The 60948-nt window shown below is 40.4% G+C and overlaps 4 long non-coding RNA genes across 4 annotated transcripts; 3 read left to right on the forward strand and 1 right to left on the reverse strand.

Moving 5' to 3' along the window:
• Nucleotides 1–11680: 11680 nt before the first annotated feature.
• LOC306984827 lies at nt 11681–14863 on the forward strand. The gene is made up of 4 exons (XR_013794655.1): nt 11681–11744; nt 11914–12065; nt 12271–12325; nt 12885–14863. It is a non-coding gene; the product is annotated as an uncharacterized lncRNA (long non-coding RNA).
• Nucleotides 14864–27351: 12488 nt separating this feature from the next.
• On the forward strand, nt 27352–30336 carry LOC306984823. The gene is made up of 3 exons (XR_013794651.1): nt 27352–27408; nt 29178–29346; nt 29522–30336. It is a non-coding gene; the product is annotated as an uncharacterized lncRNA (long non-coding RNA).
• A 12762-nt stretch (nt 30337–43098) lies between these two features.
• LOC306984828 lies at nt 43099–46789 on the forward strand. Its single transcript, XR_013794656.1, has 4 exons — nt 43099–43158; nt 43328–43479; nt 43685–43727; nt 44368–46789. It is a non-coding gene; the product is annotated as an uncharacterized lncRNA (long non-coding RNA).
• On the reverse strand, nt 45768–60192 carry LOC306984829. Its single transcript, XR_013794657.1, has 3 exons — nt 59585–60192; nt 59344–59438; nt 45768–47440 (listed from the first exon to the last, which is right to left on the reverse strand). It is a non-coding gene; the product is annotated as an uncharacterized lncRNA (long non-coding RNA).
• Between the last annotated feature and the right edge of the window lie 756 nt (nt 60193–60948).

Raw genomic sequence — 60948 nt, forward strand, 5'->3', positions numbered from 1 at the left:
GTCAACTTGTCAAGTTATTTGAATACGATACGCCCACTTATTGCGCTCCAAGGCCAGCAGGGAAACATCAGGGCGACGAGACGCTGTGTTCTGAAGTGCGGCTCAAAAGCAAACTTTTTCCATCTGCCCAAGGAGGAGCATTTGAAGACTAAGTGGCTACAATTCATATATACAGCTATACCACAGAAGTGTAGTCCGAGCTTGTGCTTTGCTCGCGCCATTTTGAAGACGATTGCTTTACCAACTTAAATGCAATCAAACTTGGATTCGCGAGCCGGCTGATATTGAAGGAAGGTTCAGTTCCAAGTGTATTTGCATCAGCTTCCTCCTCCGTATCACAACCTGTAAGTGTTATTAATAATTTTTTGCTTTTATATTTTATGTAGCATGCTTAATAATTATTTTGTTTGTTGTGTAAGCACCGTTTAGCTTCTAGGTCTTCAATGACAATTGTATTGAGATATGTGAAGTGTTTGTCGTTGTTTTCGGAGTTGTCTTAAAGAATAGAGTAATACCTTGTAGTAACGTAACTATATTTTATTTTTTTTTATTTTTGTAAAAACGTTATGTTTATGCATCGGGCTAACGCAAACAAAGACTGATTGTGCTTTTACAATATGAACTCTGGGCTATGCTCGCTAACATAACATTACATGCTTTATCTTATTTTTAGTTTTTTACTACAAACTACAAAGCAGTTATTATAACACAATTTAATTGATAAAAGCATCATTGTACTCCGTGTTAAACAATAAGTATTATCTCTGTAAACACTGCTGGGTCATCTGACCAATCAACGCAGATTAGCGTCGCGCAAAGGAGGGGTTTGGAAAATGAGTCGTTGAACAATTCATTTTGGAGTCGGTGAGCAAATCCGTTGAGGAGACTCTCTATTCGTTCCGGTGAAATCATAAAATATAATGCACACAAACGTGTCCCTGCTTGATATACAACCGCTGATGAGCATAATCGGTTTTGATGAGAGAGAAAAAAAAACTAGTAGAAGCCGTTTTTGTAAAAATAGGCTAACGATTGCGTCATAACATAAGGGATTGTGAGGGTCTCGAGGACATCATTACTGACCCCTGACCTCTGTGTCCGAACTGGAGCATCACTGGAGTGGGTGCGGTCTGACTCTGGGACTGTGAGGGTCTCGAGGACATCATTCCTGACCCCTGACCCCTGACCTATGTCAGGACAACAGCCACATACGGTGGTCACAGCACACGCTAACACCCACAGGTGCCCGGCCAACTCTCCTGGACCTTCACCAACATCACCAGAAACAACACTGGACTGAAGCTTCAGGGGAACTTGTGTGTCTCTCCTCTGCTGATCACTCTGTTTCTCACTCATGTCTTAATAACACTGCACTCAGTGAGGACACCAAAATCTGTTTCAAAATCAAAATTCATGCTAGTCAGGATTTAAGTCCACATAAGCATACAACTCACAGATAGTCACAGATATTGTGCAGATACTCTCAGTAGCAAACAGTTAACATTAGTGTTTTATTAGAGGTGGTTTGAGACATTCATAATGAATTAATGCTGATGGGAAATGAGGAAATGTGCAATCGTACTGAATCTCTTACTAACAAGCTTTTGAAAATTGAGGAAAACAATCACCCACATCCACTCAATAGAGAAGTGTTTTCTAATGGCAGAAACCAAATCAATTATGATACTCAGTAGAAGTGCTTCAAGTCACATCCTTCATGACTGAAACTTTACAGAATGCATAAAAACTGTATTGTTTATAATTTTAGCTATTATATAATATTTTAATTCATATGTGAAATATATGCATAACATCACTTTTGTGTTCACTATCCACATGTTGATGAAAGTGTTCATTACTGTCATTATTTACCATTAAGCTGAGATGCTGTTTGATTGTTCCTCAAGTGTACCGTACTGTGGGGAAGTTGTATAATGTTCACAATATTTGAACATGAACTAGTTTTTCACTAATATCTCCCTCTATCCTCATCCTCCTGGACCTTTCTGCTGCATTTGATACTGTCGACCATGGCATTCTTTTAAACCGGCTCCATCTCACTACTGGACTAAATTACACTGCTGGTTGGTTCAGATCATACCTCACAAACCGGACAGAATACATCTCCCTGGGCCACTCTAAATCATATCCACACACAGTTACTTGCGGTGTCCCCCAGGGGTCGGTCCTTGGCCCCATCCTCTTCATCCTCTACCTCACCCCCCTTGGCCAAATCATCAGCCGTCACAAAATTTTATTCCACTGCTATGCCGATGATACACAGCTCTATGTAAATGCCACAGCTGAAACCCCATCCTCACAGTCACCCCCATCAAAATCCACCACCTGTCTGGAGGAGATAAAGGTATGGACGGAGCATAACTTCATTCAACTCAATAGCTCCAAAACCGAAGCCATCTTGGTTGGCACTCCTCACCAGACCAAATCATCATCCATAACCAGCATCACTTTTTCTGGCACAAACATCTCCCTCTCATCAACAGTCACAAATCTTGGTGAAAAAAAAATGGACTCCCAACTCACTTTTGAAGCCCATATAAATCACCTATGCAAGACCACTTTCTACCACCTCCGTAACATCTCCAAACTCCGCCCCATTCTTTCCCTCTCAGATGCCGAAAAGCTGGTTCATGCCTTTGTCTCCTCCAGACTGGACTACTGTAACGCACTTCTCATTGGGACCCCTGGAAAGAGTCTGCAGAGGCTTCAGTACATCCAAAACTCTGCCGCCAGGATCCTGATGAGAGTGCGGAAACATGAGCACATTACCCCATCCTCACTCACTCCACTGGCTCCCCATCTCCACAGGGATTGAGGACAAGGTTTCACTCCTCACACATCAATGCATCCATGGACAAAATGGATTTATATTGTGGAGTTGGGTGGGTTTGCTGATTGCTGATGCGGTTGCGTGTGCATTAACTGTAAAAGATGTTTAATGCATCTGTGTTTGGTGTTTCTGGAGTTAACTCGGGCTATAAAAGAGCGATGAGCAGCTCATAAACACCATCATCTCCTGATGAGCAGCGTCTTCAGTCTTCAGTCTGATCCCGGTAAGATCATGTCGTCTCATGCGGGAATTATTGTGTCATTGTGTTTCAGACTTTACTCAAACGTTAGCACATGTTGTTCAGCGTGTTCAGATTATGTGTAGAAGAAACTAAAGAAATGAAGATGGCATTGTTTAAAGCAGGTTTGAAAGTTTTCTTTAAGGTTCTTAAGATTCATTTGATGATGATGTGATCCGCTCATAAACTTCATCATCTGTCTTGTAGTTTGATGTTCATTATGATTCCAGGTCAGATCATGAGATCATCTCCTCCGTGAGTTTATATAGTCAACTATCTGTGTATTTCAGCCTCTGGTCTCACTGAGATCATTTGCACTTAAACTAGTTTCCTCTAATTAACATTGTGTGTGATTTCAGTTCGTCAGCAACACAGATTTCCATTTCTTAAAGAAAACCGGCTTGCAGAGCAGCAGAAGAACCAATATTTTAGAGAGATCAGAGTATTTGTGCTTTCTCTCTCCATCATTCATGGGTTTCTTATTCTACTGAGGATATGAATAAACGCTGAGTGAACTTTAGAAATGAAAGCATCAGATATAAAGCATTTCCAGATTACTTCAGTCGGCGTCGTTGAGCCGAACCAGTTGTGAAAGTTAGACTGGTTTTTCACTCAAACTACCATTGTTAGTTAGTTGTGTCTTTAAGGTAATTACAGTTTCAAACAGTTAGTCTGTAATCTCGGGCATTTCCCACATTAGATCAACAAGATTTAAGATGTGTGTTTTTACAGTGAATGAAGAGCTCTTTAAACACGGCGCTGGTGAGCATCCGTCAGTGTGTGTGTTATTCCACAAACTTCTGCTTTGACCCGCAGACGAAACACACAATCCCGTCAGTAACGTGAGTTCTTCAAGATTCACTCCTAGTTTAATAACCCAGTGTCCACTCGCAGCTGTGCTGGACTGAGTATTCAGAACAACAGCATTCTTGCTTCTGTGATATTGTTCAAATGGAGGATTTACAAACTTTAATCTTACATTTCAAGCTTTCTAACATTACACACACTCCTCTAAAGCAGCCTTTCTCAAACTTTTTTCAGTCAGGGCACCTTTCAAAAGTGCATAAAATCTCAAGGCACCCCAGTGTAAAATATCATTTAAAACACTGCATAACCCAAATATAAATGCAAAAGTCCTGTTTATTTAGACAGGACAGTAATGAACAGAGCATACTACGAACTGTAAATAACAATAATAACAACAACTTTATAGCAACTTTATAGCACCTTTAAAAACACAGGTTTGCAAAGTAATTCACAAAATAATTAATCAGAGAAACAAATGCCATAAAACCGTAAGAGGTGGACCGCCCAATACAAGAACCCAACAACATATCCAGACCAGGAGAACAGGAGAAAATGAAGTGCAGGATGCAGTTAAAATAAAATAAAAAGGGGCAGACATGACAAAAAATAAATAAAATCAGATACAATACGATAAGAAAAAGATGCATGTTAAAAAATGCGCCAGAGATAAGCATGTTTTTCCATATAGTACTTGTTTTCATCCGTGCCATATGCGCATGCACACACACCCACATACACATACACCCACACACACAAACAATAATCCGCAACGAGAGAGGGAGAAAGATCTACATGCGCGCATGCACAAGCCGGGGGTATTATCCCTATTATCAGGGATATTAATAGTATTAATTATTAATTAATTATTATTATAGGTATATCTGACTATACCTACATCCAAAAAAAGAAAATAGGGGAATGATATTACATGCGCTTCATGAGGCGGTCTCTTGCTCTCTCTTCCTCTCTGCCGTGCACGCGCTACGCGGTTTGGAGCACAGTCTATGTCTCGCGGGCGCGCTCGCTCTAGATTCCGGGAGATTTTAACTAATTCGCGGGCATCAGTGAGCCGCTATCAATATGCGGGAGACTCCCGGGAGACTTGGGATGTCTGCATTTGGTGGGAGCGGCGGCGCTGTCCTATAATGTTAGTTGTCACCCTGACATAACAGTGCGTAGAATTTGCCTATATTGTAAATGACTTGTTATTTTATTCGAGCTTTCTATCTATTTGCTAAAAAATAAAGTGAAATAGGCATTCATTAGTAGTAGGCTAAATAGCAGCATGTTGAAATGATGTGCCAAAATGCGTTTTCTATTAGGCTACAATGAAAATATTGTACAGGAGCATCAGATAAGGTCAGGTTTGCCGAAGTGCGTTTAATTTATGCTATTTGTTTATTTTTGTCCCTGTGCGCCGATCGGAGACGGAGTTCACTACTGATATTGTTAGGTAAGAGCTTTCTAGTCTCCTTCCATCGCCCAATCAGCGGATGGCGGGCGGTGCGGTTTTGAAAAATGTTCAAAAACGCTTTTGCGGATGGATGGCGGACAGATGAGTTTTGTGATGCAAAACTTTGCGGATGAAATAATAGCCCATTCGCGTATCTCTAGGGCGCGGCTCCCTAGGGGGCTAGAGCGACCCCGGTGGGGACGTCATGATGTGAGACGGATTTTTATGGTTAATTTTATATATATATTTATCTAAAATGAATTTACATTTTTATCAATCCGTTTATATGTTTAAAAAGAAGAAGAATGTATTTATGTAAATTAAAATATATATATTTTTTTTTTTTTTTTTTTTTGCCTACGTAATTTTTTGGCGGCACCCCTGACACAGTCAGGGGGCACCCCAGTGTGCCGCGGCACCCACTTTGAGAAAGGCTGCTCTAAAGAACATGTCAAGCAAACTGAGGAAACTTTATTTCAACAATCACACAGAAAACAAGTTATGTCAGACATTTTTCCCTAATGTTTTTAATAAAGTAGTAAAAAGTAAATGAATGCATGTTTTTTTTTAAACTAATGACTGGTTTGTTATTTAGTGCCTGTCAAGATTTCATGAAACAATGGAACAAAACGCCAGCAGCAACGGATCAAGTGAAGATTATCATTATAGCAACGTATCAAGTGTAGAATATTATGGCAATGAGTGGGACCGTCAGACATGGGAATTATTCTGGAAAGTTCTGTCTGCAGACTCATTAATTATCAAGATAATTTCTTCCATTGAGATTCCAATCATGATCTTAACTCTGTTAGCGTTGTTTGCTCTTATCAAATCTCAGCGCTCCACTCCAGTGTTTGTTATTAACTTGATTCTTTCAGATCTCATTCAGATCATTTGTATATTAATGATTCCATTCTTCAAATGGAAGGTGAATAGGGCATATTTGTATAGTTTGAATGTGGGTCTGTATTTCATGCCATGTGTTGCTGTTGAACGATATCTCCTGGTTTCTCATCCTGTCTGGTACAGATCTCATCATTCACTGAAAGTCTGCTGTGTCGTTTCTGTGATCGTCTGGTTTGTTCCTCTGATCTTTGTAGTCGTAAGCTTCGATTTGCTGTTTAGCCCTCTGACTCTAGCGATCGGCTGTTTAATCCCCTACCTGATCATCATTCTGTGTTTTGTCGGCACTTGTCGCGGTCTTTCACGCGCAATATCACTTACTCCTCTAAAGCGCAAGAAGATTCTGGGCAGTTTGTTCCTGGTGCTTCTGACTTACACTTTTCTCATCCTCCCCTCTGTAATCATGACCGTTATAGTTAATTTCTCTTCCGACTATTTGATTGATATATTTTGGTATTTATCTAGATATCTCTTGTTTCTGAACCCACTCGCTGACTGTGTGTTGTACATGTTCATTAGGCCTGATGTTGGAGGGTTAATGAAGTGTGTTCACTGCTGTTGCAGAACTCACACACACCAGAACTCGACACACAGCCGGGACGAACACACTCGAGACAGAAGTGCAGCGTTTGCCTGCTGTGTTTCAATGCAAACGCCTGCGTCTCGTTCACACACCGCCTGCAGTTCAGTTTAACATCTGCACTCAACATGAAGTCAGTGTCATTCTCTTCATGCACACACTCTTCCTTTCTGTCACATTTAGCTTTATTAGAGACAACTCTTGTTCATAAAACTCAAAACTCTGTTTGCGGTCCATTAAACACACACAGTAAACAGAGTTTATTAAGAGATGTATTGATGTGCCGTTGATGCTTCAGGACTTTATCTTACGATGGAGAGGAGGATTGTGTAAAGCACGGTTTATTCTCATTAATTCCCCGATAGACTGACAGATCAACAACATCAATGTCATAGTCTTGCACATTATACTCTTCTTACCTAATAACTACTATTCACACTATTATTAACAGCACTTGAATATTGTTCGTTTAACTTCTATTGTTCTCCTCATTTGTAAGTCTGCTAAATGATTAAATGTAAATGTATTAAAAAGATGGTTCACTCAAAAAGGAAAATTGACAATATACATGTCGATCAAAAGCTGAATAACTTTCTTTCTTCTGTGGAACATAACATATAATATCTTGAGATGTTTTTGTCCATACATTAGAAGACAAAGGACAGTTTTGGGGGAACTATCTCTAAAAAGACTTGATTTAAAGTATATTAGAAGACTACTAAGTTTCTATACAAATATTAACCAGAGCTTGCATGGAAATCAGAAGAGGAGTTATTTGTAATGTTGTTGTAATGTATTTCATATATGTCACATATGGAGTCCAGTATTGGGTGTTGATAACGGGAACTTGAGCATTACTGGCATGACTGTGGAGACTGGGAAACACTGGCTATAGCCTACAAAACACATTAAGAAATGAAGAAAGACACAAATACTCACAGCAGCTTATATATATATATATTAGGACACAGATGCATTTGTAGAGGTTTATTTCAGGCATTGTTGTCAACACGGCTGTACCTCACCGAATGCCAATAAACTATTCATTGTTGTGAAAATGTGAACTATTGCAGTGAATGCTTAACATTGAAACTTCATTACTTTTTCGAGAAAAAACAAAATCCATTAAATGTGTTGCAATTTGATGAGCGAGCACTAATATTTTCAGTTCCTTTTCAGCACTTTTAATATTTTTTTATAAAATATGCGTTATATATCCGTGCGTCTCAACTTTAAAACTTGACTTCACATCTTTGGACCCTGCATTACTTAACATTTCTTATTAAACTTATTGTTACGACCCTTCTTTGGCTCTTACTAATCTGGATTAAGAAGGGGAACATTAAACCAGTCGGCCACCTGTCAACCAATATCACTGAACGAAACTGAGAAACAACGAGAGACACGAGATAGTCAAATTAACTTAATTTGAATATATGTAAAGTGATAAGTATTTTGCATAGAAATAAAGGAAAACAATTTATACAGAGATAAATAAACCAATCAAGAAGCAAAGGATTAGGAACTGAAGAGAACAAAGTGGGAAACCTGGATTGTGCCAAAGAAAATAAAGTAACATAATCAAAACAAAACTAGCTAAATCATTTCCATCTAATCCTAAACTAAATTAAAACAAAAGATTTAAAGAAAGTCTTCAACGTCCACGACGTCGTAACTAAACTACTCTAACTAACCAAACAAAAATACAGAGAGTGGCACAAATCCCTAACCTAGTGTGCATAGACAAAAATCAATCTAAATGTGCAAATGTATGTCACGTGACATGCTTACCTAAACCCCTTCTCCTTCCAGCCTAACCCAGCTTTGAAAGGCTGTTTAACACTTCCAAAGCTCACACATAGGGAGTTTTTCGGGCAGTCACAATAGGCAATGTTCACATGACAAAACACTTAACAAAACTAAATAAAAACAAAACACATCACAAAGCAAAATCAAAACAAAAGGTCTCTCTCCCGAAGTGGCAGTAGCATCTCCCTTAAGTAGCGCTTCCCCAGGTGTAAAGCATCAGGATGATGAGGAGCACGCCCTCACAGGGCACAGCCAATCAACGCGTCACGGATGATTGACAGGAAAAACAGCAAATCAGCAACAGCCTGTTAGAGTGACAGTAATAGAGAGGCAAAAAGAAACCGAAAGAAGAAACACACAAAACACACCCAGAAACACTAAACGTCCTAAGGACGTAACTCTTATTTAAACATAACATGACAAAAATTGTCCAATGTAACTGATGTATAGATTAATATCTTACCCTCGTTCTTTATAATTTCTTTCAGCTCATTGTTAACTCTTCTTTTCTCATTTGTATTCTGATGACATTGAAATTCCATGAAATTCTCCAACTGCCAGCTTGACCCGATCCCTTCTCCTCTCTTCAAAACCTGTCAACAAACCCTCATCCCTCTCATCCCCATCATCATCAACACTTCCCTTACGTCTGGATCTGTTCCATCCCTGCTAAAACTTGCGTCCATCACACCCCTCCTGAAAAAAAAAAATCTGCACAACTTCAGACCCATCTTCAATCTCCCGTTACTTAAAAAATTCTGGAACGCGCCGTCAACACACAACTCCATCAATATCTCCACTCCTCTCAACTCTTCGAAACATTTCAATCCGGATTCCCTCCACACCACAGCACAGAAACAGCCCTTCTTAAAGTCACAAATGATCTCCTCATTGCTGCCGACTCTGGTTTCATATCCATCCTCCTCCTCGACCTCTCCGCTGCATTGGACACTATAGACCATACTGTCCTCCTCCATCGTCTTAAATCTATTGGCATCTCTGGTACAGCACTTCTCTGGCTCACCTCTTACCTCTCTGACCGTCACCATTTTGTCTCTGTTAACAACTGCAACTCCCACACCTCCCCTGTCACCCATGGCGTCCCCCAAGGCTCCGTGCTCGGCCCCCTCCTCTTCACCATCTACATGCTTCCCCTCGGTCAGATCATCCGCAACCATGGACTCCATTTTCACTGCTACGCCGATGATACCCAAATCTACTTGTCCACCAAATCCATCTCCCCGGCTATTCTCTCCACCATCACCGATTGCATTTCCGACATTAAAACCTGGATGGACAATAATTTTCTTAAACTCAACAGCAGTAAAACAGAACTCCTTATCACCGGCCCAAAATCTCTCCTCTCTTCTATTCAGAACTTTACTCTCCTTATCGACGGACATAATGTCACCCCCTCCCTTTCTTTCCGAAACCTTGGTAGTGAAGAATAACTAATTTTAAGAATCTATTTCAGATATGCTTCCTTACATAAACGTCACGGTGAAGAATACTGATTTTAGCATTTGAGGCATAGATGAAGATTAAGTCAAGCAATTCAGGTGTCTGACATTAGCTTTTGTCTTTATGCACTTCCTGACCATTAAGCTCAAGATACAGCGGTGCCTTTGTCTCTATGATAATGTTAAGGTTTGAGCAATCAAGTCAGGAAGATTGGATTAGCAATACAATAGACTGAATGCTGATTGGCTCTGTTTCTCTTGAGCAATCTAGATAATCTGCCAAACTGGTTTTCGCTTGATAGAATCAACTCCTCCCTACTTTCGTATGATTTGTTTGAATGTCTCCACCCCCAGAAGCCCATCCTCCTAAAATGGCTATAAAATTGCAATGTAAACTGGTACAGTTCAGACTGTTTTGAACGAACTGCAGCCACGCTCAATAAAGAATAACTTCTGCTTGAACGTGATTCCAACGTCTCCTGGTCTTTCCTTAGAAGAAGAAAAAGTTTCCAACATTACCGCAGTCACTGCTCCTTTCTGAATGTCTATTGTCAACCCGACCCAATAGGGTTTTGATAGCATATGGTCTATTACCGTAGCTGTGTATTACCTTAAGCTCCATCACTGGAAATGCATTGTCTCCAGTAATTAGCTCAAAATAACGAGTTACATAATCACATTACTTTTTCAAGTAAAGCAGTGACAGAGTGGGAGGAGCCAGAGTGGAAGGAGCCAGAGTGGTGGAGTGGGAGGAGCCAGAGCGGTGGAGTGGGAGGAGCCAGAGTGGTGGAGTGGGAGGAGCCAGAGTGGTGGAGTGGGAGGAGCCAGAGTGGTGGAGTGGGAGGAGCCCGAGTGGAAGAGTGGGAGGAGCCCGAGTGGAAGGAGCCAGAGTGGTGGAGTGGGAGGAGCCCGAGTGGAAGGAGCCAGAGTGGTGGAGTGGGAGGAGCCAGAGCGGTGGAGTGGGAGGAGCCAGAGTGGTGGAGTGGGAGGAGCCAGAGTAGTGGAGTGGGAGGAGCCAGAGTGGTGGAGTGGAAGGAGCCAGAGTGGAAGAGTGGAAGGAGCCAGAGTGGTGGAGTGGGAGGAGCCAAAGCGGTGGAGTGGGAGGAGCCAGAGTGTTGGAGTGGGAGGAGCCAGAGTGGTGGAGTGGGAGGAGCCAGAGTGGTGGAGTGGGAGGAGCCGAAATAGATCAGGAGACACAAAACAACAATAAAAGAAAGAAAGAAAACATACCACAATACACCATGCAGTTATCACAAATATACACTTTGGACGTAACATAAGTGATGTTTTTTGAAAATGTAAAGTGTGTGTGTGTTGGTTACATTTTATGTGTGTGTGATGAAGAAGAAGAAGTTTTTCTTCTTTAAAGTTGTGAGAGAATGTGGATGTCATTCAGAAACAACAAAATACTTTCAGTTACATCAGTTCTCATGGACTCACCCGTATTCTGCTGAACTACACAATGCAAACAGCGTAAAACATCTAAAACATTCTTGTTCGTGTTTCCTGTAAGAAATGAGTTATGCAATGAATGTCATTTCAAGGCGTTGCTCAGTTTTCCTGCTGTAAGAAACCAGTTCCACCAGTTCAGCTCAACAGCAGATCTCAGAGACGCAGTGAATATATCGGCTCTTCAGCTCAAGGTGAGTAAAACATTTATCTTTAATGGTCTATAAAGAGATGTATTTATCTGTTTAGATCCGGATATTGATGTTTGTATTAAACTGAAACTGCAAACCTGTAGTGCACAATAATCATTAACACGATTTAAACCCGCTTTAACTCTAACTGTACTTGTTTTGTTTGCAACAGATATTCTACAGAGAGTTGAAGAGAAACATCGCATGGCATGTGGATCAGTCCACAGAAGAAGAGAAGAGAGAAAGATGGCGTGTTGAACGCTGGAGAGGAGAAGAGTGAGAGACGAGCTCGCCGGAACAGCTTTCAGAGCGACAGACCGAACTGTGAGTTTCAGGATAACACACGTCGTTCGTCAGCAGATCTGAGTCTGGATCCTGAACACACTCCTCCAAATATAAACTATACACGAGCATAATCATTTATACATGCGTTTATCCAAAGAAACTTACACTGAAATAAATATTACCATATTCATGAATCAGTTCAAACATTCCCTGAGAATAAAACTATTCATGTTTTAATTTCTAGATTCTTGTGATTCAGAGAGTTATTCTGAGATGTTTCTGGAGAAGTCAGAGATGAGGTAAGTGTGTGTGTGTGTATGTGTGTGTGTGTGTGTGTGTGTGTTTAGGGCTGGAGGGAACGCGTTACACTGAGCTCCACATTAGTGAACATTAACTACCAATGAACAATATTCTACAGCAGTTATTAATCTCAGTTCATGTTCATTTCAACATTTACTAATACTGTACGTTATTAAATTCAAATGACTGGAGCGTTCGTAATTTTCTGTGTTCCTGTTTCTCTCTCTCTCTGTGTGTGTGTGTGTGTGTGTGTGTGTGTGTGTCTGTCTTGTCTGTCTGTGAGAGAGAGAGAGAGTGAGAGTGAGTGAGTGAGTGAGTGTGTGTGTGAGTGAGTGAGTGTGTGTGTGTGACAGTGTGTTTAATTTTAATTGCATTTACTTATGATTATTGTATTGTAAACCAAATATTGCATTATTTAACAATTTTTCTTGAATATCGTGCCGCCCTGAAGGTTGATCTCTAGAAACAGTGAATAAAGCTAAAACTGTGTAGAAGTGAATGACGCAGTTATATTGACAAGTGTGTGTGTGTGTGTGTGTGTGTGTGTTCATTTTCTAGAAAGCATCAGTTCCTGTCATCAAACCTGCAGGTTCTTCTTCTTCACTATCTTAAGTCACTTCTTAAACACATGTTATGTCAAACTCAGAGCTAAACACACAGCCAGGGTTACAGTACACCATGACCGTGTATGAATAATCATACGTGATACCGTTTTACATTATTGACTAATGTATTACACAAGTATTACTGTATGTGTCGTAATACAACAGCATGACGCTGGCGACGGCGAGGTCAAAGGTCACGAGTCTCACAGAGCTCTGAACACTTCACCTGCACGTCTGACACTCGTTCTGTGATTAAGAATATGATTCATTAATGAGCAGAATCAGTGTAAGCCACAGTGTACTGTAAACTCACTGTGGAATGTTCCTTACGTACTTTTTCTTCATGAAAAATGTATAGCGGGTCATTTCTGATGTTCACTCTGAAGCTTCTCTGGATTACATCCACAGATACTTACATGAGGAACATCTCAAACAATCTGTCAGCAAAGTGTTCAGGTTTACCAAAAACTACACATTATTGTGTTTGAACGGTTTCCTGCATGAAACAGTTTTACATAGATTCATGTAATTCTGTTATTACTGTATGTGTCGTACCTCACCGTATGATACTACAGCATGGCGCTGGCAAAGGCAAGGTCAAAGGTCACGAGTCTCAACAAGTCTCTGAACTCTTCACCTGCACGTCTGACACTCGTTCTGTGATTAATAACTTATTAATGACCAGAATCTAGTGAGTCGGAGCAAAATGCCACAGTACTGTAAATGTTTACTCATTTTCAAACTGTACAGTGACATTATTTCTGATGTTTACTTCTGAAGCATTTCTGGGTAAATTTGATTTTATCCTCAGTGACTTTCATGAGGAACATCACAAGCACACGTGTGCAAATCTGGGTTTAGTAAAAACTAAGAGGTGAAATAGAGTGTAAAAAAATGTAAACAAGTAAAATAGTTAAATCACCTTTTTATTATTGCAAAGCAAATATTTCTAGATTTCATTGTGATGAATATGAACTGGAGTTATATGTGTGACCCGTGATGGCGTAATGAGTGTGAATGCGCAGGATAATTACAGACACAACAGAAAAATGTCCATTTTGGTCGAATTAGTAAATTAAGCCCTCGTCTAGCGATCTCAATGCTCCATACAGCCATTACACATCTAAACGTATCTTTGCTTGTGTGTTTTCTGAGAGGAGTATCTTTCTTTTGTCCATGAAATGCAGTTTTCTCTGCTCTCTCCTCGACTAGCGCACAAGTTTAGTATCGCTTTAAAGCGTAATATTCCAACTTTGTGAATATTCATAGTGAATTCTCGATGGCTTGAGTCTGAACCAATGAGATGTGATTTTCAAACTCATGCTGATGTAAACAAAACGACAGATCCGAAACACACACACACACACACACACACACACACACACACACACACACACACACACACACACACACACACACACACACATAAAAAAAGGGTTTTCCTATAGATATTTGGTTTTGACTTGGTGTGTGTCAAACTTTGGTGTTATTACCAGGGATTTTAAACAATATTTGCTGATTTTGTTTTGGAAACTTTAACTCGATTTTTCTCAACGTTGACTTTATTGACTCGACTTCAAACATCGACTTTTTAAAAAATAGAGAATGTGAAAATAACTATAACAAATTTGTTTTAAATTTGCTCATTGCGACTCATTTTGCCAACACGGAAAATACATTTATACAGCAAATAAATTTGACAGGAATATATCTGCACCACTCCATGTAAGAATAAAAGTTATTTTAAAAATAAAGAAATAAGATATTGTCTTGATCTGTGTATCAATAGCCCTATGTTTCATTGTTCCTGAGTTCATATTTTCATGTTTTCATTTGTTTTGAGTTCATATTTTCATGTTTTAAATCAAGTTAGATCTTTGCTTTGTATCTGTTCACTTTTGGATTCAATAAAACTGTCTTTGGGTTCAGTCCAACTCGTCTGCAGGACATTCTTTACAAATATTCACTTAAATTGCTTCTTTGTGTGTTTATTTTCACATTGTTCTTCATCTTTCAAATGATATAAATCAGCAAAAGAGAGAAATGTGTCTGGACTGAACGAGATCTGTTATGATTGTCATGTGAGAGTTATTAAGATTAGACATGAGTTTCCAAACACGAATCTGCTGGAAACATGTCGTACAGTAAGCTTTATATACATGACAGGAGAATATTAAGACATTAAACATACGAAAAGCTGGATATGACAATCATAGTGTTTTGAAAACTTAATAACAGTTTCTTAAGGAATCATTTAAAATCAATCAAGCACTTTTGACCTTTGAAAAATACTCCTGTTCATCTTTACACTTTACACAAACTCTCAAAAATCTGCCATCATATTAAAGTCTAGATGTTTCTTGAAGACTAAATCTCATGACTCTAGAGACACACGGTTCAGTTCATCACACAGAAGTGTCTCTCTCTGCTGGAGATCATCAGTATTACAGAAGATCACGTGATCATCTTCATCAGGACACACTCCACAACAGGTTCGGGTTCATTGATTGAGGTTTGCTTGAACATGTTGTGTTGTATCGGGTCGTTCTGTGTCAAATCAACACATTTTGGAAATTTCCCGGACTCATGCTTTTCTAAAGAAAGATATACATACTGATGAAAGACAAAATATTACATGCCATGGATGAATATTTAATTTATCCACTATTTTGTAGAGGAGACTATTTTCACCTGAGATTTGGAGAAAATTACAGTGAAGAGAAAATGACTTTATAAAGATGGCAGATCATTATTTTATTTTTACACAAATATTGATAGCAACATTACGAGGTAATAAATGACATCATAATAAACCCAAATCAATCATAAGCCTATGTTCATAATCAATAAATCACATGTGCAATCATACAAGAACTGAGGAGTGCAGACAGATGTCCTGTGTGGGACACGCATGTTAGTGTGAGAAAGACTTCACCAGACACTGTGTTTTACACACATATTGTGGTTTATGGAGTTGAAAGGGAAATTATGTTCCTTTTTATCAGTCATACTATAAAGTGTGATCAGATTAGCGATGTATATTCTTATGTTTACTTGTATGGTGTGTGTATATTTTGTTTCAGGTTCTGTCGAAATGCTGGCTATTGAGTCCATTACAAATTCCCTCTCAGGAATATTTCATATTCCCTATATTCATATTTCAAAATGGTTAATCTCACTGTTTTCCATATCCTGAAGACTAAGGCTAGACAGTTTTTACTTCACTGAATATCATAATGAACTCAGTTTATGCACACACTCAAATATTACAGTCTTGACTACAAACATACATATATATATATTTGTGATCCTTTATTTATTAAATATTTGATGTGTTTAACTATTTACAACAAAGCCTAAAATCCACCCACAACCATAAGACTAAATACAAATAAATAAATATGACAATAAATTTAATTAAAATTTTGACCAAAACAATAAAAGGATCTCAAAGTCACAAAATCTCAAGATTTCAAACTAAAAGTCTCAATAAAGCCCAACACAAATTGTCTTCCTCAGTTTTATGATCACCTTTTTAACCAAACTTGCGCTGCTTCACAGGAGACAACAATCAGACTTTATTTTCATGTTATATAATAAACAGTATGTATATATGCATTATAAAGTAACTTATAACGTATCATTTGGTGAGCCGGATTCTGTCCCAGTCAATCTCGGTGTGAAGCGGTCTCTCCCAGAAGTCCAGTGGGAATGCGAATGCTTGAGTTCTGTCATATCAGTGATTTATTAATGCACAACACCTCTAGACGCCACACTGGACTGTCTTTTATTAAATAAACTAAACTCGTACCAGTTCTTCGTTCGCCATGCTGGATTGAAAGCTTCATTGAGGCTTCATTTCCGTTGTAATTAATCCGTATTGTGCAAATGGTGCGCAGAACCGTGCTCCTCGAATGCACTCTCAGGGGATTCCATATATGATTGGTAAGCTCGCATCTGATTGGCTAAAGAGTACGACAGACCCGCGTGGGTCAAGAGCTCTCTCACACACGCACGCGCACGCGCACGCACACGCACACGCGCACACACGCACACATCTACGAATTGTGTTTTGCATTTGTGAAATGTATTTTATGAATATATAATTTTATTTTACGCATGTGAATTGGTTTTTGTGGGGGAAAAAAAATGTCCACGCACGTGCATTTTTTTTTTGCGTACGTGAATTAGGTTTCATGCATGTGAAATTGTCTACGCGTGTGTGAATCAGGTTTTCTGCGTGAATTATTAATGATTCTAATCTGTCTCCATAGAGTAAGGCCTGCATCTCTGATTTAGTTCATTCCTGAGTTTCAGGTTCAGTACAAACATGCAATGCTCAATAAATCTAATCTTGATCATCTTTGTGAGATCCGAACACAGGCCTAACTGAGTGATCCAGACAAAAGCTTCATACAAAAATTTAAAAAATGACTCATTTTTAAACTGAGTATGCTTCAACATGCAATTATACAATATTTTCAACATGAAAATGATGATATTATGTTTCTTTTAATTTCTTGTTTGTTTGTTTGCTAAGACTTCAACATCCAGCACAAAATTGAAGAGATGAGCTTAAGATTTCAAATAGGCCTATTACCATTTTCTTTGATACCAAATAAACAGAATGTTCCATCAAAGCGACACAATATACAGTTCGATATTTTTCTTTTTGTGTGTGTGTGTGTGTTTTTGTTGTAAAATCTTTGTGCATATTTTTACACGCAAAAAAACTAGGCAAGCCGTTTTAACATTTAATCATTTAAACTGACTAGTATCTATTTGCATGCTACTAGTGCTTATTTTTTAGATACTAGTATTTATTCCAATTTTTTATTTTACTAGTAAGATTTTTAATTGAAAAATAAGACTAGTAAATAAAGACTATTATACAGTTGTGACTAGTAAAATAAGAATATTTACTATAACAATTACAAAAGATACTAGTGTCTAAAGAACAGGAACTAGTAGCATGAAAATAGATAGTAGTCGTTGCAATGATTGAATGTTAAAACGGCTTGCCATATTATCCCACATCCTACAGAGAGTTCTTGTGACACATGATATCGACATAAACTGCTTTCTCTAAAGCTGTGAGAATATTTGTCTAACCTGCGGAATATTCAACAAATTTGTTCATATTGAATTATTCTCTGTAATGAAGCTTTACAGAACTGTATGATTTAACACTGATAATAATAATTTATTATTAGAACACAAGTTTAAGAAAATACAGAATATGTATAGAAGTGATTTTTTTAGAATGACTTTTCAGAATTAATTTCACTGTAATGAATCTGTACCGAACGAAAGTTATTAGTTACACTTCACGAAAGCAAAACTGCTGTTGAAACACTGTTGTATGATTTACTTTCATATGTGCTATTGTATGCAAAAGAACTGAAGCATGACAATGCAGTTTTTGTAACGCCATCTGGTGTGAGTATTAGTCAGTCATTGCGACTATATGTTCATGTTGGATAGAAAACTAGTGCTAGTGTTTTGACAGAACTATTAGATATTGGATAGAGTTTGCCGTGCTTTCATAGAGTTAGTGTATGTAGAAAAAGTTATTTTTGCATTTTTAAATGTAGACTTAGTTTTTAAAAAGTACTGTAACTGAGGGCATGAACATATCCTACACTTCAGTGCATTATGACCCACTACCAAAGTTCACCTTTCCTTGCAAGGGAATATCTCTTCAGATATGTAAAATTTATGTAAAATTGTTTGTTGCCACCACAATGTCGAGCAACAGCAACCTTCCAATCGCACAGAATAACCCTGAACCCTCAAACTCGACAACTAGATGACAACCACAAACCGAAAAGAACTTCCTGTCTGTATTTACACTCCAGCTCATGATCTCTCTTTGCAAAACTCTACTCACATTCTCACCCACTGCAAAGCTCACACATCGCACTGTGACGCTGCTGCAAAACACTACACACAAGCTGATCTAATTTAATGTTACGCATCAGATGCGTTTCCCAACTGCTCCACAAACGTTCACTCAAGACATAACAGATTGTTTGCATGAATACACACCTGCAGATATTTTGAAATAGGCAACTGTAATAGCAGATATATTTGCTTATTGCGCTTTATCATTTTTTTAACATCAAGTTTCCGGTTTACACTTCTGGGGTCCTATCTTGCACCCAGTGCAATTGACTTTGTACACCGACGCATGTATCATTGCTATTCTGCACCCGCTCACAGCGGACTTTCCCTCCACAGACAGTGTGTTCCGGCACAAATGTTCCCTGCTGCTATTTTGCGGTTTAAGAAAAAACAATTCCTCCACTGACCAGGAGAAACCAGTCTAAAGACAGTAGCGCCGCGCGTTAGTCAGATGCTATTTTAAGCGCGCGTGCTTGGCCATTATGTAGCGTGTGAACAACACACACACTTTGATTCTCTAATCTAAACAGACGCAGCAGATTTCATTTTTGCAAATCATACATTATTACAAGGAAAAATATTACCACACGAGGGAAATCATTGTTGTGTCCGTGAAGATGTGAAGAAATAGGCATAAATCGAAATAACACATTTACACACATTATTATACGCCTGTTTAACCGAAGCTCATTTGTGTGGTTTCTCCATCATCCCCAATGTCACTTCTCTGTGTTTTACGGCCCTGGCGAGAACGTCGGTCTCCTCGGCTGTGAACCGCTCCTGGCGTGCGCTGGCAAACCCGCCGTTATAATAGCGATCCGCCGTTATAATAGCGATCCGCCGTTATAATAGCGATCCGCCGTTATAATAGCAATCCGCAGTTATAATAGCGATCCGCCGTTATAATAGCAATCCGCCGTTATAATAGCGATCCGCCGTTAAAATAGCGATCCGCCGTTATAATAGCGATCCGCCGTTATAATAGCAATCCACCGTTATAATAGCGATCCAACGTTATAATAGCAATCCGCCGTTATAATAGCGATCCGCCGTTATAATAGCGATCCGCCGTTATAATAGCAATCCGCCGTTATAATAGCGATCCGCCGTTATAATAGCGATCCGCCGTTATAATAGCGATCCGCCGTTATAATAGCGATCCGCCGTTATAATAGCGATCCGCCGTTATAATATCAATCCGCCGTTATAATATCGATCCGCCGTTATAATAGCGATCCGCCGTTATAATAGCGATCCGCCGTTATAATAGCGATCCGCCGTTATAATAGCAATCCACCGTTATAATAGCGATCCAACGTTATAATAGCGATCCGCCGTTATAATAGCGATCCGCCGTTATAATAGCGATCCGCCGTTATAATAGCGATCCGCCGTTATAATAGCGATCCGCCGTTATAATAGCGATCCGCCGTTATAATAGCGATCCGCCGTTATAATAGCGATCCGCCGTTATAATAGCGATCCGCCGTTATAATAGCGATCCGCCGTTATAATAGCGATCCGCCGTTATAATAGCGATCCGCCGTTATAATAGCAATCCGCCGTTATAATAGCAATCCGCCGTTATAATAGCAATCCGCCGTTATAATAGCAATCCGCCGTTATAATAGCAATCCGCCGTTATAATAGCAATCCGCCGTTATAATAGCGATCCGCCGTTATAAATGCGTGCGATCCGCCGTTATAAATGCGTGCGATCCGCCGTTATAAATGCGTGCGATCCTCCGCCGTTATAAATGCGTGCGATCCGCCGTTATAAATGCGTGCGATCCTCCGCCGTTATAAATGCGTGCGATCCTCCGCCGTTATAAATGCGTGCGATCCTCCGCCGTTATAAATGCGTGCGATCCTCCGCCGTTATAAATGCGTGCGATCCTCCGCCGTTATAAATGCGTGCGATCCTCCGCCGTTATAAATGCGTGCGATCCTCCGCCGTTATAAATGCGTGCGATCCTCCGCCGTTATAATAGCGATCCTCCGCCGTTATAATAGCGATCCTCCGCCGTTATAATAGCGATCCTCCGCCGTTATAATAGCGATCCTCCGCCGTTATAATAGCGATCCTCCGCCGTTATAATAGCGGTCTGACCGAGTGAAAGTCTGACCGAGTGAAAGCCTGACCGAGTGAAAGTCTGACCGAGTGAAAGTCTGACCGAGTGAAAGCCTGACCGAGTGAAAGTCTGACCGAGAGAAAGCCTGACCGAGTGAAAGCCTGACCGAGTGAAAGCCTGACCGAGTGAAAGCCTGACCGAGTGAAAGTCTGACCGAGAGAAAGCCTGACCGAGTGAAAGTCTGACCGAGTGAAAGCCTGACCGAGTGAAAGTCTGACCGAGTGAAAGCCTGACTGAGTGAAAGCCTGACCGAGTGACAGTCTGACCGAGTGACAGTCTGACCGAGTGAAAGTCTGACCGAGAGAAAGTCTGACCGAGTGAAAGTCTGACCGAGTGAAAGTCTGACCGAGTGAAAGTCTGACCGAGTGAAAGCCTGACCGAGAGAAAGCCTGACCGAGTGAAAGTCTGACCGAGTGAAAGCCTGACCGAGTGAAAGCCTGACCGAGAGAAAGCCTGACCGAGTGAAAGTCTGACCGAGAGAAAGTCTGACCGAGTTAAAGTCTGACCGAGTGAAAGTCTGACCGAGTGAAAGTCTGACCGAGTGAAAGCCTGACCGAGTGAAAGCCTGACCGAGAGAAAGTCTGACCGAGTGAAAGCCTGACCGAGTGAAAGCCTGACCGAGTGAAAGCCTGACCGAGTGACAGTCTGACCGAGTGAAAGCCTGACCGAGTGAAAGCCTGACCGAGTGAAAGCCTGACCGAGTGAAAGCCTGACCGAGTGAAAGCCTGACCGAGTGAAAGTCTGACCGAGTGAAAGCCTGACCGAGTGAAAGTCTGACCGAGTGAAAGCCTGACCGAGTGAAAGCCTGACCGAGTGACAGCCTGACCGAGTGAAAGCCTGACCGAGTGAAAGCCTGACCGAGTGAAAGCCTGACCGAGTGAAAGCCTGACCGAGTGACAGTCTGACCGAGTGAAAGCCTGACCGAGTGAAAGCCTGACCGAGTGAAAGTCTGACCGAGTGAAAGTCTGACCGAGTGAAAGCCTGACCGAGTGAAAGTCTGACCGAGTGAAAGCCTGACCGAGTGAAAGTCTGACCGAGTGAAAGCCTGACCGAGTGACAGTCTGACCGAGTGAAAGCCTGACCGAGTGAAAGTCTGACCGAGAGAAAGCCTGACCGAGTGAAAGTCTGACCGAGTGAAAGCCTGACCGAGTGACAGTCTGACCGAGTGAAAGCCTGACTGAGTGAAAGTCTGACCGAGTGAAAGCCTGACCGAGTGAAAGTCTGACCGAGAGAAAGTCTGACCGAGTGAAAGTCTGACCGAGTGAAAGTCTGACCGAGTGAAAGTCTGACCGAGTGAAAGTCTGACCGAGTGAAAGTCTGACCGAGTGAAAGCCTGACCGAGTGAAAGTCTGACCGAGTGAAAGCCTGACCGAGTGAAAGTCTGACCGAGAGAAAGCCTGACCGAGTGAAAGCCTGACCGAGTGAAAGTCTGACCGAGTGAAAGCCTGACCGAGTGACAGTCTGACCGAGTGAAAGCCTGACCGAGTGAAAGTCTGACCGAGAGAAAGCCTGACCGAGTGAAAGTCTGACCGAGTGAAAGCCTGACCGAGTGAAAGTCTGACCGAGTGAAAGTCTGACCGAGTGAAAGCCTGACCGAGTGAAAGTCTGACCGAGTGAAAGTCTGACCGAGTGAAAGTCTGACCGAGTGAAAGCCTGACCGAGTGAAAGTCTGACCGAGTGAAAGCCTGACCGAGTGAAAGTCTGACCGAGAGAAAGCCTGACCGAGTGAAAGCCTGACCGAGTGAAAGCCTGACCGAGTGAAAGCCTGACCGAGTGAAAGCCTGACCGAGTGAAAGCCTGACCGAGTGAAAGCCTGACCGAGTGAAAGCCTGACCGAGTGAAAGCCTGACCGAGTGAAAGCCTGACCGAGAGAAAGCCTGACCGAGTGAAAGCCTGACCGAGTGAAAGCCTGACCGAGTGAAAGCCTGACCGAGTGAAAGTCTGACCGAGAGAAAGCCTGACCGAGTGAAAGTCTGACCGAGTGAAAGCCTGACCGAGTGAAAGTCTGACCGAGTGAAAGTCTGACCGAGTGAAAGCCTGACCGAGTGAAAGCCTGACCGAGTGAAAGTCTGACCGAGTGAAAGTCTGACCGAGTGAAAGCCTGACCGAGTGAAAGTCTGACCGAGTGAAAGCCTGACCGAGTGAAAGTCTGACCGAGAGAAAGCCTGACCGAGTGAAAGTCTGACCGAGTGAAAGCCTGACCGAGTGACAGTCTGACCGAGTGAAAGCCTGACTGAGTGAAAGTCTGACCGAGTGAAAGCCTGACTGAGTGAAAGTCTGACCGAGTGAAAGCCTGACCGAGTGAAAGTCTGACCGAGAGAAAGCCTGACCGAGAGAAAGCCTGACCGAGTGAAAGCCTGACCGAGAGAAAGCCTGACCGAGAGAAAGCCTGACCGAGTGAAAGTCTGACCGAGTGAAAGCCTGACCGAGTGACTCTCGTCCGGTTCCTCACGCGGTCAGACTCTCTTTTCTGTAATATAAATGCCTTATGCTTCGGACTCCTGGGTCCGTATGAATTAGCTCAAATGATCCATAGGGAATTTTAATAACTAATCATGAATATGATTAATATTTTGCATACTTCAGTTACATTAAATTGTCGAAAGTGAAGGTGGATTATATGAATATATGAATAATCAATCACAACGAATTATAATTCCTCATTCATACATCAATAATCTTACTTAACTTCGATTGCGAGATAATCTTTAAGGGAAATTAATGTAATTATCAGATCGTTGTTCGTCCAGCGACCAACGTCAGATTAAGTGATTAATTTCTCAATAAAGTTATCCTTCCTTATAAACTCCAAGAAACACCAACCTTCTGGCCGTGAACATTAATATTTCTGGCGTTTATAAAATTAAAATTACTTAATGTAAACAGGGAGCGCGGTAGCTCTAATCTACCTCATTGACGTTTGTGGTTTTACGAGCGTTTTTCACAGACACAGTCTTGAATACATTGTTTTAATAAATGCAAACTACAGAGTATAACGGATTACACAAAGTGATTATAGGTTTTATACGTCTATGTACAGTTACTTACATTAAACAGACAAGACAAAAACGGGTAACAGCTGATGAGAGAAAGAGAGTTATAGAGAGTTGGGGAGGGGCGCTCTGGGGCCCGCGCTCGATTTGATTGCGGGACAGAGAGAGAGAGATAAAGAGAGGATGAGAGAGAGAGAGAGAATGGTCACGTGTGACCATAGGACAGCAAACATCACAGACCTTTGAGAGAGACATCAATCAAACACCTTAAAACATTAAAACTCGTTAGAGCTTGATACTTGCAAAAAGGTTCGTTTGCGTGCACGAGCTGTGTCCAGCCTGCGCGTGTTCTTGGAGCAGAGTGCGCGCGCTCGTGCTGAGGCGCGCGTGCTTGTTGCCAGAGCAAGCTGTTCGCGGGAGTTTTGAAGAAGGTCTCTTTGGAAGGGTAGTTGCTGAAGGAATTCAGGCTTCGTTCGTTTGACTCGTAGGTGGAACGAACAAAGGAGAATTTGAAAATTAAACAAAAGACTGAGATAAAACAAATAAAAGGAGGGAACTCCTGAAGGAGTTCAGGTCCGAAGATTTCACATGATGAGTAGACGAAGGCAGGACGCGAGAGAGGGAGCAGAAGGGAGAGCGTTTGGGTTTTAAGGAATGTATGGGTAACGCCGCCTTCTGGTGGATTGTCCAATCACCTTCAGTGATTCAAGAGCGGGAGAATGTTCCTTTGTCCGCTGGGAACATCCCTCTTGCTCGGATTACCAAAGCGTTTGACTTAAAACTTTTCGGCCCCAGAAATATGAAATGTGTAAAACAATGTACGTTACTGCATTCTGCTATCGGAATTCGACTCCGTTAGATTTAGAGAATTACAAAGATACGAAACACATCATATTAACATTAATAGGAATACAAAGGTATATTATTATGCATTAGTATAGACATTTAAAGTTCGATTAATGTTACACTAGGACATATATATGCTTTCCTATGGTTTATACACACATCTTAACACAAAAGGGGATATATTTATTACATTTAAGAGTGACTATGGTCACAGTCCTTTCCTCTGTCTGAGGTGGGGGTGTCACATTACATGTCTCTGTGTGTGTGTGTGTGTGTGTGTTGGAATGTTGGGGGCTGGGTTCTACGGGGAGCCACCAAAATGTCTTGTCTTTTCAGACCATTTAATGAAGTATTCTAGAGAATCACAATTTATTAATTTGAATAAGCATCTGTCATTTTCAATGTTGCTACATTTCCTAGTCTCTTCCGACCGCGTTTTCTTTGCTTTTTCCATCGTCGAGTATTGTCACAGGTCGAGGTGGGCCAAGCCAGACTGCACCCACCCCTAGACCAGGATCACCCTGAGGAGCGTGTCAAAGGAGGAGGCCGGAGACAGGAATAAAAGAATAACAACTTTATTTAATGTTTAAAAGCAATTTGAAAATCCTAATCTAAAATCCTCTTCTTTCCTTTCCCAGGAATCCGAGGCAACACCGTGGTAAGTCTATGGACAGGTAGGTATCACAGGTGAGTAGGTAGGACAGGGCTCGCTTCCTTCTGGCGCTGGTGCCAGACTCACAACGGTAAGTGACGAACAGGTGAGTATCCCAGGTGAGTAGACGGTCGGAGCTCACTTCCTTCTGGCGCTAGTGCCAGACTCACAGTGGTAAAGGACGAACGGGTGGGTATCCCAGGTGAGTAGACGGTCGGGGCTCACTTCCTTCTGGCGCTGGTGCCGGACTCACAGTGGTAAAGGACGAACAAGTGGATATCCCAGGTGAGTAGACGGTCGGAGCTCACTTCCTTCTGGCGCTGGTGCCAGACTCACAGTGGTGAGTGACGAACAAGTGGGTTTCAGGGCTACAACAGACTTAAGTCACAAGCTGAGCGGGCCTTCACTGGAACAGCCGGAATCAACACTTCAAATAGAGGTGAACAGCTCTCACATGGGTGGCAGGAGACAGAGTCACAAGCGGAGCAGGGCTTCAACTGGGACAGACAGCATAAAACTTCAAGCAGAGGTAAACAGTTCTCATGCGTGGTGTGCACACGGGGGGCTTTTCCTTCTGACATCCAACAGGTGACTACAATCGATCTCACTAGGCTCTTATGATGAACGGTAGACCAGCATGACACATGGGGAGTGCACGGCGATAAAATATAAATCTTCCACACACACACGACAGTCCAACTCCAAACATGCAACGTGATGGGAAACGTCAATTCCAGCACTACAAATCCACTCTTCAAGTGCAAAGTAAGGCCAACACTCACCCAGAGGTCTCGATCTGAAGAGCCGATGATAGTCAGAGTTGGGACAGATGTGGTGAATAATTTCCTCACCACTACAAGCGGGCTTCACTTCGCTGTTTTCAATGGTCAAGGGAGAGGCTAGAGATCGACAAGGAATCAGTATATTTCACTCAGTGCGATGTATACAACGTGATCCAAGCACTCCAAATCAGTATCCAATTTAGTGTAGAAAACATGCGTTTATGAGATTCAATTTGTCAATCACTCATCTCACTCTTTTCCAATCCAGGCGAACGAATTCCACTCTTCAAAACCGCCCTCGGATCCCACAAGCGACACTCCTCTTCTTTCACGATGGTCCTTCAGCTGCAACACTCTACAAACGTCTCCCAATGGGAGAGAACCACACCAGATCGACGGGGGAAGACAAAGAAAACAACAAGCCCACACGGAGAGAGAACACTCCCGATCAACGGAGGAGAAAAACAACACCCAGCCTTCTCTTCCACTTGTGTTTTATTCTCTCAAAATGCTGGCGTGGCTTCAATCAGGCACTCAGAGTGAAGTCCCCACACCTGTTGCCAATCTGCCGTTTAGTTGTCATGACAACAGACACACACACCGGCCCGGGGACAGTGTTACACTGAAAGTGCCCCGGCGGGAACACTTCTCTTGTGAAATCAGTTCCGGGGATTATTTGTCACCCCGTGACAGTATCACGTCTGAAATGCCAACATAATGTAGACACCTAACCCCAGCTGCTCCCGACGAGCTGGATCGCCTTGCATGGCTGACACCGCCGTCGGTGTGTGAATGAATGAGTGAGTGAATGGGTGAATGTGAGGCAATATTGTAAAGCGCTTTGGTGGCCATTGGGTCTGTGAAAGCGCTATATAAATGCAGTCCATTTACCATAAAGTCATTACTGCTGTGTTGCTTGGAAAGTTCTGGGCTTGAAGCTTTCTTTTTCGTTAGTTTAGCCACTGTTTCAAATAAATACCTAGGCTTGAAGGTACTGAGGTTGAGGAGTGTGTGAATGACAGTGATGAGTCGTGTGTATGAAGCTGACAACAGAGTTTGCGTCTCAGAGAATGCGAATGCTCTGCTGAATGTGAGGAGGAGTTTAAACTGAAGATGTGTGTGAACAGCGATCTCTCAGTGGATGTTCCTCTTTCCTGCTCATCACACGGTCAGTAAAACACTTTCTCTTTTGTTTTGTGAAGATATTTTATTTATTTTAAATCTGGACATTTATCTTTCTATTTTAGTGAAACTGAAGTGGATTTTTTTATGAGAAATGAATGCATTTGAGAATATAACACATATATCACAAACTATTAAACATACAGACAAACGGAAAGAGAAAAATGGCAAGCAAAAAAATACTAAATATGCTAAATAGCTAAATATTGTCTAATACAATATATTGAACCAAAAGTGCGCCATTTATTGAATCATACGGTCATTTTTGGAGTAGCTATGTTTACCGTTGAATGAAAACTGCTGTCCGATCACAATCTCCATTGCAACTGTTCCGCAGCAGAACCCGCACGGTTCAGTTATAATATCAGTTACAATAACATTCAAACTACATTTTTAGTGCATCCATATATGACATTGCCCAGGTGGTTTGAACTGAAGTTGTTCAATGAAAGAAACCACATCCATTTTGTTCTTTCAAAGCTTGTTCTTGCTTAAAACCCTCTCAAGAGTGTGTTTGCTCAGAGCTATTCCATGCCGTTCAGTCATGTATTAGTGCATATACAGTCATGTCATACTTAGTTAGTCATGCATATATACAGTCGTCATACATTCGACTTCATCAAGCCGTAGAGTCCTCATCACACACCATCACACACACACCCCCGTTCTGTATTCTTCTCAACTAGAAAATGTGTTGTTCACTAGCACGTGTCTACACCCGTTTCCTGTTTCTGCTTTCTCCAGTGGTTTGCGGTTTCCAGCGCCTTTTTAAGAAAGATTCAGGTTTACTTAATCTCTGTAATGAAGCTTTACAGAACTGAATGATTTAACACTGAGAATGATTATTTATAATTAGAACACAATGTAGTATAAGTTTAAGAAAATACAGAAATATGAACTGGAATGAGTTTTGAAGCCCAAGTGATGATGTTGGATTAGAAGAAACCAGTGCTTTGTGTAAATGTTTATCGTGCACCAAAATATCACAAAGACTTCATAAAAGAATTCTCTGATTTTTTGTCTCACATTGTACAGTACTACTGTCTGATGCAATCTTAACTGTTGGGGATTTTAATGTATGTTTGCTGCCCAGGAAAAGCTGTGGAATCTTAACTAACGTTGGACTCTTTTAACTTGATTCAATCTGTTAGGAGTAGCACTCATAAATTCTCTCAATCTTGTTCCGTCTTTGTGAATTTTGATTTATGACCTTAATATCATGGCACATCGTTTTTCTGATCATTGTCCGGTGGTATTTAATGTGAATCTCCCAAGTGTATGTGCTTCTGCTCCGATGTCGATGGTATGTTCCCGTATATTCACCCCACTTACAGCATCAGAACTTCTAAATGCTTTTATTGCCTCTCCACAAATCCCTTGTGTCGAGTCTGCGTCTCCCTCTGTCGATCCAGATGAGTTTATTACAATGTTTAATTACGTCTGTATGAACATCATGGACTCTATTGCTCCATATAAAACGAAGGAAAGAAGAGCCAGAACAGACTCACGCTCTTAGACGGGAATATAGAAGAGCAGAAAGCAGGAGGAGGAAAGATAGGTTGCAAGTGTTAAGGAAAAGTCTGACAAAATACCAAAAAGCTGTGAAATATTATAGAGCGAGTTACTTGTGATATGAACTAGAACATGAGGAAAGACTGATGCTGATGGTTAATGTTTTCTGCACTTTTATTTTCCTTGTTACTTCATTAATCTGGCTTTAACTAAACTGTTTATGTTGTCTGTGTGATTGAACAGATTCAAATGAAGTGGAGAAAGAAGATCATCAGAAATCACAGATCAGCAGAAAACAAGAAGACTGAGAGAAAAATGGAGGACAGGAATGAGAGACAAACCAGAGACTCACGAGAGAAAAGAGGACAGAGGATTGTTAGATGTGAGAGTATGAAGAGAATAAAGCCAGACTGTGAGTGTGATTATAGTCTTGCTAGATTTACTATTATTGTCTTCACACATACCACATGTATGATTGTGTTTAATTGACAGAAGGTGTTATAGATTGAGAACATTAAAAAAATCCAAAACAATATTCTGAATAATAAACAATAATCAATAGTCTGATATATATTTGTGATTTCTAGTGTCCTGTGATCCAGACGGGCCTGTAGAGTCTGATTCTGATGTCAAAACTGAGGAGAGATTCTCATCAAACCCTTCATCATGTTCTCAAAAACACACAACATCATCATCATCACTGACATCTTCATCATCACTGACATCCATCAGCAGCTGAAGACCTGAACATCTTCTTCATCTTCAGTCTGTGATGCACAAGCACTTTCAGACTAAAGAACAGTTGCTTTCTCAGATCTGTATATTAGTCCCGCTCTGCTGCTTTACTGACACACTAGTGTTTCCTACCTCTGATAGTGTGTATAGCTAGTGAACACTTGCTCATGCTTTACGTATATATAGCCTACCTCACCCAGGTCTAACTCGAACCTGGTCCTGGTCTTCCAGGCGCTCTAACAAGGAGGACTGCAGACTCCAGCATTCAGAGAAGTGTGTTTTACTCACACAGCAACTACCAGCTGTTCTCCGTTACATATGTGAGACAGAGAAACACATACAAACACACTTCATGTGTTCAGTTCTCTGGAGAACATCTGCAGCTCGTCTGTGAGTGACAGAAGCCTCACCAAAATAATAATCTATTAGAAAACATATATTTCTATGAACATACAAACCTAAACATGTCGTTCACTTCCCTTGGGGCCTTTAAAAGACAGTGTGGCCTATTGATTGGTTTCCTTTTTTTATTTGTGTGTGTGGTTGTTACGTTTCGCCACATCACTACATCACATCATGCATTAATTCAGCATGCACTGCTGAGGCCTGCCTGTAACTTTATACTCCTTTTGTATATTTTTCCTTTTGATAATAAATATTTAGCTTTAAATGTTTGGCTTTCTTGTGTCCCAATATTGTTGTGTCCCTTTTGAGCCACGTAACAAAACTGAATCAATAGTAAATCGTAAACGCATTCAGCCTTCTTATGCTATAATTAATAGATAGGCTATGACTATTTTTTAAAATAGTAGATATATAGTGTAAATAAACTGCGGTATTCAATAAGTATGGATCTCTTCTGTACTGAACTGCTCAGTTTTCATTAAAGCCACTAATGAGCCGCAGTAAAACACATGTTCATCTGTATCTCCTTTCACTCTGCTGTGATTCTGATGATGTCCTGTAGAGGGAGACACGTGACGGGATCACAGGGTCAAAGGTCTAATATTTTTATGTGTTCAGATATTATGATAAGCGGGGCAGAGCCGAGGAAGTAATCCATCCGCCGGAAACCGAAGCCTCCCCGCGGGCCGCCATTGATTAGCAGAACATCTCCTGCTGTTAGCACTTCATCGACTCCCATTCATCTTTGCGTCACTTTGACAGCGAATAACTTTACATCTGAGGCGTCCAAAGACTCCATTTGTCCATTATTTATTTCTAAAGAAACATGACAATGTATAAAAGGCTCCATTACCTCGTATCTTACGTTATGGCCCTGTGAGTATGGGGTGAGTATGGGGTATAGTGAGTGCTTCTAATGGGCTTCACTTTTAAAAAACCTATGGGGTCGCTGTGTCCAGTTTATACTGATCACAGCAGAGTTCAAGAAGCTGCAGATGAACATGTTTTACAGCAACACATGAAAACACTCACAGATTTCAGTTCATCAGGAATATGAACATCAACCAGTTGTAATTTTAAGGGAATCATTATTGAAGTCAAACACAGAGATATCAAATGTAAGTCACTATAAAATATCACTTCTGCTGTGTTGATATTATTCTGAAGGTTTGAATGGTTTGATCAGAATCAAGATCTCTTTAGTTCCAGTGAATTCTGTGACGCTTCCAGCTTTAATATCATAAAGCAGCCTGTGATTATGATGAGGAGTTTATGACAGAATCTCTTTTATTCTCCGGTTTCTCCATCATGTGTTCATGTGTCGTTTCACACAGAAGATCTCTCCGTTTCTCTTTCTGATCGAGTTACAAACAGGGAATAATGATGTTCTCACCAGAGACTGTGTTTCTGGATTCTTCTGTTAGCAGAAGCGGATGATGATGTTTCATATCAGGCAAATCTCCGTCATCTCCTGAGTCAACAATATTAATACACTCATATCAGCCAGAAATACATTACAATCATGAGTCTCAGTCACAGTATATGTTTTCCTCATTTAAAAACTATTGAAATATGTAATTTCTGTACAGATGTTAGAACATGTAAATCTAAGATGAAAATAAATCAACACATTCACAGTATATAAAACGTAGGCCTACCTTTTGAACAGTTGTGATTAATAACTTCTTCAAAACAATATCTATGAGAGAATATATGATTTGATACGCAGTCTTGTTGTTTCCTGAAGAGTTTCAAGAGTCTGAATGTTAAATGTAAAACTCAGATCTGATAAACTCCATCAGCGGCTCATTTAATATCTCTGAGTTATTAACAGAGATTTACATCAGCAGAACATTAACTCTTTCCCGACAGAGTTTTATTTAAAGGCCTTTGAGTTTCAGCTCAAATCTACTTCTGACATCTAGTGGACAAAGATGAAAACTGCAGTGAAGATTCTGTGTGTTAGGACAGATAGAAAACACACACTCACACAGATTTATTTACAATGCCTTCATTTCTATTTCAAACAAGTGACATTCTTTCAGTTTAATTCACTGAATATCATTCATCATCAACTCACAAATAATAATGTGATTTTGCATTGTGTGAAATGTCAGAACAAGCATTTTTGATCATTTTCCGAAAACTTTCATGACCCCCAGAATATTGTGTTGTATTATTATCTGAACACGCAATATATCAACAGAAGAACAGAGTCTCGGCCTTTAGTCAAGTCATCTTCATTTATATAGCGCTTTTAACAATGTAGATTGTTTCAAAGCTGCTTTACAGAGATAATCGTATAATTTAAGGTAACAGATTGTTTTGGCTTTATAGCGGTTCTTGAATAAAGTTATTTTCCAGCTAAAGTTAGTTTTGATTAATTCACTTCCGTCGAAAGGATAATTTGTTATTAAATTAGGGGCCGCTAAGACGACACCGTTCTTTAAATGGTTTATTTGTTTCGTATAAACTTTAAATTAAACAAATATAAAATGCATACTGGCCAGAGTTCTCCGTTGGCTGGTGGAAGCTGACATCTTATCCACTAAGATAAAAGCATACATCGATAGACAAGGTATGAACGAGCATGTATTCTGCCTCAAAACAGGGATAGAGGACTTTAAGCATGAGCCGTGTAGACTGAACTCAGTCTTCTTAGACTTTAGAGATGCATTTGCAACTTTATCTCACAATGTCATGATCAGATCACTGGGGGAAATACAGCTCAACTGTTCATTGACATAGTGAGAGATGAATATAGAGACTCCTTTATTAAGTAATCTGTGGAGAACAGCTCACTCATCCAACACCACTCCAGATAGGCATTACAACTGCTGCCCTTGGGGTGCAATTAATCTTATAATTGCCATCAACCAATGGTTAAAGTGGATGTGTCAATGTCCGAATGTTCGGACACACCTCTGTGTCTGAACTGGAGCATCACTGGAGTGGTGCGGTCTGAGGGTCTCGAGGACATCATTCCTGACCCCTGACCTCTGTCAGAGCAACAGCCACATACGGTGGTCACAGCACACGCTAACACCCACAGGTGCCCGGCCAACTCTCTTGGACCTTCACCAACATCACCAGAAACAACACTGGACTGAAGCTTCAGGGGAACTTGTGTGTCTCTCCTCTGCTGATCACTCTTTTCTTAATAATACTGCACTCAGTGAGGACACTGTTATTTTACTGTAAAAGCCAGACTACAAGTTCTTCCAACCAGACTCAACCTCTCTATCTGGATTCCTACGACTCAGGTTCCTCATTGTCTGCATCTACAGGACAAATCACTGAAACATTACCATGTACATCGCAGGCCGTGACAGAATAGTGGACCTTATAGTGAAGGACATATCAAGCCATTTCTCATCTTCAGTAAAAATGTACAAACATTCTTGTGTACGTCCAGGTTTCAGTATTGTAATAACTCTGAAAGCTTTTCTCATGTGTCTGCTAACACACCGGATGTTGTTGTGATTAATGAGGAGATCAGCGAGGTGTTCGTTGTGGAGGATTCATGTGCCTTTGACTCTAGTATGGAAGAAGCCTTTATGACTAAGATTATTAAATATCAACCACTCCTAAACATCATCTCAGAATTAGGTTATCAGAGCCGACTACTTGTGTTAAATTTGGCAGCTTAGACACACACACAGGCTGGTTGTAAGAGGGTTTCAACAACTTGGGATGCCCAAGACGAGGCTAAACGGCTAGCAAAGTGCTGTTCGCTGTCTGCTATAGGCAGATCATATCTGGCGGAGACGCTGTTACTGTATCCATAACAACTGAAGGACAAGCTTAATATTGAGATATACGTTAGCTCTAGTTTTAATCATTTAAACAGGCATTTGAAGTTTGGGCAAAAAAAAAGTGTATTTTATCCCCCCACAGCACTTCTTGTTAGTAAGAGTGATGGTGATTGAGAAACACGCAAAACCTCACTTCATGATTTTATGGTGAAATGTCTTATTTTTCAAGTTAGGCAGGTCAATTTTGATCAAGAATTTTTGATCAATTTTGGCCAATTCAGCATGAGTGACGCAGCAAAGATAGACTCGGCGCTGAAACGATCGCAAGGCGCCAATTCATTTTATGACGTATATCGTATCAGATAACGTATATATATATATCAGGGATGGGCAACTTCAGTCCTGGAGGGCCACTGTCCTGCAGAGTTTAGCTCCAACCCTAATTAAACACACCTGAACAAGCTAATCAATGTTTTCAGGATTACTAGAAAAGAGTTTTTGTCAGGGTTGAAGATAAACTCTGTAGGACAGTGGCCCTCCAGGACCGAAGTTGAACATCCCTGATATATATCAATCCAGATAGCAAGCCAATTAGCGAAGAACCAATTTGCACAGTTAAAGACTGATGACGTGTGATTTTTAGTTGGAGAAGAGACTTCTGCGACCCGAGTGCTGCCGTCACCTCACTTTTGTTCACCAAAATCTGTTTCAAAATCAAACAACGACTAAAATCATGCTAGTCAGGATTTAAGTCCATATAAGCATATACAACTCACAGATAGTCACAGATATTGTGCAGATACTCTCAGTAGCAAACAGTTAACATTAGTGTTATATTAGAGGTGGTTTGAAACATTCATAATGAATTAATGCTGATGGGAAATGAGGAAATGTGCAATCGTACTGAATCTCTTACTAACACGCTTTTGAAAATTGAGGAAAACAATCACCCACATCCACTCAATAGAGAAGTGTTTTCTAATGGCAGAAACCAAATCAATTATGATACTCAGTAGAAGTGCTTCAAGTCACATCCTTCATGACTGAAACTTTACAGAATGCATAAAAACTGTATTGTTTATAAGTTTAGCTATTATATAATATTTTAATTCATATGTGAAATATATGCATAACATCACTTTTGTGTTCACTATCCACATGTTGATGAAAGTGTTCATTACTGTCATTATTTACCATTAAGCTGAGATGCTGTTTGATTGTTCCTCGAGTGTACCGTACTGTGGGGAAGTCTAATGTTCACAATATTTGAACATGAATTAGTTTTTCACTAATATCTCCCACTATCCTCATCCTCCTGGACCTTTCTGCTGCATTTGATACTGTCGACCATGGCATTCTTTTAAACCGGCTCCATCTCACTACTGGACTAAATTACACTGCTGGTTGGTTCAGATCATACCTCACAAACCGGACAGAATACATCTCCCTGGGCCACTCTAAATCATATCCACACACAGTTACTTGCGGTGTCCCCCTGGGGTCAGTCCTTGGCCCCATCCTCTTCATCCTCTACCTCACCCCCCTTGGCCAAATCATCAGCCGTCACAAAATTGAATTCCACTGCTATGCCGATGATACACAGCTCTATGTAAATGCCACAGCTGAAACCCCATCTTCACAGTCACCCCCATCAAAATCCACCACCTGTCTGGAGGAGATAAAGGTATGGATGGAGCACAACTTCCTTCAACTCAATAGCTCCAAAACCGAAGCCATCTTGGTTGGCACTCCTCACCAGACCAAATCATCATCCACAACCAGCATCACTTTTTCTGGCACAAACATCTCCCTCTCATCAACAGTCACAAATCTTGGTGAAAAAAAAATGGACTCCCAACTCACTTTTGAAGCCTATATAAATCACCTATGCAAGACCACTTTCTACCACCTCCATAACATCTCCAAACTCCGCCCCATTCTTTCCCTCTCAGATGCCGAAAAGCTGGTTCATGCCTTTGTCTCCTCCAGACTGGACCACTGTAACGCACTTCTCATTGGGACCCCTGGAAAGAGTCTGCAGAGGCTTCAGTACATCCAAAACTCTGCCGCCAGGATCCTGATGAGAGTGCGGAAACATGAGCACATTACCCCATCCTCACTCACTCCACTGGCTCCCCATCTCCACAGGGATTGAGTACAAGGCTTCACTCCTCACACATCAATGCATCCATGGACAAAATGGATTTATATTGTGGAGTTGGGTTGGGTTTGCTGATGCGGTTGCGTGTGCATTAACTGTAAAAGATGTTTAATGCATCTGTGTTTGGTGTTTCTGGAGTTAACTCGGGCTATAAAAGAGTGATGAGCAGCTCATAAACACCATCATCTCCAGATGAGCAGCGTCTTCAGTCTTCAGTCTGATCCCGGTAAGATCATGTCGTCTCATGCGGGAATTATTGTGTCATTGTGTTTCAGACTTTACTCAAACGTTAGCACATGTTGTTCAGCTTGTTCAGATTATGTGTAGAAGAAACTAAAGAAATGAAGATGGCATTGTTTAAAGCAGGTTTGAAAGTTTTCTTTAAGGTTCTTAAGATTCATTTGATGATGATGTGATCCGCTCATAAACTTCATCATCTGTCTTGTAGTTTGATGTTCATTATGATTCCAGGTCAGATCATGAGATAATCTCCTCCGTGAGTTTATATAGTCAACTATCTGTGTATTTCAGCCTCTGGTCTCACTGAGATCATTTGCACTTAAACTAGTTTCCTCTAATTAACATTGTGTGTGATTTCAGTCCGTCAGCAACACAGATTTCCATTTCTTAAAGAAAACAGGAACCAGTTGTGAAAGTTAGACTGTTTTTTCACTCAAACTACCATTGTTAGTTAATTGTGTCTTTAAAGCTACAATATGTAATTTTTTTCGCCACTAGGGGTCGCTAACCTCTTACGGTAACACAGGCGTAGGTTGATGACGCAGTGACGAGCTGAATGCAGCATTTGAGTGTGTTGAAAGTTATAATGTTATTGGTCCGTGTACGTTTTGATAGTTTGTTTTCCAATTTGAAATGAAATCAGAAAAAACGAGAAAACAAAGCCTTTATTCATTTTTATAAAAAAACGAAAAAACGAGATTTCGGCTTGATTTTTTGGTTCACGGGTCAAAAACGGACAAATAACTCCAAAAACCGTTTTGCACATGTGGGCGGTCATGAAATGCCCCTTTCACCCGATTGGTCAAGCAAATCTGAGCCTGTGACGTCATCAGTAATTCCCCGGCTAAGTTCAAAATTACAAGTTATTATTACAAAATAACAGTCCATATGGCTCTGCATACCGCTACTTAAACTGTACATGCAGGGCTGTGCAACTTAACGCGTTTCACAGAAATATTTATATCAGAAATATTAAATATTAATCTGCACCCAGCCGGTTTTATTTAGCTGTGCAGAGTTACATTTGTGTGCTGCAGAGCGGGTGAAGCACAGACCGACGTTCAGACAATAGGCTACGCTCAGTTTTGGACAAAGGGTGGTCAGTGCAAATACTAATGCAAAACTGCTGATGGTGGTGGGTACCGATTATGGTAAATTAAAATGTAACTGTAATCATAGCCGCGAGAGTGAGACAGCGAGATGATTGACAGGACGATAGCGGAGGAAAAAGCGCAAGATATCCTAACATTTGCTAGTAAAACAATATTTATATGTTTAATATAAGTGAGTTTGTCTTTGAAAACAACAACAACGAAACAATCAAATAACACTGTGAACAACAAACTGAGCGTTCATTTTAAAGGGAAATTTCCAAATATAGCTATCTTATTTATTTGTTTTAATGCTGTTGTTTTATGTATTCCGTATTTGACCCGTGAACCAAAAAACGAAAAATCAAGCCGAAATCTCGTTTTTTCGTTTTTTTATAAAAACGAATAAAGGCTTTGTTTTCTCGTTTTTTCTGATTTCATTTCAAATTGGAAAACAAACTATCAAAACGTACACGGACCGTTATTCTATGTGTTAGTTCGTTTGCTATATGAAACTAGCAGCTTACTAGTAACAGTTAAGGGAGAGCGTGGCACAACCTAACGCATTTTGGTTTTGGCTCAATTATTTAAAAAATAATTAGGTTAGATTATTTATTTATTTTACACAAGAAACATACACATACACTCATAATAAAAACAAGCTTAAAATCACATTTTAAAGTGTTTATTACATGAAAACAGGCAATATTTTTAATAAATAAACAAGTGATCAATATAGTAAACAAAACCCATAGCCTACAGAGTGAAAAAAAATAATCATACTTTGACTTTGATTCAAATTCATCTGGCAGAAATACACAGAAGGTCCCTACTCACTCCTCTATCTGTTTTCCGCTTTAAATGTCTCATTCTGTAAAAAAAAAACTGAAAGAAGGCTCCCTGTTTTTATTTCAATATCGTGAACACTTGGCGGCTTAGTTGTAACACTGTGCTACAACTAACCCCGCTGTGTAAAAAATATTTTAAACCTTGCTAACAGTTGCTAGGAGTTGCTGACATGTTTCAAAATGGTGCCATGTTTTAGCCAACAAGACAGTGATTAAGGCAATATAAAGTTAGATTTGGTGACGTACACACACAACTCAGAAACATAAAAATACCTATGATGAAAAAAAATACTTAGATGGTGTCAAAACACTCTTTGTCCCGTATCTTCACAAAATATTATCAAAACTTTTCACAAATCCACGGGAGACCGTCTTCTGGCAGCGAGAGAAAAAGAGCGTAAACACAACCCGCGTGACCCTGAGTAACTACATGAAAGGTCCGTGTTACATTTAGCCCCGCGTTAGGATGTGCCCCGCGCTCCCCTAAGCTAGATCAACATTAGAATAATATACAGATCATATTCTAACATTTCATCATGTTGAGCTATATAACATTGATTTGTTTTATGTACATTTGCTCACCTGTCTAATAAAGTATGTTCAAGACCGGTGTCGCTGTCAAGTCGTGACTCGTGAAGCTCTGTCGAGTCCAAGTTAGTCGCGGACGCTAGCTCTCGGCATCTCGAAAACGCCACGCTGATATTGAGCCTCATTTTAGTTCTCCATTTTTGTCCTAAAGTCTGCTTGCCATGGTCCGTAATGTTTGAACGAAATAAGAACAGCGTGCCGCTAAACGTTACGTGCTACGCAGTTGTCCACGTCTGTCGCCATGGTTACGGCATGGCTATGGCAGTACGAGCGGAAACCGAGGATAGCGCGGATATTGCGTCATTGATAGGCGACATATTTTTCCGGAACGGACCATTATTTAAAATAGGAATTTCTCTGAAATAAAAAATATTTGGAGACTTTTGGGATATTGAAAGTACACAACTGCAGGAAATATATCACACTGTGCAAGTGATTTTTGGATATTTTATTACGAAATTCTTACATATTGTACCTTTAAGGAAATTACAGTTTCAAATCCTACATTAGATCAACAAGCTTTAAGATGTGTGTTTTTACAGTGAATGAAGAGCTCTTTAAACACGGCGCTGGTGAGCATCCGTCAGTGTGTGTGTTATTCCACAAACTTCTGCTTTGACCCGCAGACGAAACACACAATCCCGTCAGTAACGTGAGTTCTTCAAGATTCACTCCTAGTTTAATAACCCAGTGTCCACTCGCAGCTGTGCTGGACTGAGTATTCAGAACAACGGCATTCTTGCTTCTGTGATATTGTTCAAATGGAGGATTTACAAACTTTAATCTTACATTTCAAGCTTTCTAACATCACACACACTCCTCTAAAGAACATGTCAAGCAAACTGAGGAAACTTTATTTCAACAATCACACAGAAAACAAGTTATGTCATATATGTTTCCCTAATGTTTTAAAAAAAGTAGTAAAAAGTAAATGAATGCATGTGTTTTTAAACTAATGACTGGTTTGTTATTTAGTGCCTGTCAAGATTTCATGAAACAATGGAACAAAACGCCAGCAGCAACGCATCAAGTGGAGATTATTATATCAACGGATCAAGTGGAGTAGAATATGAATTATTCAGGAATCTTCTGTCTATAGGCCCATTAGTTATCATGATAATTTTTTCCATTGAGATTCTAATCATGATCTTAACTCTGTTAGCGTTGTTTGCTCTTATCAAATCTCATCGCTCCATTCCAGTGTTTGTTATTAACTTGATTCTTTCAGATCTCATTCAGATCATTTGTAAATTAATGATGCTATTCACATGGAAGGTGAATAGGGCATATTATTATAGTTTGATTGTGGGTGTGTATTTCATGGCATGTGTTGCTGTTGAACGATATCTCCTGGTTTCTCATCCTGTCTGGTACAGATCTCATCATTCACTGAAAGTCTGCTGTGTCGTTTCTGTGATCGTCTGGTTTGTTCTTCTGATCTTTGTAGACGTAAGCTACAGTTATATGTTTAGCTTTCTGCCCCAAGCGATCGGCTGTTTTATCCCCTACCTGATCATCATTCTGTGTTTTGTCGGCACTTGTCGCGGTCTTTCACGCGCAATATCACTTACTCCTCTAAAGCGCAAGAAGATTCTGGGCAGTTTGTTCCTGGTGCTTCTGACTTACACTTTTCTCATCCTCCCCTTCATAATCGTGACCGTTATAGAGGAGTTTTCCTCTTACGACCATTTGCTTTATATATTTCAGTATTTGTCTAATTATCTCGTGTATCTGAACCCACTCGCGGACTGTGTGTTGTACATGTTCATTAGGCCTGATGTTGGACGGTTAATGAAGTGTGTTCACTGCTGTTGCAGAACTCACACACACCAGAACTCGACACACAGCCGGGACGAACACACTCGAGACAGAAATGCAGCGTTTGCCTGCTGTGTTTCAATGCAAACGCCTGCGTCTCGTTCACACACCGCCTGCAGTTCAGTTTAACATCTGCACTCAATACATGAAGTCAGTGTCATTCTCTTCATGCACACACTCTTCCTTTCTCTCACATTTAGCTTTATTAGAGACAACTCTTGTTCATAAAACTCAAAACTCTGTTTGCGGTCCATTAAACACACACAGTAAACAGAGTTTATTAAAGGATAATTCCGGTATTTAACACATTGAGTCTATATTGTAGTTTGTTTTGGATGAACAAGAGTGGTGGACAACATTTTTTTGACAATGGTTCCTCTCTCGAGTTTTTGACTATAAAAGAATTGGCCATGGACCCATTTAACATTGGAGTCAATGGGCATGTCCGAAAATGTCATTAAAACAGCCAATAATGTTCGTTTACAAAACTGTTAAACTCACCGAGTGGTTAATGATGTTTCTCTTCTTTTCTCATTTGTATTCTGATGACATTGAAATTCCATGAAATTCTCCAACTGCCAGATTGACCCGATCCCTTCTCCTCTCTTCAAAACCTGTCAACGAACCCTCATCCCTCTCATCATCACCATCATCATCAACACTTCCCTTACGTCTGGATCTGTTCTATCCCCGCTAAAACTTGCGTCCATCACACCCCTCCTGAAAAAACCTGGCCTCAACCCTGACAATCTGCACAACTTCAGACCCATCTTCAATCTCCTGTTATTTAAAAAAATTCTGGAACGCGTCGTCAACACACATAGACCATACTGTGCTCCTCCATCGTCTCTAATCTATTGGCATCTCTGGTACAGCACTTCTCTGGCTCACCTCTTACCTCTCTGACCGTCACCATTTTGTCTCTGTTAACAACTGCAACTCCCACACCTCCCCTGTCACCCATGGCGTCCCCCAAGGCTCCGTGCTCGGCCCCCTCCTCTTCACCATCTACATGCTTCCCCTCGGTCAGATCATCCGCAACCATGGACTCCATTTTCACTGCTACGCCGATGATACCCAAATCTACTTGTCCACCAAATCCATCTCCCCGGCTATTCTCTCCACCATCACCGATTGCATTTCCGACATTAAAACCTGGATGGACAATAATTTTCTTAAACTCAACAGCAGTAAAACAGAACTCCTTATCACCGGCCCAAAATCTCTCCTCTCTTCTATTCAGAATTTTACTCTCCTCATCGACGGACATTATGTCACCCCCTCCCTTTCTTTCCGAAACCTTGGTAGTGAAGAATAACTAATTTTAAGAATCTATTTCAGATATGCTTTCTTATATAAACGTCACGGTGAAGAATACTGATTTTAGCATTTGAGGCATAGATGAAGATTAAGTCAAGCAATTCAGGAGTCTGACATTAGCTTTTGTCTTTATGCACTTCCTGACCATTAAGCTCAAGATACAGCGGTGCCTTTGTCTCTATGATAATGTTGAGGTTTGAGCAATCAAGTCAGGAAGATTGGATTAGCAATACAATAGACTGAATGCTGATTGGCTCTGTTTTTTCTTGAGCAATCTAGATAATCTGCCAAACTGGTTTTCGCTTGATAGAATCAACTCCTCCTTACTTTCGTATGATTTGTTTGAATGTCTCCACCCCCAGAAGTCCCTCCTCCTAAAATGCCTATAAAATTGCAATGTAAACTGTTACAGTTCAGACTGTTTTGAACGAACTGCAGCCACGCTCAATAAAGAATAACTTCTGCTTGAACGTGATCCCAACGTCTCCTGGTCTCTGCTTAGAAGAAGAATGTCTATTGTCAACCCGACCCAATAGGGTTTTGATAGCATATGGTCTATTACCGTAGCTGTTTATTACCTCAAGCTCCATCACTGGAAATGCATTATCTCCAATCATTGGCTCAAAATAACTTGAGTTACATAATCACATGGGAGGAGCCAGAATGGTGGAGTGGGAGGAGCCAGAGTGGAAGAGTGGGAGGAGCCCGAGTGGAAGGAGCCAGAGTGGTGGAGTGGGAGGAGCCAGAACGGAATAGTGGGAGGAGCCAAATAGATCAGGAGACACAAAACAACAATAAAAGAAAGAAAGAAAACATACCACAGTACACCATGCAGTTATCACAAATATACGTCTTTGGACGTAACACAAGTGATGTTTTTTGAAAATGTAAAGTGTGTGTGTGTTGGTTACATTTTATGTGTGTGTGATGGTTGAATTATTGTTTGAGACTGTGGAGTGTCAGATGCTCAAGTTTTTCTTCTTTAAAGTTGTGAGAGAGTGTGGATGTCATTCAGAAACAACAAAATACTTTCAGTTACATCAGTTCACATGGACTGGACCTGTATTCTTCTGAACTACACAATGCAAACAGCGTAAAACATCTAAAACATTCTTGTTCGTGTTTCCTGTAAGAAATGAGTTATGCAATGAATGTCATTTCAAGGCGTTGCTCAGTTTTCCTGCTGTAAGAAACCAGTTCCACCAGTTCAGCTCAACAGCAGATCTCAGAGACGCAGTGAATATATCGGCTCTTCAGCTCAAGGTGAGTAAAACATTTATCTTTAATGGTCTATAAAGAGATGTATTGATCTGTTTAGATCCGGATATTGATGTTTGTATTAAACTGAAACTGTAAACCTGTAGTGCACAACAATCATTAACACGATTTAAACCCGCTTTAACTCTAACTGTACTTGTTTTGTTTGCAACAGATCTTCTACAGAGAGTTGAAGAGAAACATCGCATGGCATGTGGATCAGTCCACAGAAGAAGAGAAGAGAGAAAGATGGCGTGTTGAACGCTGGAGAGGAGAAGAGCGAGAGACGAGCTCGCCGGAACAGCTTTCAGAGCGACAGACCGAACTGTGAGTTTCAGGATAACACACGTCGTTCGTCAGCAGATCTGAGTCTGGATCCTGAACACACTCCTCCAAATATAAACTATACAAGAACATAATCATTTATACATGTGTTTATCCAAAGAAACTTACACTGAAATAAATATTACCATATTCATGAATCAGTTCAAACATTCCCTGAGAATAAAACTATTCATGTTTTAATTTCTAGATTCTTGTGATTCAGAGATGTTTCTGGAGAAGTCAGAGATGAGGTAAGCGTGTGTGTGTGTGTGTGTGTGTGTGTGTGTGTGTGTGTGTGTGTGTGTGTGTGTGTGTGTGTTTAGGGCTGGAGGGAACGCGTTACACTGAGCTCCACATTAGTGAACATTAACTACCAATGAACAATATTCTACAGCGGTTATTAATCTCAGTTCATGTTCATTTCAACATTTACTAATACTGTACGTTATTAAAATCAAATGACTGGAGCGTTCGTAATTTTCTGTGTTCCTGTTTCTCTCTCTCTGTGTGTGTGTGTGTGAGAGAGAGTGAGAGTGTGTGTGTGTGTGTGAGAGAGCGTGAGAGAGAGAGAGAGAGAGAGAGAGAGAGTGAGAGTGTGTGTGTGTGTGTGAGAGAGAGAGAGAGTGAGAGAGAGTGAGTGAGTGAGTGTGTGTGTGAGTGAGTGAGTGTGTGTGTGTGTGTGACAGTGTGTTTAATTTTAATTGCATTTACTTATGATTATTGTATTGTAAACCAAATATTGCATTATTTAACACATTTTCTTGAATATCGTGCCGCCCTGAAGGTTGATCTCTAGAAACAGTGAATAAAGCTAAAACTGTGTAGAAGTGAATGACGCAGTTATATTGACAAGTGTGTGTGTGTGTGTGTGTGTGTGTGTTCATTTTCTAGAAAGCATCAGTTCCTGTCATCAAACCTGCAGGTTCTTCTTCTTCACTATCTTAAGTCACTTCTTAAACACATGTTATGTCAAACTCAGAGCTAAACACACAGCCAGGGTTACAGTACACCATGACCGTGTATGAATAATCATACGTGATACCGTTTTACATTATTGACTAATGTATTACACAAGTATTACTGTATGTGTCGTAATACAACAGCATGACGCTGGCGACGGCAAGGTCGAAGGTCACGAGTCTCACAGAGCTCTGAACACTTCACCTGCACGTCTGACATCGTTCTGTGATTATATTCATTAATGAGCAGAATCAGTGTAAGCCACAGTGTACTGTAAACTCACCGTGAAATGTTCCTTACGTACTTTTTCTTTGAGAAAAATGTATAGCGGGTCATTTCTGATGTTCACTCTGAAGCTTCTCTGGATTACATCCACAGATACTTACATGAGGAACATCGAATCAATCTGTCAGCAAAGTGTTCAGGTTTACCAAAAACTACACATTATTGTGTTTGAACGGTTTCCTGCATGATACAGTTTTACATAGATTCATGTAATTCTGTTATTACTGTATGTGTCGTACCTCACCGTATGATACTACAGCATGGCGCTGGCAAAGGCAAGGTCAAAGGTCACGAGTCTCAACAAGTCTCTGAACTCTTCACCTGCACGTCTGACACTCGTTCTGTGATTAATAACTTATTAATGACCAGAATCTAGTGAGTCGGAGTAAAATGCCACAGTACTGTAAATGTGTAATATACTCATTTTCACACTGTACGGTGACATCATGAACACTTTTATACTTTTTTATCCAAAATTGTACAAAAGGTCATTATTTCTGATGTTTACTCTGAAGAATCTCTGGATTAAAGACACTTTATCCACAGATACTTTCATGAGGAACATCGAATCAATCTGTCAGCAAAAGTGTTTAGGGTTTCCAAAAACTACACATTACTGTGTTTCAATGGTTTCCTGCAGTTTTACATGGATTACTGTATTACTGTTATTACTGTATGTATTGTATGTTTTATACCGTATGATACTACAGCATGGCGCTGGCAAAGGCAAGGTCAAAGGTCACGAGTCTCAACGAGTCTCTGAACTCTTCACCTGCACGTCTGACACTCGTTCTGTGATTAATAACTTATTAATGACCAGAATCTAGTGAGTCGGAGTAAAATGCCACAGTACTGTAAATGTTTACACATTTTCAAACTGTACGGTGACATTATTTCTGATGTTTACTTCTGAAGCATTTCTGGGTAAATTAGATTTTATCCTCAGTGACTTTAATGAGGAACATCACAAGCACACGTGTGCAAATCTGGGTTTAGTAAAAACTAAGAGGTGAAATAGAGTGTAAAAAAAAAATGTAAACAAGTAAAATAGTTAAATCACCTTTTTATTATTGCAAAGGAAATATTTCCAGATTTCATTGTGACGAATATGAACTGGAGTTATATGTGTGACCCGTGATGGCGTAATGAGTGTGAATGCGCAGGATAATTACAGACACAACAGAAAAATGTCCATTTTGGTCGAATATGTTAATTAAGCCCTCGTCTAGCGATCTCAATGCTCCATACAGCCATTAAACATCTAAACGTATCTTTGCTTGTGTGTTTTCTGAGAGGAGTATCTTTCTTTTGTCCATGAAATGCAGTTTTCTCTGCTCTCTCCTCGACTAGCGCACAAGTTTAGTATCGCTTTAAAGCGTAATATTCCAGCTTTGTGAATATTCATAGTGAATTCTCGATGGCTTGAGTCTGAACCAATGAGATGTGATTCTCAAACTCATGCTGATGTAAACAAAACGACAGATCCGAAACCGACACACACACACACACACACACACACACACACACACACACACACACACACACACACACACACACACACACACACAAAAGGTTTTCCTATAGATATTTGGTTTTGACTTGGTGTGTGTCAAACTTTGGTGTTATTACCAGGGATTTTAAACAATAGTTGCTGATTTTGTTTTGGAAACTTTAACTCGATTTTTCTCAACGTTGACTTTATTGACTCGACTTCAAACATCGACTTTTAAAAAAATAGAGAATGTGAAAATAACAATAACAAATTTGTTTTAAATTTGCTCATTGCGACTCATTTTGCCAACACGGAAAATACATTTATACAGCAAATAAATTTTACTGGAATATATCTGCACCACTCCATGTAAGAATAAAAGTTATTGTAAAAATAAAGAAATAAGATATTGTCTTGATCTGTGTATCAATAGCCACATGTTTCATTGTTCATGAGTTCATATGTTCATGTTTTCATTTGTTTTGAGTTCATATTTTCATGTTTTAAATCAAGTTAGATCTTTGCTTTGTATCTGTTCACTTCTGGATTCAATAAAACTGTCTTTGGGTTCAGTCCAACTCGTCTACAGGACATTCTTTACAAATATTCACTTAAATTGTTTCTTTGTGTGTTTATTTTCACATTGTTCTTCATCTTTCAAATGATATAAATCAGCAAAAGAGAGAAATGTGTCTGGACTGAACGCCGAGATCTGTTATGATTGTCATGTGAGAGTTATTAAGATTAGACATGAGTTTCCAAACACGAATCTGCTGGAAACATGTCGTACAGTAAGCTTTATATTCATGACAGGAGAATATTAAGACATTAAACATACGAAAAGCTGGATTTGACAATCATAGTGTTTTGAAAACTTAATAACAGTTTCTTAAGGAATCATTTAAAATCAATCAAGCACTTTTGACCTTTGAAAAATACTCCTGTTCATCTTTACACTTTACACAAACTCTCAAAAATCTGCCATCATATTAAAGTCTAGATGTTTCTTGAAGACTAAATCTCATGACTCTAGAGACACACGGTTCAGTTCATCACACAGAAGTGTCTCTCTCTGCTGGAGATCGTCAGTATTACAGAAGATCACGTGATCATCTTCATCAGGACACACTCCTCAACAGGTTCGGGTTCATTGATTGAGGTTTGCTTGAACATGTTGTGTTGTATCGGGTCGTTCTGTGTCAAATCAACACATCAACTCATGCTTTTCTAAAGAAAGACAAACATACCGATGAAAGACAAAATATTACATGCCATGGATGAATATTTAATTTATCCACTATTTTGTAGAGGAGACAATTTTCACCTGAGATTTGGAGAAAATTACAGGGAAGAGAAAATGACTTTATAAAGATGGCAGATCATTATTTTATTTTTACACAAATATTGGTAGCAACATTACGAGGTAATAAATGACATCATAATAAACCCAAATCAATCATAAGCCTATGTTCATAATCAATAAATCACACGTGTGCAATCATACAAGAACTGAGGAGTGCAGACAGATGTCCTGTGTGGGACACGCATGTTAGTGTGAGAAAGACTTCACCAGACACTGTGTTTTACACACACATTGTGGTTTATGGAGTTGATAGGAAAATTATGTTCCTTTTTATCAGTCATACTAGAAAGTGTGATCAGATTAGCGATGTATATTCTTATGTTTACTTGTATGGTGTGTGTATATTTTGTGTAATTTTTATTGTTTCAGGTTCTGTTGAAATGCTGGCTATTGAGTCCATTACAAATTCCCTCTCAGGAATATTTCATATTCCCTATATTCATATTTCAAAATGGTTAATCTCACTGTTTCCCATATCCTGAAGACTAGGGCTAGACAGTTTTTACTTCACTGAATATCGTAATGAACTCAGTTTATGCACACACTCAAATATTACAGTCTTGACTACAAACATACATATATATATATATATATATATATTTGTGATTCTTTATTTATTAAATATTTGATGTGTTTAACTATTTACAACAAAGCCTAAAATCCACCCACAACCATAAGACTAAATACAAATAAATAAATATGACAATAAATTTAATTAAAATTTTGACCAAAACAATAAAAGGATCTCAAAGTCACAAAATCTCAAGATTTCAAACTTAAAGGGCCCTATCTTGCACCCAGCGCAATTGACTTTGAACACCGACGCATGTATCATTCCTATTTTGCACCCGCGCACAGCGGACTCTTCCCTCCACAGACGCACGTCGGTAAATTAGGAAATGAACTTGCGCTCGCGGGGGCGGTTCAGCGCAAAGAGGAGGCGTGTTCCGGCGCAAAACTTCCATGGTGCTATTTTCCAGTTTTAGAAAGCAATTGCGCCACTGACCAGGAAAAAAACAGTCTAAAGACAGTGGCGCGTTGCGCGTTAGTCATATGGTATTTTAAGGGCGCGTGCTTGGCCATAATGTTAACGCGCATCCACTTTGATTCTCTAATATAAACAGATGCAGCAGTTTTCATTTTTGCAAATCATACATTATTACAAGGAAAAATATTAACACACGAGGTAAATCATTGTTGTGTCCGTGAAGATGTGAAAAAGATCTATCTAGAAAAAAAAAAAAAAAAAAAAATCTAGATTAGGCTACACATTTACTACCCAAATTATACGCCTGTTTAACCGAAGCTAATTTGGGTGGGTTTCTCCCATCATCCCCAATGTCACGTCTCTGTGTTTTACGGCCCTGACGAGAACGTCGCTTTCCTCGGCTGTGAATCGCTTCTGGCGTGCGCCGGCAAACCCGCCGTTATAATATCAATCCGCCATGTAACAAGCGCGCCTGCTCTTAAAGGGAATGTGAGAGGACGCTCTGATTGGTTTATTTCACGTTACGCCCAAACCACACCTATGAATAATGAAGCGACTTCAGACCAACCCCTTTTAGATTTGCGTCGGGCGCAAGAGTCATTTATCCCGCCGGGAAAATAGCAACAGCGCCGGGATCCGCCCACAAAGTTACTTGCGCTTTGCACTTTGACACTTGCGTTTCAGATCGTTAAAATAGGGCCCAAAGTCTCAATAAAGCCCAACACAAATTGTCTTCCTCAGTTTTATGATCACCTTTTTAACCAAACTTGCGCTGCTTCACAGGAGACAACAATCAGACTTTATTTTCATGTTATATAATAAACAGTATGTATATATGCATTATAAAGTAACTTATAACGTATCATTTGGTGAGCCGGATTCTGTCCCAGTCAATCTCGGTGTGAAGCGGTCTCTCCCAGAAGTCCAGTGGGAATGCGAATGCTTGAGTTCTGTCATATCAGTGATTTATTAATGCACAACACCTCTAGACGCCACACTGGACTCTCTTTTATTAAATAAACTAAACTCGTACCCGTTCTTCGTTCGCCATGCTGGATTGAAAGCTTCATTGAGGCTTCATTTCCGTTGTAATTAATCCGTATTGTGCAAATGGTGCGCAGAACCGTGCTCCTCGAATGCACTCTCAGGGGATTCCATATATGATTGGTAAGCTCGCATCTGATTGGCTAAAGAGTACGACAGACCCGCGTGGGTCAAGAGCTCTCTCACACACGCACGCGCACGCGCACGCACACGCACACGCGCACGCACACACGCACACACGCACACATCTACGAATTGTGTTTTGCATTTGTGAAATGTATTTAATGAATATATAATTTTATTTTACGCATGTGAATTGGTTTTTGTGGGGGAAAAAAAATGTCCACGCACGTGCATTTTTTTTTTGCGTACGTGAATTAGGTTTCATGCATGTGAAATTGTCTACGCGTGTGTGAATCAGGTTTTCTGCGTGAATTAATAATGATTCTAATCTGTCTCCATAGAGTAAGGCCTGCATCTCTGATTTAGTTCATTCCTGAGTTTCAGGTTCAGTACAAACATGCAATGCTCAATAAATCTAATCTTGATCATCTTTGTGAGATCCGAACACAGGCCTAACTGAGTGATCCAGACAAAAGCTTCATACAAAAATTTAAAAAATGACTCATTTTTAAACTGAGTATGCTTCAACATGCAATTATACAATATTTTCAACATGAAAATGATGATATTATGTTTCTTTTAATTTCTTGTTTGTTTGTTTGCTAACACTTCAACATCCAGCACAAAATTGAAGAGATGAGCTTAAGATTTCAAATAGGCCTATTACCATTTTCTTTGACACCAAATAAACAGAATGTTCCATCAAAGCGACACAATATACAGTTCGATATTTTTCTTTTTGTGTGTGTGTGTGTGTGTGCGTTCGTGTGTGTGTGTGTGTGTGTGTTTTTGTTGTAAAATCTTTGTGCATATTTTTACACGCAAAAAAACTAGGCAAGCCGTTTTAACATTTAATCATTTAAACTGACTAGTATCTATTTGCATGCTACTAGTGCTTATTTTTTAGATACTAGTATTTATTCCAATTTTTTATTTTACTAGTAAGATTTTTAATTGAACAATAAGACTAGTAAATAAAGACTATTATACAGTTGTGACTAGTAAAATAAGAATATTTACTATAACAATTACAAAAGATACTAGTGTCTAAAGAACAGGAACTAGTAGCATGAAAATAGATAGTAGTCGTTGCAATGATTGAATGTTAAAACGGCTTGCCATATTATCCCACATCCTACAGAGAGTTATTGTGACACATGATATCGACATAAACTGCTTTCTCTAAAGCTGTGAGAATATTTGTCTAACCTGCGGAATATTCAACAAATTTGTTCATATTGAATTATTCTCTGTAATGAAGCTTTACAGAACTGTATGATTTAACACTGATAATAATTATTTATTATTAGAACACAAGTTTAAGAAAATACAGCATATGTATAGAAGTGATTTTTTTAGAATGACTTTTCAGAATGAATTTCACTGTAATGAATCTGTACCGAACGAAAGTTATTAGTTACACTTCACGAAAGCAAAACTGCTGTTGAAACACTGTTGTATGATTTACTTTCATATGTGCTATTGTATGCAAAAGAACTGAAGCATGACAATGCAGTTTTTGTAACGCCATCTGGTGTGAGTATTAGACAGTCATTGCTGTGACTATATGTTCATGTTGGATAGAAAACTATGCTAGTGTTTTGACAGAACTATTAGATATTGGATAGAGTTTGCCGTGCTTTCATAGAGTTAGTGTATGTAGAAAAAGTTATTTTTGCATTTTTAAATGTAGACTTAGTTTTTAAAAAGTACTGTAACTGAGGGCATGAACATATCCTACACTTCAGTGCATTATGACTCACTACCAAAGTTCACCTTTCCTTGCAAGGGAATATCTCTTCAGATATGTAAAATTTATGTAAAATTGTTTGTTGCCGCCACAATGTCGAGCAACAGCAACCTTCCAATCGCACAGAATAACCCCGCCTGAACCCTCAAACTCGACAACTAGATGACACCCACAAACCGAAAAGAACTTCCTGTCTGTATTTACACTCCAGCTCATGATCTCTTTGCAAAACACTAAACACATCCTCACTCACTAAAACACACACATCGCACTGTGATGCTGCTGCAAAACACTACACACAAGCTGATCTAATTTAATGTTACGCATCAGATGAGTTTCCCAACTGCTCCACAAACGTTCACTCAAGACATAACAGATTGTTTGCATGAATACACACCTGCAGATATTTTGAAATAGGCAACTGTAATAGCAGATATATTTGCTTATTGCGCTTTATCATTTTTTTAACATCAAGTTTCCTGTTTACACTTCTGGGGTCCTATCTTGCACCCAGTGCAATTGACTTTGTACACCGACGCATGTATCATTGCTATTCTGCACCCGCGCACAGCGGACTTTCCCTCCACAGACAGTGTGTTCCGGCACAGATGTTCCCTGCTGCTATTTTGCGGTTTAAGAAAAAACAACTCCGCCACTGACTAGGAGAAACCAGTCTAAAGACAGTAGCGCCGCGCGTTAGTCAGATGCTATTTTAAGCGCGCGTGCTTGTCCATAATGTAGCGTGTGAACACACACACTTTGATTCTCTAATCTAAACAGACGCAGCAGTTTTCATTTTTGCAAATCATACATTATTACAAGGAAAAATATGAACACACGAGGGAAATCATTGCGGTGTCCGTGAAGATGTGAAGAAATAGGCATAAATCTAAATAACACATTTACACACATTATTATACGCCTGTTTAACCGAAGCTAATTTGTGTGGGTTTCTCCATCATCCCCAATGTCACTTCTCTGTGTTTTACGGCCCTGACGAGAACGTCGGTTTCCTCGGCTGTGAACCGCTCCTGGCGTGCGCCGGCAAACCCGCCGTTATAATAGCAATCCGCCGTTATAATAGCAACAATCCGCCGTTATAATAGCAACAATCCGCCGCTATAATGGCGATCCGCCGCTATAATGGCGATCCGCCGCTATAATGGCGATCCGCCGCTATAATGGCGATCCGCCGCTATAATGGCGATCCGCCGCTATAATGGCGATCCGCCGCTATAATGGCGATCCGCCGCTATAATGGCGATCCGCCGCTATAATGGCGATCCGCCGCTATAATGGCGATCCGCCGCTATAATAGCGATCCGCCGCTATAATAGCGATCCGCCGCTATAATAGCGATCCGCCGTTATAATAGCGATCCGCCGTTATAATAGCGATCCGCCGTTATAATAGCGATCCGCCGTTATAATAGCGATCCGCCGTTATAATAGCGATCCGCCGTTATAATAGCGATCCGCCGTTATAATAGCGATCCGCCGTTATAATAGCGTTCCGCCGTTATAATAGCGATCCGCCGTTATAATAGCAATCCGCCGTTATAATAGCGATCAGCCGTTATAATAGCGATCCGCCGTTATAATAGCAATCCACCGTTATAATAGCGATCCGCCGTTATAATATCAACCCGCCGTTATAATAGCGTTCCGCCGTTATAATAGCGTTCCGCCGTTATATTAGCGTTCCGCCGTTATATTAGCGTTCCGCCGTTATAATATCAACCCGCCGTTATAATAGCAATCCGCCGTTATAATAGCGTTGCGCCGTTATAATAGCGTTCCGCCGTTATAATAGCAATCCGCCGTTATAATATCAATCCGCCGTTATAATAGCAATCCGCCGTTATAATAGCAATCCGCCGTTATAATAGCAATCCGCCGTTATAATAGCAATCCGCCGTTATAATAGCAATCCGCCGTTATAATAGCAATCCGCCGTTATAATAGCAATCCGCCGTTATAATAGCAATCCGCCGTTATAATAGCAATCCGCCGCTATAATAGCAATCCGCCGTTATAATAGCAATCCGCCGTTATAATAGCAATCCGCCGCTATAATAGCAATCCGCCGTTATAATAGCAATCCGCCGTTATAATAGCAATCCGCCGTTATAATAGCAATCCGCCGTTATAATAGCAATCCGCCGTTATAATAGCAATCCGCCGTTATAATAGCGATCCGCCGTTATAATATCAATCCGCCGTTAGAATAGCAATCCGCCGTTATAATAGCAATCCGCCGTTATAATAGCAATCCGCCGTTATAATAGCGATCCGCCGTTATAATAGCGATCCGCCGTTATAATAGCGATCCGCCGTTATAATATCAATCCGCCGTTATAATAGCGATCCGCCGTTATAATAGCGATCCGCCGTTATAATAGCGATCCGCCGTTATAATAGCAATCCGCCGTTATAATAGCAATCCGCCGTTATAATAGCGTTCCGCCGTTATAATAGCAATCCGCCGTTATAATAGCAATCCGCCGCTATAATAGCAATCCGCCGTTATAATAGCGATCCGCCGTTATAATAGCGATCCGCCGTTATAATAGCAATCCGCCGTTATAATAGCAATCCGCCGTTATAATAGCAATCCGCCGTTATAATAGCAATCCGCCGCTATAATAGCAATCCGCCGTTATAATAGCAATCCGCCGTTATAATAGCGATCCGCCGTTATAATAGCAATCCGCCGTTATAATAGCAATCCGCCGTTATAATAGCGATCCGCCGTTATAATAGCAATCCGCCGTTATAATAGCAATCCGCCGTTATAATAGCGATCCGCCGTTATAATAGCAATCCGCCGTTATAATAGCAATCCGCCGTTATAATAGCGATCCGCCGTTATAATAGCAATCCGCCGTTATAATAGCAATCCGCCGTTATAATAGCGATCCGCCGTTATAATAGCGATCCGCCGTTATAATAGCGATCCGCCGTTATAATAGCAATCCGCCGTTATAATAGCAATCCGCCGTTATAATAGCGATCCGCCGTTATAATAGCAATCCGCCGCTATAATAGCAATCCGCCGTTATAATAGCAATCCGCCGTTATAATAGCAATCCGCCGTGGAACAAGCGCGCCGGCTCTTAAAGGGAATGTGAGAGGACGCTCTGATTGGTTTATTTCACGTTACGCCCAAACCACACCTATGAGTAATGAAGCGACTTCAGACCAACACATTTTAGATTTGCGCCGGGCGCAAGAGTCGTTTATCCCGCCGGTATAATAGCAACAGCGCCGGGATACGCCCACAGAGTTACTTGCGTTCCGCGTTTGATACTTGCGTTTCAGAGCGTTACAATAGGGCCCCTGGTCGGTGGGGTCTATATGACCACCAAACATGTATAGACGATTGTTCAAAAAACATATACATTTTAATAATACAAATTATATAAAAAAAAATTCCATTTACTTCTCCGCCGTTTTGGGCGCATGCGTACGCAGCGACCGGCAGTAGTAGGAAGCATGTCTGTTTTGTTTGTCAGAGTTTTTAAAGTCTGTTAAGTAGTTTGTTTTATTTATTTATTTATTCATTTTTGTACTGATCAAATATTTACTCCGGCTTGTTAAAACTCAGCGACATGGATCCGACTTTGTTCCTTTTTTTGGCGTCCGTATGGCACCTGGGTTCACTATGGCCGATTCAATACTCCAAAGACTATCTGCTAACATTTGAAAAATCTGTGATCAGCGGACCACCAGTGGACTTGATCATACCTGATCTGGAGGAATTGGCCGGTCTCGGGAAAGGCGATCACTTCAGAACTTTAGAACGGAGGCCAAGGAGGCGAGGAAGAAGAAGCGGGGTGCGGGAGCGTATGAGACGGCAACATCCGTCTCGCATTCCCCTGCCTTCAATTATCCTGTCCAACGCCCGTTCTCTCCGTAATAAAACTGACGAACTCCAGGCTCTTGTTCGCCATCAACACGCATTTAAAGACGCCTGTATCCTGGCCTTTTCAGAGACCTGGCTCGGGGAAAGGGACGCTGACGGTGATTTGGTTATAGACGGGTTTGGGATCCCGTTCCGCACCGACAGAACGTCCGCGACTACCGGGAAATCATGCGGAGGTGGAGTATGCGCATACATAAATGAACGCTGGTGTAAAAATGTTATAGTGAGAGAGAGACTTTGTACCAAGGACGTGGAGCTGCTTTCTTTGTCCATGCGCCCTATGTATTTGCCACGTGAATTCCCACAGATTTTCGTTACTGTCGTTTATGTTCATCCAAAGGCGAATGAAAAAAACGCCTCTGAACTTATCTCTCAGTCTGTGCATAAACTTCAGTCTTTATCTCCTGATGCTCCTAACCTGGTTTTAGGAGATTTTAATCACTGCTCCTTGGACAAATCTCTCAGGAGTTTTTATCAGTACGTTTCCTGCCCCACTAGGAAAGACAGGATTTTGGACAAGTGTTATGGGCCCATTAAAAATGCATATAAATCAATTTCATTCCCCCCTCTCGGCTCAGCCGATCATAACTGTGTGTACTTGGTTCCATCCTATCGGACATGTCTTCAGAGGGGGAAGGTGACAACTAGAAACATCAAAGTGTGGTCAGAAGAGGCCACCCTCACCCTCCAGGGCTGTCTGGAGAGCACAGACTGGGAGGTGTTTATCGAATCTTCTAGAGACATTCACGAACTCACTGATGTGGTCAGTTCATGGATAACTTACTGTGAGGACATTGTTGTTCCTATAAAGACTGTCAGAACCTACCCAAATAGGTAGCCGTGGGCAAGCAGACACCTTAAAGTGCTACTAAATAAAAAGAAACAGGCTTTTAAACAGGGAGATCCTACTGAGCTAATGTCTGTACATAAGGAAATTAAACGGGAAATTAGGAGAGCTAAATTATCTTATAAAAGAAAACTAGAAGACAAGCTTAGCAATAATAATATGGGTTCAGCATGGGACAGTATCAGGTCTATGGTTGGTTTGACTGATAATGTAAAGAAAAGGGTCTCATTAGATGGGTTCACTTCTGATCTGGTCCTGGCACAAGAGCTAAACAAATTTTACTCCAGATTCGATGTGCATTTTTTCAATAATGAAATAATGACGCTGAGAAATACAGCACTGGAATCAAAACAAGTTTCTCCTCTTTTTGATGAACATTCTGTTGTCAAAACTTTTAAACACTGTAAACTAAGAAAAAGTGCTGGTCCAGATAATATCAGTAGTCGATTACTCTCCAACTGTGCTGAACAACTAGGCCCGATTTTTACTTATATTTTTAATTTATCCTTGTCTCACCAGAAGGTGCCTAATCTGTGGAAACAGTCTATTATAGTCCCTGTTGGTAAATCTAAACATCCCAAATCATTAAATGACTTTAGGCCTATAGCCCTAACCTCATTAGTTATGAAGTCACTGGAAAAACTGATCAAAGCTGAACTGTTGAAAACTACTGAACACCTGATGGACCCCCTGCAGTTCGCGTACAGGACCAAGAGAGGGGTTCAGGATGCCACCATAACTCTGTTGAATTACATCTGCAAGCACCTTGACAGTCCAAACAATCATGTCAGATTGATGTTTGTTGATTTTTCTTCTGCCTTCAACACTATTCAGCCTCATCTACTAATCCAGAGACTAAGGGATAACTTTGGTCTGGAAGGTAGTATTGTTGGCTGGATTTTGGACTTTCTTACAGGCAGAACACAAAGAGTCAGAGTAAATGGCCAATTTTCTGATCTATATGTAACATCTACTGGCTCACCACAAGGGTGCGTTCTTTCTCCTTTGTTGTATATATTGTACACAAATGACTGTCGTAGCATTTTTGAAAACCATCATATATTGAAGTTTGCGGATGACACAGTTATAGTGAGCCTGTTGAATGGCACTGAAACCACGCATGGTCCCGTGATCGATTACTTTTTAAAATGGTGTCAGGAATCTTTTTTATCATTAAACGTTTTAAAGACAAAGGACATGTGCATTGATTTTAGACGTGTTCAGCCTTCCCCGGACATCATAGTGATTGATGGTCAGACAGTCGAATCGGTAGAGTGTTATAAATACTTAGGCACTTTTCTCGATAACAAGTTGACATTTAAGAAAAATACTGACTCGATTTATAAGAAAAGCCAGCAGCGTCTTTTTTGTCTTAGAAAACTATCTAAATTCCAGGTTGACTCTACTTTGATGACTTTGTTTTATCGTTCTTTTATTGAGTCTATTATTACGTTCTCCTCTGTTTGTTGGTTTCAATCCTTGAGGGTAAAAGAGAGGAACTTACTGAACAAGGTCGTTAGTTTCAGTAGTAAAATTATTGGGCTTCCACAAGAAACTTTACAGGATCTTTACAAAAAACAGCTGTCTAAGAAAGCAAACTCCATCTTGACTGACTGTTCTCATCCCTTATATCAACAGTTTCAGTTTCTACCATCAGGTTCACTGCTCAGACTCCCGTTTGCTAAAACAAACAGTCTGCTGTCTCTCTCCTAAATGCCAGGAGGGGAAGGTAGCTTACACATTATTGAATTTGATCAGAATTTTTTTTTTTTTTTAATCATATTATGTGTATTTGTGTTTGTAAGTTTGTGTGCTCCTATGCTGTGAAACCAATTGCCCCACTGGGGGACAAATAAAGGTATTGAACTTGAACTTGAGGCAAGATCCAGAACCATACCTCTATGAGCCAGAGTTTTCAGAAGAGGAGCGCGTGCTTTGGAAATAGAACGACAGGAGGAGGAGGTTACGATCGCTCAACACCAGGCTCAACGTGTCAGATCAAGATGAGCGTGCCGCAGTTGTGTCACAGCTACAGAGGATTTCTCAGCGGTGATCCATCCTGCAGTTCTCAACAAAAAATTCCGGTTAAAAATTTTTTTGGGGAAAAAACGCCCCACGCCGAATGGACCCAATGGACAGCTGTCCACAGAGTAAGTGATTATTTTCGCTGTAATTTCTCAAAATAAACACAATCCAAATGCGAAGATACTCGGTGCAGGTCACGCCGGTATGTTGACTGATTTCAGGTGCTGCGTGATATCTCTGCGCCCAATAAGCAGTGCTTCACCCTAATATAGTCCCCAAGTCAATATCTGCCTAGGAAATCGCCTAGTCTTAATCTGCATCGCTATTTGTACTCGTGAATACGCAGGCCACAATAAGTAATTCGTTTTTTAAAAAGTTTTTTTATTACCTTTACTCAGGACATGCTAGCTGGCAACAAATGATTCCATTCATTATGCTAAGATAAGCTAGCGGCAACCCTGCCAAACTAAAACAATGCATGCACTGAGACAAAAATGCATTTGCCCACCTATCTAAATGTAGGAAATACAGTGAATAAGACAAAAAAAAAGTGAAAAAGGTTAAAAAAAAACAGTGGAGTGTTCCTTTAACAGTTGAGTGAATTCTGTGATGATTTAAGACATCCCATGCTGCTTGATGAAATTACAAATTATCAATAAGAATCCTTAAAATCCTAATGATGATGAAAATATGAAAATGAACATTACATTGACATCCTCAGATAACTATTAATTTCTCACTGAGCAAACTCTAGTTATTTATTCTATTAGGTTCCATCCGGTTAATTGACTTACCATTGTGTAAATAAAGCATTAGTATAAGTGTGTGGTGTACACATCTCTATAAAAGCTTGAACTGCAACATATTCATCTATAGTTCAGAAAGCACTGCCTAACAGGAATGACAGGAATATTCCCTCTGTGCCTTTTCATATGTAAATACTGTGATTGTTGGTTGAATCATATTGTAGCACTAGTTCTCTTGTCCTGATATCCTTTCAGTCTTTTCTGAACATACAGAGAAACAGACAAACAATACGCAATTATATGTTCATAATGATAATTACCTGTGAACCGACTGCAACCGCATTGCAGAGAGACAGAAACCAGATTCTGGATACAATCAGTTTCATTTTAGCTGTAGTTTTGATGTGTTAAAAAGCTGTAAATATAATGTCATTTATTAATTAATGTAATACAGAAAGCATTATTGGCAGTTTATTTATAAAACGGTTTAATTTAACAATAATGGCAATTGCATTTTGTATTTTTTCATGCTAAAAGGCAATTCTGTATGTTTAATCCTACCTTTCAGTGCAGATGTGCTGATCAGAATTGATCTCTTCAGCTTTGTTTAGTTTTAGTTTCATCCTCTTATTTATATCTGTTCTCTGTGAAGGGGAGGAGCCTATATCTGTTCTTTGTGAAGGGGAGGAGCCTATATCTGTTCTCTGTGAAGGGGAGGAGCCTATATCTGTTCTCTGTGAAGGGGAGGAGCCTGATGTGACGCTTGAAATGAACAGAAGATGCAAGTGCGAGTAAAGGAGGTTTATTGGAAACAACAGGAAAGATGTCAGATGAGTGAAGTAACCGGAACAGTCTCTGTGGTAGCGCAGGAATGCAGATGGACAAACCGATCCTCAGAGGAAGGTAATGGAGCGAACAGGAATCCAGTAACCCAGAATCTCTGTGGCTTGAAGATAGGAGTCCTACGGGAAAAGGCAGGTGGACAGAACAGGTGAGTAAATCCAGCGCGGTAGAACACGAAGAAGACCAGACACTGCCCCGGGAAACATCCAGCAACGATCTGACAAAGACAAGTTGAAACTGTGAGCCTAAGTAGGCACTGCTGACGAGCTGCAGCTGGCGCCGCTGATCAAATGCAGGTGTAGCCACTGATCAGCAACCATGCCCACCTGAACACACAACAACACATAGTGAGAAAGAGTCAGTGAATTTATGAACCGTGACACCCTGATGACGACTGCATGCTTAAAGACACGGGTTTACTCTTGTTACCTGATGTCTCAGGACAAAAAGTTAATATGCAACACTGTTTATCTTCAAGTAATGTATGCTAGCTTTTGTTTGCATTCCGGTGAATTACAATTGATGATTGATTGTCCTTGCAGTTTTGTGATGTTGAAAATAAATTAAATCCTTTATATAGGTGTCACACACACTCAGGGTTAGTAGTTGTGACCAGTTATTGCAATTTCTATCCACCTCATTCCTACGCCCCATGATGCTTTGCTCGGATTATGGGTGTAACTTCAGTTAATCTCTCTATGAACGCAATAATACGTTTGAAAAAAGTGTCACAATGAGATGACATTATTCTACTCACCCTTCAACCATCGAACATTAAAAATACATTTAAAAGCGTAAAAGCATCAACAAGGTACTTTCAACAGACCATGAATAACCCCAAACGGACAGGCACTGTAGTGATATCTGTAAGATGTAACATATGTTGCCTTAATGTTCATTTACTTCAGCATTGTGTGATACTATTTGTGATGAGGCACACACGTGCCAAACTTAAAGAACCACACTAAACAGTTTTGTGAGATCTTTGTTCTGTGTTTGTTTTACTCTAGTGGCAGTCACATGAAAGGTGCACATCCCATGGTGACTTATCAAAGTGGAACATACAAGGTGAAGTTGAACAA

The sequence above is a fragment of the Phoxinus phoxinus genome (assembly GCF_949152265.1).
Source record: "Phoxinus phoxinus genome assembly, chromosome: 17".
Classification (NCBI taxonomy): domain Eukaryota; kingdom Metazoa; phylum Chordata; class Actinopteri; order Cypriniformes; family Leuciscidae; genus Phoxinus; species Phoxinus phoxinus.